Source organism: Alexandromys fortis, unplaced genomic scaffold (genome assembly GCF_014885135.2).
Source record: "Alexandromys fortis isolate MF-2015 unplaced genomic scaffold, M_Fortis_MF-2015_v1.1 scaffold_2_1_26212458, whole genome shotgun sequence".
Lineage (NCBI taxonomy): Eukaryota > Metazoa > Chordata > Mammalia > Rodentia > Cricetidae > Alexandromys > Alexandromys fortis.
In genome coordinates, this window is record NW_026067930.1 from 2,204,720 (window position 1) to 2,265,667 (window position 60,948).

Below are 60,948 nucleotides of genomic sequence, written 5' to 3' on the forward strand. Positions count from 1 at the left end.
AGGATAGCATGTCAGAAACTGAGCGTAATGAGAGGTTGGGTGCGCGCAAGAAAAAACCAGTCCCAATCAAGGAAAATAGCCGCCCCCCCTCAAGTCTAAGGACAAGGGGTGTCTACATGAATAAGAAGAACGGGGGTACTAGTACTAGTCTGTATCCTCTACAGGAACTTGAAGCTTTAAGCGTTGATAGTTCTATAAACTCTGAAAGTTCAGAGGATGAAGGTCTAGACCTAGAAGAAGAAGCTGACCTGAAGGAGGAGGCGGCTAGATATGAGGAGGAGAGGTATCATCCTGATGATTACCCACCGAATCACAGAGAGCTAAAAAAACGGTAGTCCTATGTGGCTCCTCCACCGGTGGTCCCTTCGGCGCCCTCTCCTTATGAGATGCGCCCGAAGGCTTTCTCCTTCCTCCCGGAGAGGGTAAAAAGGAAACTATGCCTCGCCTATCCTGTCTTTGAAGGAGCTGAGGGAGGACTGATGCATGCACCTGTAGAGTACAGCCAAATAAAAGAACTGGCAGAATGAGTTCGTAAATATGGGGTAACAGCCAATTTTACTTTGGCCCAGTTGGACAGGCTGGCTATGACTGCCATGACCCCAGCTGACTGGCAGACGGTTACGAAAGCATCGCTTGTCAGCATGGGCCAATATTTGGAATGGAAAGCCCTTTGGCATGAGGCAGCTCAGGAACAAGCTAGGGCTAACGCCATGGCTTTGACCCCAGAACAACAACAGTGGACGTTCGATCTCTTAACTGGCCACTCATCAAACAGACTATCATTGGGGTGCTTATCGACAAATTGCCAACACGGCCATAAGGGCATGGAAAGCATTATCTAGAAAAGGAGAAGTGAACAATCAGCTCACTAAGATTATACAAGGGACCCAGGAACCTTTTTCAGACTTTGTAGCACGAATGACTGAGGCGGCTGGTCGCATCTTTGGCAACCCTGAAACGGCTGCAACGCTTATTAAGCAGCTTATCTTTGAACAGGCCACCCAGGAATGTTGCGCGGCTATAGCCCCTAGAAAGAACAAAGGATTACAAGATTGGCTTAGAGTTTGTAGAGAACTGGGAGGACCCCTCACGAATGCAGGATTGGCCGCTGCTATTTTGCAGTCTCAGAAACGCCCTCTTAGAGGACCTGACAAAAGAGTCTGCTTTAAATGTGGAAAGCCGGGGCACCTAAAAAAGGATTGCAAGTCATCAGAAAGGGAGAGGGCTCCCCCTACCCTTTGCTCTCATTGTGGCAAAGGCTACCACAAGGCTGAGCTATGTCGCTCGGTGAGGGATATAAAGGGCAGAATCCTCCCTCCACTAGAGGCATCTGACAATGAGAATTAAAAAATCAGGACAGTGGGACCCCGGTCCCAGGGCCCACAAAAATATGGGAACAGGTTTATCAAGGCAACCGATGAGGTCTCTCCAGGGACGGAGCAAGAATGGACTTGCACGCCTCCTCCGACTTCATACTCGGATGGGTGTGCAGCTCGTCCCTGTTTGAGTGCCTGCTCCTTTACCTCAAGGAAGTGTGGGCCTTCTCCTGGGATGAGGGTTGCTCACCTTACAGGGACTTATTGTCCACCCTGGTATTATTGATGACCAACATACTTCTGAATTTCAAACATTGTGCTCCAGTCCCAATGGGGTCTTCTCTATTAGCGAGGGAGACAGAATAGCTCAGCTACTGCTCCTTCCGGGCGAGGCCCATCAAAAATCAGGAGATAGACAGATGGGATCCTCAGGCCAGGATTCGGCTTATTTGGTCGTTAGTCTTCAAGACCGGCCAAAATTGTCCCTTTGGGTAAATGGCAAGTACTTTGAAGGGATTCTGGACACTGGAGCAGACAAGAGCATAATTTCCTCCCACTGGTGGCCAAAATCTTGGCCGATCACTGAGGCATCACATTCACTGCAAGGTTTAGGATATAATGCTCACCCAACCATTAGCTCCTTGGTCCTTATCTGGAGAACCGTGGAGGGACAACAAGGATGGTTTACCCCGTATGTGCTCCCCCTGCCTTTTAACCTATGGGGAAGGGACGTTATGCAAGACATGGGATTAACATTATCTAATAAATATTCACCCCAAGCTACTGATATGATGAGAAAGATGGGGTACGAAGCAGGAAAAGGGCTGGTCACCTAGGACAAGGACGGATAGAGCCGGTAGCGCCCAACCCCAACCAAGGAAGACAGGGCCTGGGTTTTTCCTAGGCACCACTGGGGCAGCACGACCTATACCATGGAAAACAGAGACTCCGGTGTGGGTTCCCCAGTGGCCACTGACCTCTGAAAAATTGGAAGCTGTGACCAAGCTTATTGCAGAACAATTAGCTTTGGGACACATAGAGCCATCTTCTTCCCCCTGGAATACTCCTATTTTTTTCATTAAAAAGAAGTCAGAAAAATGGCGTTTGCTACATGATTTAAGAGCTATCAATGAGCAAATGCATCCCCTCGGGGCAGTACAGCGGGGGCTCCCCGTATTCTCAGCCCTACCCAAGAATTGGAGCCTAATAATAATAGATATTAAAGATTGTTTCTTTTCTATTCCATTGTACCCTGCTGATAGACCTCGCTTTGTATTTACTGTCCCTTCAGTTAATCACATGGAACCTGATAAGCGATTTCAATGGAAAGTTTTGCCCCAGGATATGACCAACAGTCCTACTATGTGCCAATTGTATGTACAAGAGGCTCTTAGACCACTACTTGCTTGTGGTCCATTATATGGATGATGTGCTTACGTGTCACGAGGATTTAAAGGTCCTTGAAAAGGCCTATCCATTGCTACTTAAAAACTTACAGCTTTGGGGCCTCCAGATAGCTGCTGAAAAGGTTCAAATTGCGGATACTGGCCAGTTTTTAGGCTCCATTATTCTTCCAGATATGATTCTTCCACAAAAATTAAAAATTTATAAAGATGATTTGCGAACATTAAATGATTTTCAAAAGTTATTGGGAGATATTAATTGGCTGTGAGCATTTTTAAAGATTTCCTCTGCTGATTTTTTTTATGAGAAATCAGGTCTAATGTAGGTGGAGGCCACGAGTTAGTTCCTGGCCACTTAGCCCCAAAATAACCACACAGAAACTATATTAATGAAATCACTGGTTGGCCCATTAGCTCTACCTTCTTCTTTTTATTGAGAAAAGGGAAAAAAAGTTTCTGCCTCCTCCCAGCCTCCCATTTCCCTCCCCCTCCTCCCACCCTTCTCCCCTTTCCCCCACTCCTCTCCCCATCCTCCCACTCCTCTCCCCCTCCCTCTCCAATCCAAAGAGCAGTCAGGGTTCCCTGCCCCGTGGAAAGTCCAAGGTCCTCCCTAAAACCCGTTTGATATCTTGGAGGGGAATGCTCATATCACTTCCCCTTGGGCTTTGACATCGGCAACAGAAGCAGCCTTATTGTTAGTGGAAAAATCCATTGAGGAGGCACAATTGTGCCGCATTGATGTAACCCAGCCATTTTCTCTTTGTGTGTTTAAAACAAGAAAGTTGCCTACTGCTGTGTTATGGCAAAATGGACCGTTACTGTGGATCCATCCACATGCTTCTCCTCAAAAAATTATTGACTGGTATCCAGCCGCTATAGCTCAGATTGCCCTTAAAGGCCTAAAAACATCTGTTAGTCATTTTGGAAAACATCCAGCGGTCATGATAGTCCCCTATACTTCCCTTCAGATACAAACCTTGGCCGCCACCTCTGATGATTGGGCCATTCTGGACACTACCTTTTCGGGGAAAATCGATAATCATTATCCCAAACACCCATTGCTATAGTTTGCTGCATGTCGTACCATTGTGTTTCCACAGGTAATATCTTCCATCCCTCTAAAAGATGGAGTGGTGGTATACACAGACGGCTCCAAGAACGGTATGGGAGCCTATGTAGTAGATTCTAAGGTGTTTTCAAAAAACTTCCCTGCCACCTCACCACAGGTAATGGAATGCATGGTGGTGCTGGAGGTTCTTCAAAAATTTCATTGCCCCCTCAATATTGTTTCCCATTCTGCCTATGTGGTCAATGCTGTAAAATTACTTGAGACTGCTGGTATTATAAGATCTACCAGCACAATGGCATCTTTATTCCACAAATTACAGGAATGTTTGCTAAATAGAAGAGCTCCATTATTTATTACACATATTAGAGCACATTCAGGGCTCCCGGGTCCTATGAGTTTGGGTAATGATTTGGCTGATCGCGCTACACGACTAGCTGCCTGCGGCAGCCCTCGCCTCCCCATTACAAGCTGCAAAATCCTTTCATGATAACTTTCATGTTACAGCTGAAACCCTGCGTAAGTGCTTTTCTCTCACTAGAAAGGAGGCTCGTGACATTGTGACCCAGTTTCACAATTGCTGCCAGTTTCTCCCTGTCAGGCATACTGGGGTAAACCCCAGAGGAATTTTGCCTTTACAGATATGGCAAATGGATGTTACTCGTATCACTGCTTTTGGGAAACTTCAATATGTGCATGTGTCCATCAACACATGCTCTGGCATTCTTCATGCCACGCCTCTCACAGGAGAAAAGGCTTCTCATGTCATTCAACATTGCCTTGAGGCATGGAGTGCTTGGGGAAAGCCAACATTCTTAAAAACTGATAATGGGCCTGCCTATACCTCTCAGAAGTTTAAGCAGTTTTGTTTGCAAATGCAAGTTACGCACATTACAGGCCTGCCCCATAACCATCAGGGACAGGACATTGTGGAGCGAGCACATCGTACACTCAAGGCTATTTACTTAAACAAAAAGGGGGAATAATGAAGGAGTTGCCCCTGACGCCAAGACTGGCCATCGCCATGGCCTTGTTTACCATAAATTTTTTGAATCTGGATGATAATGGTCAAAATGAGGCAACACGACACTGTTCGGATCCGCAGCGGCCTAAGGATTTAGTAAAATGGAAGGATGTGTTGACTAATGAATGGAAAGGCCTGGATCCTATTCTAATAAGATCCAGGGGAGCTGTCTGTATTTTTCCATAGAATGAAGAAAATCCTTTCTGGGTCCCTGAACGGCTCACCAGAACAATCTTGGAACGGAAGGACGGTGGGGATCACTCTCATGTGATGAAGAGCGGGTTGATCCTCGTGGTGCTACCATGAGGACCCCGGCCGTGCAGGGGGAGCCACGTTGGGGAATCATGTCGACCTTTCCGTTGCTGATGCCAGTGATATATAATGCACAGGTTTTTCCCCGATTCTTTGCCACTAATAAAGAGCTAGGACTTGCCTTTTTACCCAAAGATGAACAGATCGAAAAACTTCAAGAAAATAGGACCCTTTCTCTTAAGGGAAGCCTGTGCTTCCTGGTTATGGATAATAGTAGTGCTGGTGAACCCTGTATTGCCATAGGCAATTTGTCTTCAGCATGGTTGAGGCAGGCGACATGGGGACCTAACGCCAATATTGTGGCTAATGCCACCGTCAATTACGGTTGGTGACCACAATTCTCAACAGTGAATAGTTCTTTTACTCCGCCACGGCAACCAAAATTGGCCCCTTTTTGCACTGGTAGACAGTTTGAAGAGATGGCATTGCCTTGGAACGGATGTCAATCCAGGCAGGCCTATTTTCTTTCTCCCCAAGGATTGGCATGGGAACCAATTTTACATCATTGGACCCCATGCGAGCTGATACTAACCCTTTGTGGAGTTAATGGGAGCTGTACATATCTTACACCCATGGCCATGCTAAACGGAGGCAGAAGCGAACAGGGACAATTAGAATTTGATTGGAAGGGATCCCTAGGCAGTCAGCTTCAATCAGGCAAGAGCTCAGGCTCATTTCACTGGACAGCCTCCGGAGTTAAATATAAATCTTATAGACATATAGATTATGAAGCAACTCCGGTTTATGTTTGGCCCCCTTTTATGTGGATTGTGAGCAACAATAGTGCCATTGGCAATGAGTTATATTGTGGATCCGGTGGATGTTATTACACCGTATGTTGGGATGCTCAAGAATTCCCCCTTGCGGTGGTAACTCGAATGCCACGTTTTGTACCTGTTCCGGTGGAGGCACCCAACAACATGACATTGTTTCAAGAAAAAAGGGATTTTGAAATTTCAGCAATTATTGTTGGCATTGTTGCTGCCACGGCAGTCGCTGCATCTGTCACTGCCTCCGCTCTCGCCCTGTCCAATTCCGTGCAAACCACGCAGGCCATTAATGGTCTGTCAGCTTCGGTTTCTATGGCCTTAAGCAAGCTTCCGCAAATACTCAAGTACAAGGGGGACTTATGTTGGTCAATCAGCGTATTGACCTTGTGCAAGAACAGCTGGATATATTATGGCAAATGGCACAATTAGGTTGCGAACAAAAGCTTCCTGGCCTGTGCGTTACCTCTATTCAATATGAAAATTTTACAAAAGCAGCTAATCTGTCGAAAAGCCTTTCGCAATTTATTTTACAGAATTGGACCTTTGAGTTTGAGCAGACGCTTCGCGAATTGAGAGCCGCCATTGTCCAGATCAATTCTACCCGCCTTGACCTGTCCTTCACGGAGGGGCTGTCTTCATGGATTTCTCCAGCTGTTTCATATTTTAAGGAATGGGTGGGGGTGAGATTGTTTGGTGCAGTCATTTGCTGTAGAATAGTGTTTCTTCTCTGGCTGGTCTGTAAGCTCAGAACCCAAAACAAAAGAGACAAGGTGATGATTGCACAGGCTTTGGTCGCCCTAGAACAAGGGGCTTCCACTGATATCTGGCTATCTATGCTCAAGCAATAGGCTGCCGACTGAACAGCCCTTGCACACCCGGAACTTAGGTTCATTGCACAGGGTAGGGTGTTCAGTCTGGCCTCCCAAGAGGGGTGTTGAGCTAAGAGCATCACACAGAGAGTTGCTCTCTCTGAGAGGCAAGTTGTTCTGCATAAGGGTTGTCTGCCTCATTTTCCCTTTCCCAGAAAAAATGGCAGAGGGCAGGTCAAAAGCATCCTGGGTTCAATGAATCTAGGGATAGATTTCGTACACGTCTCACATATTTTTACATTGGGAAGTACAACCACTGTCTCTACCCTCATAGCCTGGGAAAGCCTGATTGCTTTTAAATGAAAAGGGGGAGATGTGGGGGGCCGCTCCCACATACTCCATTACAAGATGGTGCTGACATCCGGCAGCATCACCCCGTAATCAAGCCAGTGCGTATGTGCATGGTAAAATTCCATCCCTTGCTCTCTGCCTCTCCCATGGCATCATATGGGCCGACAAGCTGCAGCCAGTCGGGGTGTGACACATCCGAGGCGGGGACTGTTAACCTATATAAGGGTTGGGTTTTTGTTCCTTGGGGTCTCCGCCTTGTAAACTTATGCTCTCCCTCTCAAGACACATTAAAGCTTTTCTGCAGAAGGATCCTGATTGTGCTGCGTCGTTCTTGCTGGCGAGACGGTAGTGTGGGACAGGAGAAAGCATTAACTGAATTTTAGAGAGAGTCCCTTTGTAAATCAATGACTTTTTTCATGCTTTTTTATTGTGCATATTCAATAAAAACAACCAATACAAACACACACACACACACACACACATACACACACAAGACAAGCCCCTACCAACCCCTCCTTTCACTGAGGCAAGCAGATCTCCAGCCTCCTCTCCAACCTGCTTTCTCTCTTTCTATCCCTCTTCTGAAGAAGTAGCTTCTCTCTCTCTCTCTCTCTCTCTCTCTCTCTCTCTCTCTCTCTCTCTCTCTCTCTCTCCCCCCCTCCCTCTTTTCTCTCTCTGCCTTTCTCTCTTCTCCCCCCATCCCCCTTCTCCCAATTTAATTGTTTAATTATTAAAGGACTTTTCATAACAGAGAGACAGGTTGGCTCCTAGCAGCAGCACCCTATTTTCTCCAAAGAAGACAGAAGACAGATGGGTACAGAACAACGTCCATCTGCAATTCGCTTCAAGTGAAAGCGCTAATGGGCAAAATTGCCTTTCCGCTAAACTGAATATCTCCAGACAGTGGACAGAATCACTGGAATTGACAGCCTAGCTGCTCAGGTCAAGGCAGGCTTGTCCTCCTACAGATTTTCTAAGACACAGGATCTTTTGGAGTCTGGCAAGCCCTGCTTTTAACAACAAAAGGCAAATCTGACCCCCAACGACCATAGAGGACCCTGAGGAGAGGCTCTAGGTAGACAACCGAGTAAGTTTCTTGTAATTTTTTTTTTAAATCAATGACTCCTCAAGTAAAATTTTATCCTTCTCAAAGATCTCTGATGTAGGTAGTTTGACAACTGAGAAGTTCTGTCAATTTAAAAGGACAACATCTTTATAAACAACTTTCAGTATGACTTCTAATATGTTCTAAATAAAAGATATTTTAAAATATACAAATGCAAATTACTAAAATGTGTACCTGTAAGTTACAAAGGTGTGAGGACAAATATAAGTTATCAAATTTATCTCTCATGCTGCCTTGCATAGTCTTACAAATACTTTTCATTGTGCAAAAACATCTGTCACAGTCATTCTGACATAAATATGCTGCTGTTTAAACTTATGTTTTGTGAGTTTCAGGAAGCCGAAATGAAGGGTCCACCTTTCGTGGGCCAGATACACCGCTCTCAATTCACTGGTCCTGAATTTTTTTTTTTCTTCTTAGACTTAACTCTGTCCTCTGCTCTGCCAATACCTTGCCAGGTCCAAAAGACACCAGACATTTCCATACCACAAACCCTGGACAGGAATAAAGTGACCAGCTACCTCAAGATGTGATCAGCACCCAGCTTTCTCAGCACCCCCCCCCCAAGATGAGGCCCACAAATAAACTTGAAACTGTCTTGATAGTCCACCGTCCCAATTCCCTCAACCTGCTAGGCCTATCTTCCCACCTTTTTATTATAAGAAAAAGAACTGTTATAATCTGCTGGCCTGGTCTGTCACCTGGGTACCCTGTCCCTTTAAGAGATAACAAATGATACATTGCCAAACCCCATATCCCAGGCATCTCGGAGCCCCACAGGACAGAGACTGCTCTGGAAAGGACATGCCAAAACCCTATAGTAGCACAAGGCCAGAACCTTTTAATTCTCTGCTCTCTTTTGGTACTTGCCTGGAAAGTCACATGAGCAAGACAAACAGCTTGGTAGCCTCTTGGTGCAGCAGTATCTTATACCTTCCTCTCTGAGGGACAAAAGTAGCCACTATTCCAGAGCAGCTTCCCAGTTTCCAGGCCAGGGAGGTACACACTCAGGTGCTCTCAGTAGGGGAGAGGGCCCTGGCTGCTATCCCTCAGCCTAGCTCTCATCCAACAGGCCTTAGGGAGGCATTGGGGGAGAACTTTCCAGGAAGTAGATCCCAGATCCACAGGGCTCTCTCTGTACATGGGATCCTAAGTCAAGGATCCCTGGAGGGGGAAGGGGAAACAAGATCTCACTCTTGTCCCCCTACCTAGTCAGACTGACCCACTCTCCAAGACTTCTGCTTTGCATTTTTGGACATAATCTGTCACAGCTCCCAACACTCCGGCCACCCAGGATATCCTGTGGCTTCTGCAGCTGTGAGGAGGACTGGATTTCCATCTGGGAACCAGAGACAGCAGATAAACGTGCTGGTCAAAGCGGAGAAGCCCCTCTGACCTGGGAAGGGGAAGCATCTAGCCCAGCCCCATTGGCTCTCATTACTACTCCACGGCCTCAGACCCTCAGACCGACATTCCTGCCTTCCTAGAGTCTTTCGAATCACCCAGGCCAGAATCATTCATCTCTGGCCTCACTGGCTGATGAGATAATTGAAGAAAAAAGGTTTCAAAATTAGAATTGATTCATTCAAGATCCCGTGAATGTGATCAGGGCTTTTATTTCATTCATGAATGAATGAGGGGGCCAATGGGATGAAACTGCTTCTCAATGTTGTAGATCCCCACCCCCCGGAAAGAACTCTCTTTGCTAGAGATACCCCTCCCCCATGTCTAGAGGATGACACCAACTTTGTATTCTTCTCCAGAAGCAGGATATGATACCGCACTCCCTTTGCGAAGTGGGTTTTACCTAACACTCCAATCAGAGACAGCATGAAAGACAAGGCCCCCCTGGGAAGGGATTTGACGACCCATGTTCAGGGTCTGCTGGACAGCTGCAGTGACAAGAGGCTGGTTGGCTTGATGCAGGGCTCAGCGGCACACAGAATGAAACAGAAAACACAGAAATTCAAGCCCAGTTCTGCCCGCATAGCCAAGGACACCTGCTGAGTGAAGGCCGCCCCGGGACTCCATTGAAGCCAGACTGTGTGCCCTGGAGGAGGGCAAGGGTTAGACAGCCCATTCATGAGGGCCTCTGAATGGCCAGAGGTGTTGAAGCTGTAGGGTTTACTCTTTGCTGTTGCTCTCTTCTCTGAGCAGCCCCACCCTCTACGGCGAAGCCTGAATAACACTGGCCATCTCGGCCTCCTCTGCATACTCAGGTCCCTTCTTCCCCGAGACTCATGAGGCTGCCAGGGCCTACCCCAGTTCCTCTCAGGGAATGTCTGAGGAAGCCTTCCTTCTCCACCTGTCTGCCCCCAGCTAAATACACTGCAGTTGAAGCGTTCGTCCGAGGGATGTCTATCAGCTGGTGTGTCCTTGGCTCCAATGAGCCCTGTGCCTCTTCTGCCTGAGCCCTGTGCCTCTTCTGCCCACTCACTCATTCAGCATAGAGCAGCAGGCCAGAGAAGTTAGACAGGATCATTTTAACTCAGGGGTCTAAGACTTCTTGAGTCACCGGCTGATGCCAGACAAGAGCCTGCAGTTCCTGAGCGGAAAAAGCAGAGGTCTCGTTTCCTGTGCTTCTGCAAGAGATGTCAGGGAAAGGGAGCCAGATCATCTGCCTTTCGCTCGTTCTTTGGTTCTGGAAACCTTGCCTTGACCAGGCTTCGCAGGAACTTTCTGTACACATTATTCCTTCAACAGACACAAGCTGAGGGCCTGTGGGGCCCAGAGCTTACCTCTTCTGCTGCGGTCAGTTAGGAAGACTGAATCTGTGTAGGCAGAGAGGGTCTCTGAGATCTGAGAGGGGAAAACTTGAGGATACAGCAGTAACCGACAATGAGCAGGACACATTTCTCACTCCATTCTTCCTAGCGTCCAACTTGACCTTTGGAGGATGACGGGCTAATGTGAGGCCATATTTCTGGGGATGAGTGGGGTCTTGGCACCTCAGGACTCCTCCCCAGCTTCTCTTCTTGGAATATGGGAAAGCATCCTCTGCTGAAAGAGGTCTTAAGAGGCTAGGCTACCTCCTCGGCCCATCTAGCTGCAGCCCACTGAGCACCACCGTGTGTGACACGGCCTTTATCTTAACCAACTCTCTGCTCCTTGAGGCTTACAGTAGAAAAAGGCTTGTGTTTTGCTTACCCTGTTGTCTACTGTACTTTTCCAACCCAGTGTCCAGCCTGCCATATGTCAGATGGACAGAAGGCAGAAGTGAGGGGTAGAACCTTCTACAGAGTGGCCTTAACCACCCCCCAACACTCCTGGTTCTTCCTTAGACACAGATGCTGCACTCCCAGGCCTCTGGCCCATTCTCTATGCCACTTCTATTTCCCCCATTCCCTGAGGGATGTGCCTACCACCCTCACAGCTCTTCCCACCCAGTTGTAATCCAACCCTCATGATGCAATGTCTCCCAACAGCACAGCGCCTACAGCGCACCATTGTGGGGACCGGCTCTGTCCAAGCCTGGTAAGTACCCAATCAGCCTTCATCACAGCCTCATGCAGTAGGCACTGCAAAGGCAAAGTAGCTTAGGGATTTTTCCAGGGCTAACCCTCAAATCCCAGGACCTGGTGATCTCTCCCAGATGCTGTTCACTTTCTGGAGTAACAACTAGATGCCGATGACCACACACGCTACTGGACCACCTAGGTATCTCCCAGGCCACTAACCCTCCAGACTCTCTTGGGCTCATAATCATCTCATTCTAAAAGACACCCACCATCTCCATAACAGATCCAGCCAAATTAGGGTAGGAAGAAGGAGGTAGGGCCTGGTCCATAAAGGCTCCCTTTCCCAGAAGAGCTTTGACAATGTCAAACAGAGTGCACACCACACCCTCACAACTCTCTACTAGAAAAACACCTTAAGGTTTCAGGCCTGTCAGAGAAGCTGCTTCTAAAGGTGTCCCTTCCCTTTCATTCACTGGCCACTGATGCAGTTTCCTGAGGGTTCTCAGAATTGCTGGAGGATCTGCCAATGGGTACAAAAGGGAAAAGAGGACCTGCAGGTTCGGTAACAAGACCACAAAGCAATAGTGGAGGTGTGGGGCTTCCACAGGAGCACAGAGCAGGCATCTGCCTCTGGCCTGGCTCTATGGGAGTAGGAGAGAGGATTGCTGGGGGTGTGAAGGCTGCGTTGTGTCCCAGAGAGTCTAATCAGGGTCCTTCTTAATTCTCACCTCACCCTCAGACCACCCCGAGGACTCCCAATCCTAGGGTTCCTTCATGAACTCCAGTTCCCATCTGGGACTCAGATTCAAAGATGAAGAACACTCTCTTGGGACAACTGAGGTGGCTATTAAGGAAATGTTTCTGCTATAGCCCGGAGATGGAAGGAAAGCCCTGACAAGTCAGACTGTCTTCCTGTGCCTGGGTCACCTGGCACCTATCCTGGGCTGCTTGACATTGACCAATCCCTGCTGAGTGACAGCTCAGTTGGGTAGAGGGAAGTAGGGTGGCCACTTCTTTTGCCTCCTCCTATATGGGCCTTTCCTCTTGAAAGGGCCCAGAGTTGTCAGCTGCCTCCCCTTCACATCCTTCAAAAATCCGATAAGACACCATGCACTTTAAAATGGCTTTGCAATGGGTACCCAGCCCACTTCCTCCTTCTGCTATGTTGGCCAGGCTGGCCACCACGAGGACAAACCTCCACCCAGTATCCTCAGCCTCCAGCTGGCCAAATCCTCCTTGCTGTGGGTCTCTGTGATCGCTTTCTGCTGCTATGAGGCCCTTTCCCTCCCAACCACCCAGCTCATGTCTCTGTGTGTTTCAAGCCTCAGCTGGCATCCCCATTCCTCGGTGAGGCCTGCACCCATTCTCCAAGCAGAGATGTTCCTTCCTCTGCTCACTCGCCCTCCTGCGTGACTATGCTGTCAAAGTCTGCCTTTCCTACTGGCTTCTAGGCTTTGCCTCCTCTCTTTCCCACGTGACAGGACAGGATATCCTGGGTGCTCTTTGCAGACTAACGAAAGAAGCTGTAGAGGTGGCCTGCTAGATAGCCATGGCCACCATGGACTGGAAGCCAAGAAGAGCCCCACAATCCTGCATCTTTCTCTGCAAATATGGGAGCCACCTGCCAACACTGGCCAACACTGCCCTGTCCTGTATGCTGGTGCCCCACTTCCTTCCTCCCCCACATCTATAGATAATGGAGACAAATGCAAGTCAACAAAACATAGTACAATCTAAAGCCCCTGGTAAGGCAAGCCCCGCCCTGGGGTTCTGTGCCCTTAAAGGAAGAAAGCAATCTCAAGTGTCCCACAGTTTATAGATCCAGGCCTTCTTTGGAACAAGGTTTCTTTCTTCAGGTCCCCGCTAGGGTGAGGGTGACCCCGTGTGGTTTGGATGTGAAGTGTCCCCAATTAGCTGAAGTGTTGAAGTCTTTGTGCCCAGCTGGTGGATCCAGTCATTGAGAGGTGAATGGACTCTGGTCTCATCAGCGGATTAATCCATTGCTGGAGCCATAATTTGGTGACATTTAGGAGGTGGGGTCTTGCTCAAAGTCATTCATTAAGAGAATATTACTGAAGGACATTGTCTGTTGTTCTGCATCCTGGTCCTTAGGGAGTAAGTGGTTTACCCTGCCCCATAGCTAAGCAATGGATTCAGTCATCCATGAGATAAAATAATTGAAACTACAAGCCCAAATAATCTTTCCTCCCTTGTCTGGCCAAGTACTTGTCGCAGTGACCAAACACCTACCACACTGCACCAGTGCCCTTCTAATAGATTCTTCAAACTCCACCCAAAGGGGTGACAAAGGGAAATGGCAGCCAGCACGAGACCTTCTGAGAACCCCCACCCTGGCCTCTTAGCAGAGGGGCAGTCTGTGAAAGCATGGTGCAGACCATGTCCTCTTTAGTGTGAAATCCAGGGGGCTCATTCTTCTAACACATTGTTTTTTTGAGCTGTCAGCAGTGATGGTCCATGAGCCACCCTAAGGCACACACTCCGGCCACCCAAGGGCCAACCTCAGTCTAACAGTGAAACTTCCAGCCACGGAGGGGCTGGTCCTCACTTCCAGAACACAAGTACAGAGGATCAGATGGCTAGGTGGCGCCCGTGATGGACCATCCCATCCCTTGGAGGTGCTGGCTCTTCTCCCTTCCCCTCTGCAGCTCACCCTGATTTCAGAGTCGAGTTTAGAGTTCTCCTTTTCTGTCAACAATCTTTGCATGACATCTGCTCTCACTGTTCTGTTCTTACTCCCCATCAAGAAACAGTGAGTCCCTATTACAAAGCAATGGTGGCCCAGATGGGACCTTCTGTCTGAGCTCATAGGCCCTTCCCTGTCTGGGAGCTGTGGTCAGAGAAGGACAGAGACCAGACTGAGCTTTGCTCGGGGATTCCCCATGAGGCAAGAAGTGGTACCAGGTCCTTGAAAAGAGTTTGGGTATAGATTCTATTTGTCGCATGGAGTCTGCTGCTTTTAGGACACAGTGTGGGGAGTTACAGGACTCTGCTGCAGAAGCTGGGCAATATTTTCTGGTTTGGCCAAATGAAAATGGCTGGAACCTGGCCAGCAGCTGTACCTGTGTCTAGGCGCTGGTCTGGTTCAAACTATCTGTTAGGAGCACCCGATTGGAGGCAGCCTGTCTCTGTTACCGGGAACTCTTCTCCCAGCTCACAAACCTGCTTCCTTTTCCCGTATGGCCTATATGAGCATCTGATTGGTCAGATTCAAAGCTAATCTTTTACTTCCGTTTTGAAAGAGGAAAAAAGAAAAAGACATGTTCTAGGAACGAGAAGTCACAGTGTTGGGGCCTAGTGGTTAAAACAAAAAAGAGGGTCCCTTGGTTTTGTCCCCATGGCAATTTCTCCTGCACAACCTTGGGGCATATACACAGGGTATGGTGAAATCCACTCCCCAACCCCTGGCCAAAGGTCTAACTAGGAAGTTTAGCTCAGCTGGCTCTGTTGGTTCCCGGCCTCTGAAGAACAAACAGATGTGTTCCTATTTCCATAGTGGTCTGTGGACTTAGGGTTTGGTAGTGGATGCTTTAACAGCCTCAATAATTTTCTGTGCAGAACCATAGCTGTCCCAGGTTGCCAGCGCATTCCATCAGAGGTTAGAACAGCAACAGGCTGACATGGGCCCCAGTTTGAGAAGGCACAAAAAGAAAAGGCTAAGGCAGGAGGGGCTAATGGGGAATCCTTCCTAACAAACACACGCAGCATGTAGCTATTTCTGGTTGCTCAAAAAATTAAAATAAAAAAAAATGAATGTCCAGGGGCCCTGACCTCAAACAGAGCCTCCACAGGCCTGAGTCTAGGTGAGTCTCCATGTTCTTAGGGGACCCTTAAAACAGTATGAGGGACCCCCTGTGGTAGACAAATAAAGGTTTAAATTCAAAGGAATCTGTGGCCTGTGGGTGTGTGGGAAGAATCCATCCAGATCCCAAAGCCACATGGCTGCCCAATACTACCATGGTTCTAATCAATGTTAAGTCTTCAAAAGCAGAACAAGGAAGGTGGCTGAACTAGTAGTGGGGCTTGGCGAGACCTTGGTCCTGACAGGAGCCTGTCTAAACACAGCCACTACTCAAAAGGTAGCAGCTGCTGTCACTGTCTCCAAGATAAAATGAGATTCTGTTTCAAACTCGTCCCCAAATCCTGGGTCCTCTCCAGCCGAAGTCAGGGTCTCTGGCTTGCCCCACTGTCTTTGGCAGAGTACCGGAGAGTGGTGTGCCAGAAAATACAACGTTTTTGTGCTGGCATGTCAGGTCGAATCCCGACTTGAACCATCAAAATGCTATAGGAGGCCACTTGGATTGATGATTTAGAAGACTCCAGTCTCTCACACAGGTTTGGAACAGTTAAAAAAAAATCTCCCCCAAATTCTACCAGGGCTACAGTGGCCATCACAACACTTCTGCTAGAGATGTTGTGTTCTTGACAGACTAACGCCTTTTGTAGTGGTAGATGAGAACCCATAAAGTCCCAAACCATCATTTCTCAGGGTACAGACAGACAGACAGACAGACAGACAGACAGACATGTCTGCTAAGGATCCAAACTCATCTCAAGCTAACTGCTTAACATGTTTAATAGTGACCCTTGGGCAATTCCCTTATTTCACAGGAAGTGGGCTCAGAAGCAGGTCTTCATCCCAAAGGAATGTTCCTCAGGAATGAGAGGCCAAAATGTCCCAGGGAGGGGGCAGTAAGCAGTGCGGTGACAACTTCAAGAGATTTTTCTGAAGAGGAAGGAGGCCTCTTAAGAGGGCCTAGGCAGACACAGCAGCTGCCCTGGGGTTTCTCATTTGGGAATTTTCTGGGGACGTGAGATTGACCCCAAGCCCTAGACCTCAGTTCTTCTCCTAGGTCTTCTCAAATATTTTTGTCTGGACAATATTTGAATGTCCCTCTGCCATTCATGGTGGTAGCTTTTCTTGGCAGCCCCCCCTCCCCGGGTGCCAGCCTGACCCACCTTAGCTGAGCAGGGCCCGGCTTTTGTCCTTCCAGGAGTAGCTTGGCATCAGGGATACACACCCTTCCTGCCCACAAAGCTTTTACCTGTTGGCCTTTCTCTGCCTTCAACTCACACTGTTCATCAGCGTTCCCTCAACAGGCCCTGGCTTCCAGAACCTCACTCAGGGACTCAGTATCCCTCATTGAGGAAAAGAAACTAAAAATGAGCAATAGAACCCATCTTGTCACTGATGAGTTACCACACCTGTTTAAACAAGGCTTTAGGGTCTGAGCCCTGTACTGAAGTCAGCTGAATTCCTGAGGTCCAAGGAGGGCAGGGTAAGGGACTCATGGGGCTGCTTTTCTCTTGCTAACCTTTCTAGCATCAGCCTGCACAGCTGTTGCCTTGTCTGTTACCCTTGGTTGGGGGTTACTGGTGATTTTTCAGAGTCATAGGAGACAGTTGATTTAGCCACACCCCCTCCAACTGTCGTTCTGAGGGGCATTGCAAATCTAAGAGCAAAATAGTCCAAATGCCCTGGGGATAGGCTAGGTGAGTCCGCAGAACTGACTATGTCCTGAGGTCATCTGGACAACGCTCATTCTCTGACCATCAGGTCATCAGTCAGACTTGGAGCTTAGTGGGGGCTTCCCAGGCTAGAAGCCAAAATGCCCGGCTCTAGGGAGGATGCCAAGCAGTTGGCCTGGCCTGTTCAGACCGTGAATCAGACTCTGTACATGGTGTTCAAGCCTCCTGGAACTGTCAGATGGGCTCCTTAGAGCCTTGGTGGGACTCTTCCCAGCAGCCCTTCTCGCTTTTCACATGATGCAGAGCCTGACTTCCATGGCTTGAGTAATGACTGACTGACTCCTCTGTAGGTGGCTCCAGGCCCAGTGCTTCTCAACTGCCCTCAGTGTCGGTTAGGATGGAATCCTCAGGGGTGAGGATCCCTCCTGACCTCCAGGCAGTGGCTGTTGGGAAATTGCCACTCAAGCCCCCCTCCCCACCCCATCCCAGGGCTTCTGGTTGGATTTCTCAGAGCACAATCCCTACTGAGGCTTGGGGGACAGTAATCCAAGGACAGGTCTGCCTTTGGGGAGGCGATTTCCCCCTTAATTAAGCCCCATGGTTGACCCAACTGGGGCCTAGTCTAGTTTTGTCATCTCAGTACCTTTGAAGTCTGTCCCCTGTCCACGAGGACCAAATCCCACAATGTCCCTTGGGACTTCCTTTGGAAGTTTCAATCGGCAGTGGTAGAGGGGCCTCTTGGGTGCAGATTCCCACGTCCTGAACTATGAGGAAGACCCCCTCCCTCTTCATCCCTGCTCCCCCCGCTGTTAGCAAGTTCTGCACACCTTCCCTACTTGACATTTTCCTGCTGTCTCTCCCTAGCCCATGGTCCTGCCTGGTGACATCAGGGAATCTCAACAAGCTTCTCCTCAGGCATGGGGAGGGGGCAGCATGCCTGGTGGCAGCTGGTCACTGTCCTCTGTAAAGCTCCCTCCCTTCAGGAAGCTGTTGGGAGTCCCAGACAGTTCCTCTACCCTTGGCTAAGCTTGGCCTCGTTTCACTCTTCCTTGAACCTTGGCACAGGCAGAGCCAAAAAGTCTTCAACCAGTTTACCCCTGGCTAGCTGCAAGCATGTCCATGATCATACAGTGTCCCTTCTTCTCCTCAGGCTGCCGAAGGCCACCAAGCTCAGGACTTCCAGGAGTTGGCAGAGCCCTGGGCCAGTTCCCGCCTCACAGTTTCCCTCCCCAAAGCCAGAGGTATGATTTTACAGCCTGTCTTCTGCTTGCCTTTCAAAACAAACAAACAAACAAAAACCAATCAAAAGAAAAAAAGACACTCATAGCTTTTTGTATTTTAAGTAGCGTTTTGGTTGTCATTTTGCTTTGTTAAACTGATAACAGTAAAGCATCCTCCTTTGCACCCCACCACCCCCTCCCAGAAATTTTAAAAGAGGATCCAGAAAAGAAAGTCTAGAATCACAATGTCTGGGAAAAATGGATCTTAAATTAGAATTCTGGGACTTTGTCCCTGAGCCAGACCATATCCAAGTGGTCAGTCAGCATTAAGATCAGGCTTCCAGAACTGCCCGCTGGGCATCTCCTTTTGACCCCCGTGGCTATTTAAGCCTTGGGGAAAGTCCTTAAATAGTGAATTTTTGTATATCTCTAATCTTACCCCATGGATTAAATTCCTGAAAGTGGGGTTCGGGGACAAGCAAGCCATGCCCCTGGATAAGGGAATCTTTGACAGCAAATGACCCATACAGGTGCAGGTGACCAGCAGAGTTCTCAGGAGCTCTTGGTGTTGGCTGACCTCTGTGTACGCATGGGTAACGGGCCTTTTTCATGTGCTTCTTTGATTAGCCTGGAGGCCATCTCTTGAGCTGCCTTACAACACGAGGAAGAAGCGTTCTTCATCTACAGAAGTCAGTGTTCACTGATGCAGCCTCAGTGTGCACAGGCTGACCGCTGACCTCCTAGTGACCCCAGAAGCTCACCGTCAATAGGAGTCCAGCAACACCAACCAGGGGATAAGGATACAGCTGGAGAGCTCAGGTCTCAGGGAGAGACCACAGCAGAGGGATGGACAGGTGACTCAATGAAGGAATGAGGGACGAAAAGGCAGTGGAGACCGGTCCAGGTAATATGACAGTTTACACAGAGCTGGTGATGGGTCCCTTGTGCCTCCCTTCAAAGAACCGAAGAGGACTGTGGCTTCATGGAGACAGGGCTGTGGCTGACCACAAGAGGCTTGGCAGGGAACTGTAGCTGAGAGAACCAGGCTTCTGGAGCTGGGCAGGCACTTCGGGGCAATTGTGGGATCGAGAGAATGAGGGGGATGAGGACAGTGGAAAAGCTGATATCCAGGTTCCTTGGGTAGTCAGGCTGGGTGCAAGCTGGCTGGATTAGCTCCAAGAGGAAGGACAGTTTGCATGGGAGAGGCCAGCAAGCAAGGGATAGGAGGGGAAGAGTGGGTGGGACAGACAATGATATCGCCTCTATTCTTGGCAAGACCCCTTTGGACTCAGTGACCCTCTCATCTTGAGTCTTCCTCTTCTTTTCTTGTCTGGTCCTCCATGCAACCTTCCAGACTCTGTTTCCCCTTCACTTCTACCCTAGGATTGGGGATAGTCACTTGAGAATGACTTTGGTGGCTTCCATGAAAAGATCGTAAGGGGGCCAATTTGCAAAGGAGAGGTTCGGCTTTTCTAGAGTCCTTTTGAGGTTTGTGAAAGCCTCATTCGAGCTTGGTGAGCAGGGCTACTAAGAGTGAAAAGTGGTGGGCAGAGTTCGGGATGCGACAGCCTGAAGGAAGCAAGACCTCCAGGCAGTAGCATGGCCACTGTGGCTTGGAAACTCAGAACCTTTAGCTGGGGCTGGAAATAGCAAAAAGCAGATGGGAGGGGCCCTAGCCAGGGTCGTGGTAGGGTCGGGCACTAGGTGACCAGATAGGACCTTGAGAACCCAGGTGGGCAATAGGCTTCTCAAAATGGACCACTGTTAAGGCCACCCACACTGCCTAGGCTTGACTCAGCCCATGGCACTGGGCAGGACAGGGCACAACAATGGCAAATATGCCCCACCCAGTAGAGGTGCTCCCCTCGACTAGGAGGCGGACCCCTCATGCTCTCCCCACTCACAGTCTTGCATGCTCAGCCATTCACTCAATCTCTTACTCCTCATTTGCTCTCTCTCTCTCTCTCTCTCTCTCTCTCTCTCTCTCTCCCTCTCTCTCTCTCTGTCTCTCTCTCTCTGTCTCTCTCTCTGTCTCTCTGTCTCTCTCTCTCTCTCTCTCTGTCACTGATAGTCACTCATTGCTTATCCCATAGTATCCATTCTTCCCTGTTACAGTGGGCACCCTCACTGCCAGGTTGTTGAGCGTAGGTCTGAAGGCAAACAGAGCTTTCTTTTCAGGAAAGGCAGGTGCTCAGAGGTCCCCAGTGCCATAGAGTTAGTGGGAGAGGCCACGTGAAGACTTAGGACAGAGATATAAAGAAACTTCAGGCAGGCCTGAGCCAGCAGGGCTTACAAAGGGTTGCAGCTAGGTGGGTAGGGCTGATCAGAGCACCCAGAACAAGGAGCCTTGGTGTAGGAGGAAACAGGCTGTGTATTAATTGCATGGCAAATACTGACAGAAGCAAAGAAGAAAAGTTAATTTTGATTCACATCTTTGGGGTCTCAGTCTACCATGGAGAGGAAGGCATGGCAGAAAGGAACAGCTCAGGTCGTGGCAGGCCAGGACACCGCAGAATGCTGGCACTCCATTCCACTCACGGTCTCCTTTCCTCCTCTTGTTCCACCTGGGGCTCCAGCCTATGCAATGGTGCCATCCAACATCTGGGCGAGGTCTTCTCTCCAGTGATCCCTTCCGAAAGCAACCTCACAGATTTACCCAGAGGTGTGATTGGCTAATCTCCTAGGTTCTTCTAAATCCATTTAAGCTGACAATGAAGGTAGTGTAGGCAGCCTGAGGTGAAAGTTTTCTATTAGAGTTGCAAGACAGGGGAAAGTGATGGAGAGTGGACCTCGGGACACTTGTGAGGATCCCACACCTGGCAGGGTAAGAGATGAAATAATTGGGAAACTGTCACTAAGGAGTCTGGTGTATTCCCCAACTTGGCAAGACTGAGCAGATGGGAAATTTGCTCAGGGATCTTAGGAGATATCCCGAGTATGGGTGAACCTGTAGCCAACACCCAAGATCAGGTGCTCTGAACTGTGGGCCTCCAGGTGGCCTTGGTGATACATAGGATCCCCAGATTCCTGCACCATTTTAATATGTTCAAGGAGAACCTCTGAAACCTATGTGTGGGTAGCATGGCTCATCCATGGACAAGGGGCTGAAACCAAGTTCAGAAGATGCCAGAAGAAAGGATTTTCAGGGTGAAGGTGGCAGGGTAGCTTTGGAGTCACCACCACACCCCATGTTAAGTAGCTGTCTTAGTCACTGTTCTATTGGTGTGAAGAGATACCACGACCAAGGCAATTCTTATACAAGAAAGCATTTGACTGGGAACGAGCTTATAGTTTCATATCATCGTGGCAAGAAGCATGGTGGACGAGCATGTTGCCACCAGGCAGGTTAACTCTGGAGCAGAAACTAAGAGCTTCATCCTGATCTGTAGACAGAAAGAGAGGGAGGCACTGGACCTGGTGTGAACTTTGGAAAACTTAAAGCCCACTGCCTGCGTTACACTTCCTCCAACAAGGCCACACCTCCTAATCCTTTTCAAACAGTGTCCCTCCCTGATGACAAAGCACTCAAATATATGAACCTGTGGGGAACATTTTTATTCAAACTGCCACCACAGCTGAGCAAGAAAGACTGGGCCAAGGCCCTTTGGATGTCACACTGCCCACAGGACCAACTGTGGTGTCTCTGGAGTGAAAGGGGAGGGGATGAGAAGGCTTGGGGTGGTTGAGAGACCCTGTGGCCATGCTCTGTCACCAGGTAGGTAAAAAACATCTATATTCTGTCTTTGCCAGGTGCTGTCCTCCAAAGAACCTCTGGCTATGGTTGGTGATGACTCCTCTCAGTCCCCACAGAGATCCACCCCCTCAGCCTACAGAAGGCCCAACCGCTCATTGCCCAAGCAGGAGCAAGAGCGGGAGCTTAGTGAGTGGGTGCACAGCAAGTGGGGTTTACAGAATGGACACACTGCTGAGAGCCTCCAAGAGCCCTTGGGATGATTGGGGGACTGAGACAAGGTGCTCACATCTATACAGTGTATGGGTTGGGGTTCACTCAGACTCTGACTTCCTAGAGTAGGGCACTGAGCTGACAGGACCTTGGACAGAGCCTACTTAGCCCTATATCACCCCCCCCCAGGAAGGACAGCAGGAATTTAACCACTATTCCTATATTCAAGAAGTCAGGTGGGGCAGACTATGTACCATTGCCACCCAGCTGAGCAGGGACTTCACAGCTTCTCGTGTGTCATCCTTGGTGCTCTGAGGACATGAGGGGTAGCCTGGATCATCCAAAGACTGCTAAGAAACGTCTGGGCTTACTCGGGGTCAGTGCCTGGCAGGTAGATAGCTTTTACTGCATGACCAAATGTGTGCAAACATGAACGATGGCTTTCAGAGGGTTGTGCAGTGTCTTGGTTACCAGCTCAGGATTGGTGAGTGATGCCCTCAGACACCAACAGCAGGCTCCTTTCCGTGGGAACTGTTCTGGACCAAGGCCAAAGCTCATGTGAGAACCTTGTACACCACTCCTGGTACCATATCCTATAAGGCATGGTTTGCAAAGGTTGAGTGACAAGAACCCTGTGAAGCAGCCCATGTGTGAGACTCAGTTGGACTTTATCTGGTTTTGCAGCCATTTAGAACTTTGTCTGTATAGCATGGTTGTAAAAACATTAGACAATGTAGAAATTACATACAATCATCATAAAACCTCTGGGGTTTCCCTGATGGCGAGGAAGGGACTCTCTATACGTGTGTATGCTAGTTTCTTATGGCAATGACAGAATACCTGGTATAAGCTGAGAAGGAAAGATGCTTTGGGGCTGTCTGAGAGTATCTGGTGCATAGTGGGCTGCTTTTCTGTGGCCTAACAGCATGGGGAAAGGGCCAGATAGGCAGAGCTTCTCACCAGATGGTGTGAGTCAGAGGCAGGGAAACAGGAAGGGACAAAGAAGACCCCCTCCAGGGGCTTTCCAGTGACATGCGTGCTCTATATTGGCCTCAAATCCCAATAACATTTTTAACTTATGACCCCATCAATGGTAGATGAAGCCAGTGAGTGGGTCAGAGCTCTCATGACTTTGCCATCTCGGTGGACCAAGACTTCAGCCCATGAGCCTTTTGGGGGGAGGGGGAACACAGAGAAACCCTAACCATGTGGCTCTAGACAGGCCTTCCTATTTGCTCTTAGTTTTTCAGAGAAGACTCACGCCCCAGCCACATGTCTGTAGGATGCGCTGTCTTCCTTCACATATTCTTGTCTCTGTCTCACGAGAAGACAGCAAAGTCCAGTCCCTGGGAACGCCTTTCCTCTCCACTGATAGTGAGTGTGGCTCCTTTGGATGTGTTTTTGGCAGTGGGAGCCCTGACTGGCTGGCCAGGAAGAAGCTTCCTAGGGTCCACATGGCTCCTGCCACAGATTCAGCCATCTCCTTTCCAGCTCTTCTCAGTGTGGTGGACGGCCAGGCCCCAGGAAGTCTGTGCCTGCTCGCCGTGGAAGTGTCTGCTCTGTGGAGTTCTGCTTAGGCTTGTAGATGACAAACTCCTTAGTGGCGTATGGGTGCTTACCTCCAGCCTTGTGGTTTAAATAAGAGGAATACCAGCTGTTGTGATACTGGGACTAGGCAAGAGCCGTGTCAATATATTGCTTCAAATGATTAGCAGTTGTGATCATAGTCCTGACCCCAGTATGGTCTCTGTTCCCTAGTCAACTGGCTGAACACTGATTCTGCTCTGAGCTGGCCACCAAGCCTCCTTGATGTGTCTGTGTTGGTAGAGGTCACACTGCCTCCACAGCAGTCCTTCCAGTGTGCCAAGCAGGAACCTGGCAGGGCAGGTGCTGGGTGGGCCTGGGTTTTCTACCATAGTCCCTCTCCACACCCAGCTCAGGAACTTTATTGGGCCTTAGGTGTTGGGAGACTGGTGGATGGGGCTGGTACTGACCCCCTGCTTCTGGGATCTCCACAGATTATTTGGATTTGGGGATCTTGGGAGAGTACTCGAATTTCCATCCATCCTGGGAGAATGTGGCAGTCAGTAAGATCAAGAACATGATGGTCACAGAGCAGGGCCTGGCACTGGACACCATCTGCCATTTCCTAGAGGAGCACAGCCAGGTAGGATCAGAGAGACTGATGCTTCCCACTGAGCGGGAGATTCACGGGGCCTGGGAGGAAGTGAAGGCACCATCCAGGATCGTTCCCCAGCCAACACATTGAACTCATCAACCACCTTAGGACTCCCACGGTCTTGGCCATCCCTGAAGCTCCTAACACTCTATAGGAAGGTGCTGGAGGATTTCAGAGAGTCAGAGTGGATGTTTTAGTTCCCACACACTGGTGGGAAGGCAGGGTCCACCCAGGGTCTCCTCCTACCAGGGATGGCCGTTGTTTACAGAGGGAGGCAACCTAAGCACTCACAGCTGGTCATGACTGGGAACCTAAACATGGAGAGGGAAAAGCATTTGGTCAGAACAGGATGGGCAAAGGCCCAGGGGTCAACATTGAGGCATAGTCAGCAAGGAGCATGCCCAGATACCCATGGGACTCTCTGTGTCTGCTAGAAACGTCAGCCTCTGTCCTAAGGGTCTCAGGGAACTACTGCAGAGGTGGTCATGGGCAGATTTACTCAGGATTAAAACTCTCATACTTGGAGGGATTTCCCGTTTCCTTTTCTCTCACCCATCTGAAAGCAAGCTGCCCTCCCCCCACTCAGGGTCCTGGGAGGGCTACAACTGTCCTGTGGGCTCTAGAATCTGTCTTGCCCTGGTGGTTGGGAAGGGTCTGCGTGGCAGTCTGCCCACAGCTCTGGGAAAAGCAGAAGACGCCACCCAGGGATTCCCCTGTGCAGAAGCTCCTAGAATTTCTCAGCCTGGACCCCAAGCAAACTGCTGATAAGGTCAGTGCCCCATGAGAAGCCCTAGGCTCTTTTAGCCCCCTGGAAATGCTTCAGGAAGGTGTTCCTCCCCTGCTTTGTCCCACACAGCGGGAGGAGAAAGGGCTCCCTCTTGGGGAAGGAGTAGGTCTGACCACACAGCCCTGCCATGCTCAAATGGGTGGATTTCTTAGCAGCATTAGCAGACAGCATTAGCAGACTCTCCACCCTGTCCTACTCCAGGCCTTGCTCTTCCATCTCTATGGGCTGATCCTGCGTGAGTGCCCCAGCACGGAGCAGGTTCAGTGCCACCTAGCCAACCTCCTGGAGCTGTCCCACCAGCACTCCAGCTACCGAGAGGTGGGTCAGTGTCCTCGGGTTATTGCCTGTGCCTCCCTCGTGCCCCATTCACCATCACTAGGGTCTTGCATGGCTCTCACTGCATGGCACACTTTGCCAGCTTGCCACCAGTCCAGCCCCCCGGGAGGCAGCCTTGATAGAAGGACAGGCCCCAGAGAGCTGGACAAGGACCTGCCCTGTCACCTGTGAGCTCCCTCACAGGGTCCTCTGGTACACAGGGAATTGCGCTGGCTGTGGGCCTGGCCTCCACCGAACACTTGCAGGAGGTATGGGCCCTGCTGAAGCACCTGGGACGCAACAAGATCCTGCGTTCAGCCGAAGTGTCCCCAGACAGCCAGGTAGGGAGGCCCTGAGGCCCTGAGTGCTACAGCATGTTGAATACGGCAGTGGTGGACAGAGAGGGTGCCAGCCTCCATGTGCCCATTGATGACACTACACCAGGGTTCCTGCCTGACCCCTTAGGAGCTGGTGTCGGGGACACAGGATAGTTGAAGTACCTGCTCTGTGTCCATGCATGCTTCATAGGAGACCCTTCCTCAGGGCCTCAGCATGGAGATAATTGAACTAAGGATTTTGGGCCAGGGAACCTCCAGTACTTTGAGAGCTATGCCAGGCCTGGGCCTCAAGTTCTCGCTTGCCTTGGGCCCAGTAGATACACTGAGCAGCTCTACAATCCCAACTCCAGTAGCTCAAAGGAGAAAGCTTGCCTGGGGAACCAGCTAGTGGGGCTTCCTAGACAGGAGGGCTAGTGGCAACTCTAGGCCCAGTCCTTTGGAGGAGGCACACTCCTGGCCTCTACTTGAAGTCAGTATAGAGGCTACAGCTTTCTCATTGGCAAGAGGGAGGTGGGGGTTGGGAGAGCTGAGAGCCTGGATCCCCTCAGCCTAGCTCTCACTCGCCCACAGCCCTCAGACAACAACCTTCGATGGAAATGGGTCAGCAGCACCTCCCTGCTGTGTTATGGGCAGATAGCCAAACATATCAAGGAGCAGATCCTGCCCTGGGTGGACAACATCGCCTCGAGGATGGTGTACTACTTCTCCTGTGGTCCTTGCGTGAGGCCCTCCCCACCCCTCCATTGAAGGGCAGGCTGGACAGAGCCACCTGGGTTAACTTGTCAGTCACTGAGGCAGTACTCGCAGGACAGCCCTAGAGTCTTGGGAACAGAGCCCACTCAGGGTCTGCTCTCTGCACTCCTGGGTCCAGGGCTCTGGTACAGGTGGCTGGGATAAGGCTGTGTCTGTCCAGGGTAATGAGGCTGGCCTAGAGAGAAGGAAGCCCTGTACTTAGCTTCCTTGACTGGCAGAGGGGTTGTTTTTGTGAGTAAGGTTGCTATGTCCTGTGTGCATGAAGTGTGCTTTGTGTGTTGTGTGTGTGACGCACACACTGCTGGTACCCTGGTCAAGGTGGCTGCTTAGGTTATGTGACAGGATTTTAGGGAATTGTCCCCTGACCTGACCTTTGGCCCATCTATGGGAGACAGGATGAGATTCTGAAGTCAAGCTTCCTGTCTGCGGCCATCCTGCTCACTAGATCGCTTCGGGAAGAGTATGGCTCCCAGAGGTACAAGTTCACGCAGATTCCAGAGCTCATCCAGTGCCTCCTGGTAAGCGACCCTGGGGTCACCGTGGGTCCTCCTAAGGACCAGGGTGGCCAGCTAGAGGCTGCTGCCACACTTGCCCCTTCTCTGCCCTCCAGGACATCCTCAAGGATGAGCCCAACTTCCTGACCACCTTCTTCAGGCAGAAGATCATCCTGGTTGTCATGGGTCTAAGGTAGCTCTCCTAGGGCACTGGAAGACAGGCAAGGTCCTGAGTCTGTGGTGGCATCAGAGCGTGTGGGGCTGGGGCCCAAGGCACCACCAGAATATTGGCTGTGCTGAGGCTCTTCCTGTTCTGCCTAAAAGACTGCCTGTTCTAAGTTTGCGTTCTTTCATGACCAGGATAGATTGCTAATACTGGCAAAAACTAAACCCTGCCCACAGCCACACACTAAACCACAGTCCTGAGCACAGACTGGGCCCTAGCCCAGGTTATACATGAAGCCTAGCTTTTCACCCTTGGACCCGGATCTTACTCTATGCTCTGACCTGATCTATCCATAGCTTTGACTCTGACCCTGAAAATGTCTAGATTTCCCCCAAGCAAATGCCAGTGAGTTAGAACAGCTCACCATAGCCCCTATTGTGTTGACCTTTCTTATTCCACTGAGCCAAGACATTGTCTACTTTCGTATTCTAGTTGTGCTGGTGTGCCCCTGCTGGGAGTCCCTTAGGCCAGTCTCTGGTATACCCCTGCTGGGAGTCCCTTGGGCCAGTCTCACACCCCAACCTAACACTTTGTTTTCTTGCAGTAACCTGCGACCCGGACTCAAACCCCTGCTCAAGTCCCAGGTCCTGCAGACTTGCCTGCACAGTGTGTACAGGCTTCCCGCTACTGAGCACCTACAGAGTGATTCGCCTTCATCGAAACAAGCTCCAGATGTCATGGTGATGCTCTAGGATTGGCGTGTCTCTCTCCCAGGGGTGTGGGTTTCTGGTGTTAGGCCAGGGGTTAGCTTTGTCTGGTAATTGGCAGAAAGAAGAGCTCTGTCTGGGCTTAGAACCATCTTGCCTGGAGCACAGGCTCACTTCAACCTTAGAATGGCAGGGACCTTGAAGGTTTTTTGCGCAAACGAGACCCTGGTCTCAGTGCTGCTCTGGTGGCATTCTCTGAAGCGAGCCTTCCTGTACCTTGTACTCATTGACTTCAAGGAAGCTGACAAATGCCTCAAAGCGCTGGACACATCCTGGCCCTTGGCTGTGCAGCTACCCAGCTATCTCAGGCTATCTTGCCCCAGACCCAGGCTCCAGGGGAGTTGAGGCGGGGACAAGGCTGGCTGTCACTCACATGCCTCTGATCACTCAGCACACAACTAGGTCCTGCTCCATTCCAGGACCTAAGTGAGTACCAAGGCCATATCCAAAGCAGGAGAGGCCAGTTCCATCCACCAGAAGTGAAGGGAGGATACAGTGTTGCTGGGGTTGCTTGCTCTGGGAAGAGGTCATCTGGCTGGCATGGCTCTGAGGGTAGCTACGTTCTGTTCAGCAGAAAGAGCAAGGCAAGAAACAAAGCCTTCCACGCTTTGTTTCCCGGCCCTGGATCCAGGTTAGGCAGCGAGGCCAGGCAGGCACAGGGAGCTGACCTGTGGTCTGCGCTAGGCTCCCAGGGCACACATGAGGCACTGCCTTGTGGATGGTCAGAACCATGCCAGGAGAGCCCAGGGAGCAGGGGAAGACAGATGAGTCCCAAGGGAAACTGACCTCCATGTGGTCACAAAGGAGGCAGCAGCCATTCCTGTGTGGGGTTCAACTGGGACCATCTGCCACTGCACCAACTGACTTTCTGCAGTTGGCCATAGTTTTGATCCATTGTTACCTTCATGAGGTCACTGGGATGAGGACTTTGGTATGTGCTTAACTTTGGTGAAACATCTCTTCAGCTCTCACAGCTACCTTTGAAATGGGCCACTATGTAGGTTTTTAAAACTACTTTTTATTTGTGTATGTGTCTGTCTATGTCTGTGTTTCAGTGTGTGTCTCTCTATGTGTGTGTGCCTATGTGAGCCTATATGTATCTGTGTGTGTGTTTCTGTCTATATGTCTGTCTGTGTCTCTGTGTATGTTTCAGTGTGTGTGTCTGTGTGAGCCTGTGTGTGTATGTGTGTCTATGTGAGTACATGTATGTATATGTCTATGTGTGTGTATGTGAACCTGTGTGTGTATATGTGAGTACGTGTATATATGTGTCTATGTGTGTGTGTGTATGTGAGCCTGTGTGTGTGTGTGTGTCTGTGTGTCTGTGTGCTGTGGTGCACATGTGGAGATCAGAGGGGAACTTGTGGAAATTGTTTCTCTCCTTCCACCACGTGGGTCCTAGGAATCTAACTCAAATGCCCAGGTTTGATAGCAAGGGCCTCTATGCCCCTGAGCCATCTTGCCAGCCTTACTAGGCAGTTTTATAGCTCCTCTTATACTTTGGATGTGAGTTTACAGTCTGCATTTGAAAATCTGTTCTCTCAGTTGGGACTTTCTCAAAATCTCTGTTGTTGACTTCTGAAGACAGTTGTTACTGCTTAGAAAATTCCTACTGTTTTTTTTAATTTATTTTATTTTTTGTTTTTTTGAAACAGGGCTTCTTTGTAGCTTTGGAGTATGTCTTGGAACTAGCTCTTGTAGTCCAGGGTGACCTCGAACTCACAGAGATCCGCCTGCCTCTGTCTTCAGAGTGCTGGGATTAAAGGCATGCGCCACCACCGCCCAGCTGGGGTTTTTTTTTGTTTTGTTTTGTTTTGTTTTTGGCCTGTGCTATGGGTAGGATGTCTAGGGAGTTTGCTTGACCAGGGGCCACAAAGATTGCTTAAGTTTTCTGCTGGAAGTTTTTGCATTTTGAGGGTTCAGCTTTGTATTTTGTGGGGGCAGTTGAAAAGAAGTACCATAGCTGTAAAGAACAGTATGCTGCTACCCACAGCTCTGGAGGCTGCAAGAACAAGGTTTGAATGTCAGACGTCCCCCACAAACCCATGTGTCTGAATACTTATTCTCCAGTTGGTGATATTGGAGTCTGGGGCCTAGATGGAGAAAGTGGGTCACTGTGGTGAGCCTGGCCCTGCTTCTAGCCTGAGTGTTCTCTTTGCTCTGAGTCATACGAGAAGTGTGCAGCAAGCTCCTGCCACCATAGCCCAAGCAGGCATGGTCACCATGCTTTCCCAAGATGCCTTACCACTGTGATGCACTGTATGGGCTGAGCTGTGAGTCAAAACAAACCTTGAAGTTGCTCCTGTTGAGTGTTTGGGTACCACAACACAGTAAGTGATGCTGGGGCTCATCAGTGGAAGTGGGGCCTGGGAGAGACCCAGCTCTATGCTGCTGCCCTCAGAGACCTGAAGAATTCCTTGCAGGGACACGTACTCAGGGAAAGCCAAGATTCAAGGCTTTGTGCAGAAAAGAATTTTAGGATGGTCCAGTTTGGAGCAGAGTTGGATTTTATTGGGAAGGCAGTGTAACATAGACTCAGCAAGGGGTTGATAGAAGTAGAGGCAACCAAAGAAAGGATAAGAAACACCCACGTGTGAAGAAGTCAGGCTTAAATATCTTAGCCCTGGACACACAAGCTCCACCCACAGGGTTGCTAAGAGCCCTTCCTCCATGCCCTCCTTTTAGTAAATGAGATTCTAAGGTGCTTCCTGAAGTGGTTAGGACAGCAGCCTGTTAGGGTGAGATCATAGGTTGCTAGGGTCACACAAGATGACCAAACTGTATCCTTCACTGGAAATGGAGTCTCCTTTCTTGCTTCTGAGATTCCTAGATAAGTGTAAGTTTGTATTTGGGAAAAGAGGAAGGCCATCCTCAGGTCAGCCTTAAGTGTTCATTGCCATTTTAGCAGTCTTATTTGAAATATCTCCACATAAGAGTATTGCCTCCGCGTCAGAAGCTCTCTCAGTGGATGGTGTGAGCTGGGAGGAATTCTTGACTCCTTGCAGTGATATGCTTGGGCCTTCTGGTGTGTTTGCATTTCTGGTCTTATTTCCATTTGAAACCATCCTTCACTTGGAGACAAGATTATCATCTCAAGATTCTTTTCATCTAGAACCATTTCCTCTCTCTTTTAGTCTTTATAAATATGTGAGAAAAAAAAAGTCAGGTAGCGATGTCTCACTTCCTTAATCCCAGCACTCAGGAGGCAGAGGCAGGCAGATCTCTGAGTTTGAGGCCAGCCTGGTCTATAAATCAAGTTCCAGGGCTACACAGAAAAACCCCATTTTGAAAACCAACCAACCAACCAACAAACAAGTGTTTAATTTGTAACTGCTAAGTTGTCAGTGGCTGAGACATTAACCAAAAGTCCTTCTTTGGGGAAACAGCAGGTCAGCAGGAAAGATGTCAGAGCGGCAGACTACCTCAGTGGCCTCAGGAGAGAGGTGGGCAGAGCTGGAGGAGACATACTTGAGCAGCTAGAGGAACCTGTTTGCTCACACCACAGCTCCTCTGGGGAAAGTCTGGAGGCAGAATGCACTATCCCAGCTGCTGCCAATGGCGTGATCAGCCTCACCTGCCAGAGTTGGGCCCAAGGAAGCAGATACCTTGCAGGGGAGACGATGAGGTGACCTGGCTATGTGATGCCAGCTGTCCCTGTCCCTTGCCCTTGCCAGGTGCTGTACAAGAAGACAATGCATGCCCTGGACCTGCTCCTTCAGAACTTCATCTCTGAGAACCCGAGCATGGATGAGGTCTGCTTCCTCCTGCAGGTGAGGCCTGTAAACCAGCAAAGTAGGGATTCCAGCCCCAGCCCTAGCTCCAGCCTGAGCTGCTAGAGAGAGTGTGGAGGTGGATGTGGGTGTGTGCACGTTCATGCCCACACATGTAATACTAGGTAAAGATTGAACCCAGGCCTTATTTATACACAGACATTCAACATTCTAGATACGTGTTCTACACTGAGCCGTACCCCCAACCCTGTGACAGGCTTTATGAGAAGTGGAGGGGAATTGGAAGAAACGTGCATATATGTGTTTCCTGTCTCTACAATGTGGTGCCCCTCATCACCCTAGGACTGTCACCAAGAAGGCCATCAGCATTCTAGACCTCCAGAGTCATGCACCACTGTAGCCCTCTTTGTAAAGTAGTCTGCTTTGGGTGCTTTTTATAGAATGAAAGGTGGGTGAACATAATCTACAGTGGGCTGGACTGAAACATGAGCCACAGTTGGGGCTCCAGAGAGGACAGAGCCCTTAACCTTGACAGCATTGGAGTTGAGCTGAGTTGAAGGATGCCCTGCTGGTGTCTACCATCGGATTGTTGGGCTGGTCTTAGAACAAGTGTCCTGGCTGTGTAAGAATAAGACTGTCGCTGGTGCCTTATAGGTTTGGACCAGGAATGAAGAACTAGATTGATGGACAGGCAATGAGGCTAATGGCCTGGCTGGGTGGCTGTCGCCCTTCTCAGCGGCCCTACTCTGGGCTGATGTTGAGCTGGATGTCATGGGCTCTGTGGCGCAGGTTCTCACGTGCTCCCCTATTCTTCCCAGCACACAGAGTACTGGTTGATATCTGACAAGAGCCATGAGCGCAGCCGGGCTGTCCAGTCCATCTTCCTGCTTCTGCAGTATGTGGTAGACTCTTTGAAGCTTGCTGTGAGTTCCCTGCACTCCAAAGTCTTGGGGAGCTCCTGATGGTGGGAATGGAGATTAGCATCCAGGTGGAGTCTTGCCATAGGCACTCTCTGAGCCCTCAGGCTGGGCGATGTGGTACCGTTTAGCAGGTTGGCCCGAGGAAATCCCCAAGCCAAGACTACAACCAAGAGAGGGCAGAGACTGAAGGAGTAGGGAGGGGGAGGGGAATAGCCTGGATCTAGACAGAGAAGCTGCAGTGTGGAGGACCCATGACTCAGACAAGCCTAGAATCAGCTGATCTGAGGGCTGGGAATGGAGCAGCTGAGAGAAAGAGAGTCACCCCATTTCTGTGTTCTCGAGCTCCCGCTACTTCACATGGAGGCATCAGGCTTGGATGGGAAGGACTGAGAGAAACCAAATTCCTTAGGTAGTGAGCCTGAGCCACCACCCCACAGCTCAGGAACAATGTAAGCAGGCTTCCCACAGGCCAGGTGTGATCACCCTAACTCTCAGAAAAGAAGTAGGAGGATTGTCTGAGGTCAGCATGAGCTACATTGTGAGACCCTGGCAGGAAGGAGAGGGGAGAGGAAGAGGAAGGGAGGGGGAAATACAAGCTGAGAACTTCCTGGTCTCTAGAAGAAGACAGACCCTCTTCCTAAAGGAAGGGCAGGCAGATGGCCTGGACAGCATTCAGAAGGCAGTAGCTACAAATACAACATGGATACCACGGGCTAGGGCTGTATGTAGAGCACTTGCCTAGCGTGCACCAAGTCCTAGGTTGGATCCCCAGCACTACATCAAACAGGTGTGACGGTGCATGCTGTAATCCCAGAATTCGGGAGGTGGAGGCAGGAAGATCAGAGCTTCAAGGTCATCCTTGGCCACATATTCTGACTCTACTGAGCTTGAGGCCAGCCTGGGCCATAGGAGACCCCACCTGAAAAACAAAAATTGACAAATGGACCTCATCAAAATGAGGAACTTTTGTGCACCCTGACACAGGACACAGATGGACAAGAAATGGGTCCGGAAAATGTGATAGCTGTAACTCAGTGAAAAGGCAACCGACCCTTAAAATGGGCAACAGGAAAGACATTGCAGAAGCCATGAGAACAAGTGTGTCCCCACATAACTGGTCATAGAGGACATGCAAATAAGCCACTAGGAGGTGCCACCACCCACCACTGGAAGCGCAAAATTAAAGTCTGGGAACAGCAAGTATTGGCCAAGGTGTGGAGCCCCGGAAATGTCTCATAGAGCCTGTGGGAGCGTAGGATGTTAAAACTGCCTGGCAGAACTTCCGGCAATTTCTTTGAAAGTTAAACACATACTTATCCCCTAAGCACACAGGTCTGATCCTAGGAATTTACCCAAGAGGAGTGAACATTTATATATAAAAAGATTTATGCAAGAATACTTATATGCTTTTGTTCATACTGGAGCCAAGCTGGAAGTCCTGCAGATGCCCAGCAATAAGAACAGGCAAGCAATGTGTGGCGATATCGACCACAGGGGTGGGCCACCAGGATTCAGCAGAGAAGAGGACCCATGAGAAGAGTGAGGATTGGCAGGCAGGACCAGCTGTGAGGCTTCTCCAGGAAACATGATGAGAAGTTTCTCACAGATGCACAGGGACAAGGGAGGGTGCTGGGTGGTGTGTTGGAATGTGGAAATCAACAGAGATGTTGGCATGTGAGGCCTGCCGGAGGGAATTATGTTTTTATCTTGATACTGGATTCTCTCCGGAATCAGTCAGCGCTTGAGAAACTGGATGTCTCCTTTGTCATTCATGCACACCTGCTGTGTGTCATTCACACAGCCAAGCAGTGAGAGGCCCTGGCCAGAAGCCACTGCCTGATGCTGGACTTCCTGGCATCCAAAACTGCAAGCTAAATAAACTTCTTTCTCAGTCATCCAGCCTCAGGCACAGCAGCCGAAAGAGGATGCAGATACAACAATCTATTGAAATTTCCGAAGCTATTGCATTTTGTACTTAATGTTTGTGACCTCTCTGTAACTGTAATTGTAAATAAAAATGACCATAAAACTGGTAAGAATTCTGTAGTTTGGTTTTTGCAGTAATATTGGTTTGAAATTTTATTCTGTGCAGTATTCGAAGTATCCTGAAATTTTTTCAGAAATTTATAAATGCCAGAAGGTATGGAGGTCCTGGAAGCTGGGGGTCTCCCGCGAAGGGACGAGGACCTCCATTGGAGAGTAACAGCAGGTGGCCCTGTTCTAGAGCTGGAGTGCTGGACACTTGATTCTCTGAATCCGCATGGATTTAGATATGTATCTATTTCAGCATTCTTCGAGCTCTGTGTGGTGTGCATGTAAGGTATGTGTCTTGGGGTGTATGCATGAGAGGTGTGCACATATTAGTGTGATGTATGTTAGATGTGTGAGTGGTGTGTGTGTGTGTGAGTAGGGTTATGTATGCAAAAAATGTGTGTGTGAAGAATGTTGAATGTGAGGAGTGTTGGATGTATGAGGAGAGCTGTGTGTGTGTGTGTGTGTGTGTGTGTGTGTGTGAGGAGAGCTCTGTGTGTGTGTGTATCTGTGTGTGTGAGGAGAGCTGTGTGTGTGTGTGTGAGGAGAGCTGTGTGTGTGTGTGTGTGAGGAGAGCTCTGTGTGTGTGTGTGTCTGTGTGTGTGTGGAGAGCGCTCTCTCTCTTTCTCTGTGTGTGAGTGAGGAGTGCTCTATGTATGTTATAGATATGGGAGGAGTGCTCTGTGTGGAGAGTGTCGTGTGGATGAGGAGTGTCATGTGTTAAGTATGACTGTACTGGGACAACTGGTGAAGTCTGGATATGGAGGAGACAATGACACTGACGTTGGATAGGATTTTTGTGGCTGTGGCTGTCACACTGTGCATTTGTCACCTTTGTCCTCCTTATGAAACACACAATGGAGTGTTTGAGGTCAAATGCCAGTGTTTCCTGTCAGAAGAAGGGAGGAGACCGGAAGGGACTGAGCAGAACAGTGTAGCTAAGGGGAGGCAGTGGCTAGAGGACTCAGGACTTCTGAGCTGTTCTTCCCTATGTTTGAAGTAGAATCAATGCTAATGCTACAATGCTGAAAATGAAAGGGCCGTGAAGGTCCTCACAGAGCAGTTAGATGCAACCAAGATTTAACATGGGCAAGGGCTTCACCGGAAACTGTGTGAGTTGGGCCTTGCAAAGCTGGCTTTGGGAATCCAGGCTGGGGCTGGAGGGGCAGTGAGGTGACACCTGTCACCAACTGAAGTGGCTGCTGAGTCTGCAATGGGATATGTCCTTCCAGGTAGGGTGGGCTGGCCAGGTGTGTGATGGCCACCACACACTCGGGCCACCATGCTGGTCTGGGTGTTAGGATCTGGCAGAGAGCTAAGAGGCTCAGCCTGAAGACTTCAGAAACAGCATCCGTCATGGACTTCACAGAGCGATGGATTCATGAATGATGCAAAATGTCCTAAGCCGACAGAGAGTGAGCAGGATGCTCCCGGCTGCTGCACTCTGAGAGGGCAGCAGTGTGGCCCACACAGGAAGAAAGAGCCTCTGCAGATCAGGGCTGTTCCCACCCCAAGCCCCTGTCCCCATCCTTCATTCCTCATCAGGTCACTTTCCAACCCCACAGTCCTACTGGAGAATGGCTCAGCTTGGGGTGGCTTTTGTTCAGGTCCAACCTACTTGAGCACAGGAGACTCACTAAAGTCAAGCTCCAACCATGTGACCCTCCAGATCTCAGAGGCCAGAAATTCAGAGGAGACTGCGAACACCCTCCCTGTCATCTCCGTGAGGATTTCAGGAGGCGTCTGCCATTCCTCTCTGTACTGCTTTGCATCTGGTAAAAGGAACTGAGGAAATGAGACACAGTGTGCGCCTGTGTTCAGGACTTTAGAGGAATGACCGTTAAAGGGGAAAATAAAATGCTAAGAGATACGTGGTAACCACAAGAAAGAGTTGGAAGAACATTTAGAACTGCAAGCAAAACAGATCTGAAATGAAAAGGCACTGGGTCCATTAACCAGCAGCTCAGCCACCACAGAAGAAATAAGAATCGGAACCAGGACAAAGAACCTGCCGAGACCAAAGGGAAAAGAGGGAAGCCCGGTGGGTGTAGAACAATGCGGAGTGGAAGTAGAATCCCAGGAGAAGTGAGATGATCAGGGCAGAGTGGGTGGTACCATCACCCTGGAAACTGCTCAAATTGGCTGAAAAAAATATGTACCTTCAGATAAGAATACTAAGGAATCCCAAGCAGGACAGGCACAAAGGAAAACACATGGGAACACACCACGGTCCAAATTATTGAAGACCAGGGAAAGACAGGAAACTCCTAAAACATCCAAGAGAGACAAATGATGCACACATACCAGCCTATGTGGGTATACATGGACACACACATGCACACATATACACACAAGCATGTGTGCACACACAGGCATACACACATTTAAAGAGTTATGCGTGCATGTACACACAGGCACACATACATGACCATACCATCATGCAGGTACATATGAACACCCACTGGCATGCCTACACACATATGTACACACTAGCACACACGCATGCATACAAGCATGCAGTCACATATTCCTATCAACAGGCACACCTGTACAAACATGCTTGAAGGAAGTGATAGGCATGCCCAGCTTCTTGTTATTAAAAAACAGAAATTCTGCTTTCCAGTGAGCAGACAGGTCAGAGAGGTTCTCATGGGTGGGACAGGAGTCTCTCTCAAAGCCCAGCCAGTGCATCTCCCACAGATGCTGAGAGCAGAAAAGGAAGGACAAAGTGACATAAGGAAGCTAGGCCTGGCTTTGCTCACTGCCTCACTCTCCCCAGAAAGAGGCCGTGCCGTCCACGCTGGGCCACCAGCTAGGCCTCCTGACTCTGCTGTGGCGGGATAAAGACGAGATCACACAACAGCATTCCTACTGCTGTGTCTTCCTCCTCATGCAGCTCGTGTTCCAGCAGAAAGGTGAGCTGAGCAGGGTTGGGGAAGGGGAGGCTCTGAGTGGCTCTGGGTAGGCTTTCCTTCGGCCTCATTGTGAGCTGGGAAAGGGGGGGAGGAGAAAAGAGGCTGCCTCCAGGCCCAGCAGCCCTCCGGAACCCAACCATACACAGGGAAGTTGGTGGAGTTCGCACAGTGGAGCAAGATGAAGCAATTTGAAACCAGCGAGCCTAGAGAGTGGGAGGTGAAGCTCTACCACATGGTGAAGGTGAGGTTGTCAGACTGGGCCTGGGCCTCTCCATTCTGGTCCTGAACAGATGGGGCCAAAGGGTCCCAGGGACCTGAGCAGCCAAGCATGCAGGTTGGGCAGAACCAGAATGGGATGGACTTCTGCTCTTTCTAGGAAAACTGTCTGTCTTTGTACCTCACCTTCCAGCCTCAGCTCGGATAGGGCCTTTGAACCCACGGGCCAGAGGTTCTCACTTGTGTACCTCCCTCTGGGGTCAAGGGCAGCCAGCAATCTTGCTCTTCTGGGGACACTCTGTTGTTAGCACTACTCCTTCATCCTAGGTAAGCTTGGGGGACACCCCTCCCTCTGACCCTTGCTGTGTTCTTCTCAAGCTTGGCCTGCCTGTTACATCAGATGGGGAAGAGGAGGCAGGGTTTGTTTTCAAGCTCCAGGACTTGTTAGGAGGCCCTGGGTAGGTCATCCCATCTTCCCGAGCCTCTGTTTTCTTACCTTCCAAGTGAGGGTCCAGCTTCTGAGGCAGACTGGGTCAGAAGCATCTCATGTCTCCTGGGGCATGGATTAGGCCAAGTCTATTGTCCTCGTGGCCCCTCCTAAAAGACAGTGGATGGAAATTCAGGTCCCACCATTCAGGGGAAGTAGGAGAAGAAAATAAGGTAGGGATTAGAGGGGCTGGAGAGATGGCTCAGTGGTTAAGGACACTGGCTCTTCTTCCAAAGGTCCTGAATTTGATTTCCAGCAGCCACGTGGTGACTCACACCATCTGTCATGAGATCTGGCCCCCTCCTCTGGCCTGCAGGCAGACATACAAGCAGAACATTACATATGTGATAAATAAATCTTTTTAAAAAAGATTTTAAAAAAAAAAAGACTGGGGCTAGAGTTGGGCAGGAGTTAGTGTCGTTCTGACCCAGCAGGACCTTGGTGGAGTGACTCTTTGCAAGACTGTTTCCTACTTTAGGGAAAGTCTTCAGAGAAGAGGCAGCTGGGTACTTATGGCTGCAACATTTGCAGTCACCCAGCCTTGGCCCCAATTTGGGAGAACTACAGGTCATAGCAGCCTGGGGCAGGGGCTGAATGGACACTTTGGGACCCTGCAAGCCTGTGTTCATGGCACTTACATGACTGGGCACACAGCCTTCATTCCCTCTCTCATAAGAGCCTAGCTCGCTGCCTGACCTGAGCCAGTGCTGGCCAGAGATTCCATGCACCCCCTCTCCTGACCTTGGCTCTACACAGACCTTCAAGAACCTGACAGTGGCGCAGCACACACAGCTGATCCTTACCCTGGTGCACAGTCTGGACAGCTGGAACTACCTCCGCTGCGACCTTGCTGCCCAGCTCCTACTGATGATCTGTGAGGAACCCAGTTTACAGAAGGAACAGGTGAGGCAGGGTGGACGTGGCTCCTTTCAGACTATGTGTACCTGCCCATGTGAGCATGTGCCATATACATTCATCCACATGTAGTCACGGAGACAACGCGCAATCAGCCTAGCAGCCTATGAGTGGGATCCCAATGTACTCCTGGCAGTTACCTTTGTCCAGAAGATTCCTGGCCCACCTTCTGCTGCCTCATAGGTAGCCTGTGGGAGAGGGCACATTTAACTCTCCTCCAGTTCGGCTTGGCCAACTAAACTGAAGATTCACCCTTGGGGACTGCCAGGCCCCCTCCACTTGGGTGCTCTCACATGTCAACAGCAGCACTCCTCTTGGCTTGTTCACCCTACCTCCCTTAAGAAAGAGATGCAGCCTGGGAGATGAGCCATAAGGCCAAGTCCTCTCAGAAACTCAGAGGGCCTTGCCTTGTCTGAAGCTGCGTTCTGCCCTGCAGGTGGCTGAGATCTTAGATGCAGCCTGGGAGATGAGCCATAAGGCCAAGTCCTCTCAGAAACTCAGAGGGCCTTGCCTTGTCTGAAGCTGCGTTCTGCCCTGCAGGTGGCTGAGATCTTAGATGCAGCCTGGGAGATGAGCCATAAGGCCAAGTCCTCTCAGAAACTCAGAGGGCCTTGCCTTGTCTGAAGCTGCGTTCTGCCCTGCAGGTAGCTGAGATCTTGCAAAGCCTGTTCCAGGAACTGCCAAACATCCGCTCTCAGAGTATTCAGCAGACCATAAGTAAGGTCACCATGACTCTGGGGACCCAGCATATTCAGGAGGTGGTGGAGGTGGTCTTGTCCCTATGTCACCCCTCAGATAGGTAGGTCTTCCCTTGGCCCAGGGTACTACAGTGTAGGCATCACCCAGGCCTGTGGTGACCCTCCTGCCCAGTTCACAGTTGTTTACTGAACACACTAGGCAGGGAAAGGCTCTCAACAGTTTTGTCTTCTTCCTGACTCCGGACTGTGGCCAGAGGGGCTCTGAAAGTGTCTGGGTATTAAACAGGGCTCCAGCAGTCCCAGGAGGGCCATCGGCATAGACACCATTTCAGATTCACAGTCACCAGAGGTCAGTCTATAAGCAAAGCCACAGACCAGTCAGAGGCTGTGAAAATACAGTTACACTGCTCCATGCATCCACGGGTGCCCTGTGACCACAGAGCCCCAGTGAGTCCTGATTCCAGCTGCCACACTAGATACCAGTGGCAGTCTCTTGATAACAAAGCTTTACTAATTTGACACCTGGCTGTGGGCTGACGGCAGCAGCGTAGCCATAGCCAGTCAGTCTTTAGGTGGCCGGCCATGTACTAAGCACCTCATGAATACATGTATATAGTTGGCAATGTGGGAGGTGGCAGGGACAGTGGCCCATCCATCTCAGAGCACACAGCCCTTGACAGAGGCAAGTGCCACTGAGGACTCATGAGCTTTGCCTGAAGTGGTTTCTGGCTCTGCTGCTCCCCTCTTCTCTTCAAACCATCTGAGGGGCTTGCCCCTACTTCCCAAGAGAAAAGACAGACTGGAGAGCAGCCATTTGCTTTGGGGTCCTGGAGAGAGGGGCTGCAAGGCTGGGGCTCATGCAGATGTCTAACGAAGCATCACAGATCACGGATCTTGGGCCCCCTCACCTGCTGCTCCTAAGGGGCTCGCTTTTTCACATCCTGTGAATGGTCAGCACTTGTGGGAGGCCTCTCTGCGCTGCTGTTCCCAGTGGTGACCTAGACCCTGTCTCAAGCAGGTGGATCCTACTGCTGTGGAAGGCTCTGGCTACCAACTACCACTTAGCTCGTGATGTTATAACCCTGCTCTATGTAAAGTTGAAACTGCGGCCACCCAGGAGGCTCCTCCACTCCTCATATCAGGCCCGTCTGGTCTCCCTGATGGTGAGCAGAACCCTTTGCTTTGCCACCAGCATGGTCCCCTCAGGGTCAGTAGTGGTATCCAGGGCCTCAGAGAGATCCCTCTAGGACACTGGACTTCCTCCAAGAGCCCCACCCTCGAGCCTTTACCATGGTTTGTGGTCATTTGTGACAATGCATTGCACCTGCTCATGAACCTCCCACCCTGCATGCATGGCCCTGCTAAGTGTCTGGGGTACCCACTGATGGACCAGCCGCCTGGCTGCAGACACCTGCTACTATCAGCACTTGTTTCTCCATGGGGATGCCCCATCATAGACCATAACAGAACTAAAAATCCCATGAGCTCTCAGCAAGTGGTTCCTAGACACATTGGAAAATAGGAGAGAAAGTCTTGGTTATCCTGGCAAGACCCAGAGATACAGTGACCATGCACTGGGCCATGGTTGGCTGCGAGAGCAAGAATAGTGAAGGAAGATGGAAGAAGAGGATCCAGGGAAGGCAGAGGGATCCCTGAGCAGACAGCACAGCCAGGGTGGGAGGTGAAGATTGCCGGCTCTGATTGGGAGCCGAGGCTAGCACCTGAACTCCCCCCCCCAGGCTTTGTGAGGGCATGACTTAGCAGTGACCCACTTCATCTCTGGCCCCTGAAAAGAGACCTTTCAGTTCAAGGGAAGACCAAGTGGGGTAGTGGACATGCTACCATAGGACTGACTAGAAGAAGAGCCAGGGGACTCTATGGTCAACCTGAAAGCCCCTCCCCTCCACAAACACCATAGCCCAACCCCAAAGAAATGGGGTTGGAAGGAGCCAGCCACCAGAAACTCAGGGTTAGGAACAAAAAGACAACGGGATAGGAGAGTCTGAGAGTCAAGGAGGGTCTGAGAAGGATCTCCCAGCAGGGTGGGCACTTGGAGAGATCTGGCTCACCAGAAGGTGGAGCCAAGCCAAGAACAGCATGATCAGCAGTGTGGAAGTCAGACATTCTTGGGGTCTCAGCATAGCCAGGAGGTCAGGGCCCAGCCACAGAGACTGAAATGGGGCCTGGCTCAGTCTCAGGATTACCACAAGGACCTTCGGGGCTTTATCCAAAGGAGCTTCATGATGAGCCCAAGGGGGCCAGATGAAGGCAGTGAGGCCTGGACTAGAGTGACTTTGTAGCTGCTGTCCCCACTCTTCCACTCAGGGGTCCCCCTCCGGGCTTTGCTGTCATCCACTGCAGGCACTGGACACCATTTATGAGCTTCTCTACACCCCGGAGTACAGGGACACGGTCCGCTGGGCTTTCGCAGGGATCCTTCTGGGCCTCCTCACAGAACTCTACTACCTGCTGGAGGTGGGCCTGGTGGAGGGTATCTTTGACTACCAGGAAGACAATCTAGCCTCTAAGCCCCTGGGGCCCTGCAGGTGAGCCAAGATGGCTACTGTCCCCTCCTTGAACCCACTGAGCTATGCTGATTCTGGGGCACCCAAGCAGGAAAGGATTTTGGGTGGAGGTAGGGTAGGGGTGGGTCAGAGGACCCAACCTGGCCAGGGGGGAAGACTCCTGAGCAAAGGGAGCCAGGTAGATGCAGCTGACAGGGTTCAGGCACTGTCTTGTTCCTCCCTGCCCAGGACCTGCCTGGAAGCCCTCAAGGGCCTCTTTTGGACCAACGAGTACTGGGAAGTGTTTGCTGATGTCAAGCTGATCCAGGGCTGGGAGCTTTTTGCGCATTTGGAAACCTTCCCAAAGGGAGTGACCCTTTTGGCCAGGTGAGCCCCTCAGCTTGGGCACCCTTTGCCTTGGAGGGGCAGAGTGGTCACCAGCGCAGCCCATGCTCCCTGCTCTGGACCCTGCACTCCAGACTCAGCAGTCTGGCCGCCAGCTCTGAGGTCTGACTGGAGAATGGAGCCCTCTGGGACTGTGTGTGTTCCTCTTGCGTGTGACAGGACCATGGCTCACTATAACTGCGAGGTCAAGGCTGTCTTGGGGCAGGCTCTCATCTCCCTGAAGAGCACTGAGGAGCGCGACAACATCGTGGCCATCTGCATCATCACCGAGGTGAGCCTTTCCCCAGCCACCCCAGTGAACGTCCCTTCCAGGTCTCTGATAGAAATGTGTACATCTGTCTCATGTTTCAGGTGTGCTTGCTGTTGGGGGTCTAACTCTTTATCATGGTGTGGGGTCGACTGATTCCTTGGCAGTTATGGTTAACAAGTGGACTGATGGTGCCGACCCCTGCCCAGTTTCTCAACAGCCCAGATATCTGCCAGAACTTGTCTCAGAAGGCCATGGACCACTCCCTGAACCTGGGCCTTTCCAGCCGCAACCACATAGTGCGAGTTCTGAGCTTGAAGGGGCTAGGCAGCACCCTGATGCATCCTTACAAGGTGAGGGGCAGGAGTTTGAGAGAGGTGCCCTCTGCCATTTCAGAAGGTTATAGGGAAGACTGGGCACAGAGGAAGTGTGTTGATAGTGCAAGGGGTGGTAGAGAGAGCCGATCAAGCCCAGTTGGCCCTGCTAAATTGCCTCATATGGGGCTCCTAACTGGCCCTTTATCTCTTCCTAGCTAAGAGTCCCTAATATGATAACCTCCTGTCAGGTACCCAACACATTACCTTTGTCAGACTCCCAGAGCAGGGCTGTTCTGACATGTCTCTCATAACAGGGCTAGGATGCGGCTGCAGAGCTGGCCTATGCCAAAAAAATGGTGCGGTTTTGTCTGTTTTTCTGTCCAATATGAGGGGAAATAGGAAGTGGACCTGGGAACAGCCAGCTTCAGCACTCAGACCTCCTCCACATCTGTACTGACCCAGAGATGGGCAGATACCTAACCTTGTAAGAAGGCCAGGAGCCCCAGTATCTTCCCAGAGCTATGATTGGCTGCCTCAATGGGACATCTGGCAGAAACTGGTCAAAGGTCCCACTGGAGGGTGGTGGTCTCCCTGCAGGTAACTCTGCTAAGAAGTAAGTTGACGGAGCTTTTGGACAACTTCCTGCAGCCTGAGTTCGAGGATCTTTTGGGCCTGATGGAGATCATGGGCCACCTCCTACACCGTCTGGGTGTCCATGGCATTGGAATTGCCAGCTTCAAGATTGCTCAGCGCCTTCTCAGTCTGTTCACAGATGTGAGCTGGGAAGTGGGTGGAGTGGGGAGGCAGAACAGGGCAGGGCTGGGCTGTAGACAGCAATCAGAAACCAGTACCACTCAGCATCCTGTTTCTGCACCATCCCCAGAGCCCATCTAAGAATTCAGATTCTGTAGACTGGGGCTGGTTGAAGTTTGTGTCAGTGCTGAGTCTTGTTCTCAGGCCATCAGAACCAGTGATTCCATTTGAAAACAGCATGAGTCAAGTGACTTCAGGGGGTTGAGATTAGGAATGAGGAAGGCTTGCTCTTGGCATGGACAGTCCCAGGAAAACCACCACGATGTGTCCCTGTGATAGATTAGAACCAGGAAGATTAGAGCTAGGATAAGCCCCAGTTGAGGTAGGTAGGCAGTCAGTGGCTACTGTACATCTGAAATCAAGGAGGTAGCAGTGGAGGCAGTTTGGGGCAGAAGATGTCTCTGCCTTTCATGGACAAGAGGCTGAGTCATGACAGGGTTTGTAGAAGGAGCAATGCTGGCATTGGCAGGCACTCCCTTAGGTATTGGGTTCTGCATCCACCTCAATTCAAGGACAAAGGCACGGTTGCCAGCTACTGTTTACCAAAGGTGAATCGGTGCAGGGAAGGAACCTCGCCCAGGGTCACGGAGCTAAAATGTCACAGATTCCATAGTCAGGTCTGCCTAGGAGTGGAGGTATGATTGTTGTCACCCCAGGGACATGCAGAGAAACCCAGAGGTGAGAAATCAGGAAGAAGGAGTAAGTCAGAGAAGGCTGGGAGGGGATCGTGAGTGGAGCTGAGGAAATGGGGGACATGAGAAGGTCATATGTCTTAGTTAGGGTTTTTATTACTGTGAAGAGACACCATGACCACAGAAACTCTTACAAAGAAAACATTTTAATTGAGGGGCCTCAGTTTCAAAGGTTCAGTCCATTGTCATCATGGCAGGGAACATGGTGGCATGCGGGCAGATGTGGTGCTGGAGGAGTAGCTGAAAGTTCTGCATCTTGTGGGCAGCAGGAAGTTGACTGACTGTCACACTGAGAGAACCTTGAGACCCCAAAGCCCACCTCCACAGTGACACACTTCCTCCAACAAGGCATTCCACCTAATAGTGCACTCCCCTTTGGGAGCCATTTTCTTTCAAACCACCACAGCATGGGAGAGAAGTTGACAGGAGTCAGGGACTAAGGGGACACTGGTCTGTGGGATTAGGGACAATGTAGGTTGTCCCTGAGCTAACCAGGGCCAAAGTGAGGCAACTAGAAGTCATGGGATAAGGCTGATTTGTCACTTGCCTGAGAATTCTATGTCCCCCAGGAAAGAGCAAAGGTACGAGAACATGCCATCTTCCTGTTTGGAGATGTCATCCACTATGGTGGCAAGAAGTTTCGACAGAGCCTCAAGATCCTGGCTTTCCGAGCTATAGTGCCCCTGCTCTTCCACATGGCTGACCCCTGCCCAGAAGTGGCCGTGGTGAGTGTGTTCTAGCTCAGCTGGGGCAGTCAGGAGAGCAAGGCCAAAGGAGGTCCAGGTGGTGGACTCAGCTCTCTGAGTGGAGACCAGAGTGAGGCTAGTGTTTTGGAGAGTCCACCTGGGGAACAGAGGGGGCTGGGTTTGTAGGGCAACCCAGCAGTCAGAGAAAAGGAGTGGGCTCTATCCTGGTGGTATTTCCTCAGCCACCTGCTTCAGATTCCTCACTCCATCCATCCATTCATCCATCATCCATCCATCCATCCATCCATCCATCCATCATTCATCTATCCATCCATCCATCCATCCATCCATCCATCCATCCATCCCTCCAGGCCCTTGTGCAGCCTCTTTTGGCTGCAGACCTCCACTCTTCCATCTAAAATCAGCTGCAAGAATCTGGCATTCAGGATCTTCCAACTTCTACCTTCTCCTCTCCAGCCCTGCTGTGCCCATGTTTGCACTGGAGCACCTACTTGTACCCTGCCTGCCTAATGCCATGACCCCCCCCCCTCCAGAGGAACCTTGTGTTTCAGGGACACCCCACCTCCCTGGAGTGGCCCTGAAACACTTAGCCATGCTGTGAGGGCCTTGGGTGTTGTAGGCCTCTAGCTTTTCTTCTCTAAGGAGCTAGCCTAGTTTTGTATCTACACTCACAGATCAAGCTTGGCCTCGGCTGGCCCCTGCTGGCCCTGGGAACAAGCTGTCCCATGCTTCTGAGAGTAAGGCCTCATGTTTAACAAACCTAGCCCAGGCCAGTATTCATTGTGGGAAGTCAGGTCCCTTCCTAAGCTTAGAATAAGCCCCCACCCCTCTGAGACTCGTACACCAAGCTGGTTCTTCAGAAGGAGGCCTGGGAAGCCTTTCTGGGAGGCTCTGTGAGAGTCAGAGCAGGGCACGCTGGGCTTGGGGAGTGGGTCATCCCATCCTGTGGTGATGCACGCCCTTCTAGTGCCCCCACCAACTGTGCCAGGACCAACTAGTTCCCAGGACCCTAGGAGTCCAGAGATGGTGCTGCTACAGAAACCTCTTCTCAGGGTCTGTCTGGGATAAAGGGGGTGATGACGGGTGGAAGCAGAGGCAGTCTGTTTTCCACTTACAGAAGGCCAAGTACACCTTCCTGCGCTGCGCCATCTTCTTAAAGTGGGAGTTCCAGAAGGAGCTGTTTGGCAAGCTGGCATGGGGCCAAGGGCCCGGCGCTGAGAATGAAATTTTTGTCTACATGGTAAGGTGTGGACCCCTTTCCAGGGGAGAGCTCGGAGTTGGAGAATGATGGCTCTTTAGTCACCCCAGACTGCTCTGAGGGTGGGGTATGGGGATGGGAGAGGCAGTCCTAACGGTGTTTAAGTACTGAGGTTCTGTGGGGGAGCATTTTCCCTTCATAATGGAGTTTGGGTTCTTTGAAGTGAGCTGTCCAGGAAGGTTGGCAGAGTCTCCATGATGTTTCTAGAGTGTGTCCAAGGCCTCCTTAGTGGAGCCTCTGAGGCCCCATGATGTTCCAGTGCAGTTTTAAGGCAGACGCAGCTGAGCCTCAGAGTCCAGACATTGCAGGGCCCACCTGTGAGAGACCAGTAGTAAATGCCACCTCCTGTCACCTAGCAACCACTTTAATCTCTGGCCCCAAGTTCTTCTGCCTTCCTGGGTCTGGGCTGTCAGGGTCACAATCCCAGCCTCTTGAACAGGACCGAAGTCACATGCTCAAGGCAGGACAGGCTTGTCTTCAGTCTACAGGCCTCACTGGATCTAGTTCGGCCACAAGGGAAAGGCCTAGAAGTGTGGCTGCAAAGATCTCAAGGTGGTCTTTGGACAGGGTGGGTCCACTGAGCTCCTGGCCTGCTTACCCATCCCACGCAGTGGCACCACATGCCCCTTGACAGCAGTGACAATAGGAGCATGGCCCTTGAGGGAGAGCCTGGGCTGCGGCCTCCAGCTCTTTCACCTTGGTCCAGGTGCCACCAGGACCCAAAGTTTAAAGAGTAAAAGCACAGCAGAGAGGACAGGGAACTGGGCACTTAGAAAAGGAGAGGCCTTTGAAGGACACAGAGCGGCAGAGCCTGTGTATGACGTGGGCACTTGTGTCATGTCTGCAAGGCGTGATGGCCACACTTCAAGGTAAGTGCCCAGAAGACACCCAGGAGAGCAGAGAAGTAGCAGGGATACTGAAGCTGCCAAGGATGAGCCTGCCTCCCCCTCTTCATGACATGGGCCTTGCAGGGGACCTTGGTGGCTTGGGGCTGTGGGACATATGCTGCTGGTCTGTGAGGAGACGACAACTAGTCAGGGATAGGCAGAGGTGTGCTGGGTGGTCTCCAGAGTGATGCTGGCAACGGTCACAAATACGGGTGCTTCCAGAACTCGGCATGGGCTCTCCTCATTGAACCAAATGAAGGAACTGGGCCAGCACTACCCACCACCCCTCCAGATCTCCCATGGGACTCTCTGGTGCCCACCCTCCTCTCTTCCAGGCCCTAAGCACTGGAAATGGAGTTCAGTGCTTGGGGGTACCTCAGGAAAGCCATGTCCCTGAAGTGAGATACCACACAGACCCTCAATATGGTCACAGGCCCTCTCTTCTCTCTTCAGATAGAAAGCAACTTCGGCAGCCACCAGCAGTTTCTCAGTCAGGCCTTGTTGTATCTGGACAGCCCCCACAAGAACCTGAAGCTGGCAGCCATGAGGTTCATCGGTACGTGTTGACTCAGCAGCTGCAAACCCTACCTCATGTCCCATGGCCTGCGTTACCACAGTTGGTGGTCAGGTTCACATGTCCCGGGTCAACCACAGGAGCAGTAGCTCTATGACAGTGAGAGGGTGGGGCGTCCCTGTTGGCCAGTGCTCTCAGTGGGCAAGGGTGGCCATTGCTAACCACCTCCTTGACTGTCCCAGGGGGATTGCTTCAGGACTACTTCAATGAACTCTGCTTCTACTTGACAAAGGACGATGTGATCATCCTGAAGAACTGTGAGTGAGTGGAGCCTGTGCACCCCTGGGTGGCTGAGGCTTGCCTTCCCAACACCCGAGGGAACTTTCTGGTGGGAGATGCCACTGGGGGGAGCTCACTTTCCCCATCCAGACTGTGGGTCCACTGGGCCACTCAGTTCCACAGCAAGCTCCTGATTGGACCTGCGGTCTCTCCTGCAGATTTGGAGGCCCTCAGCCATGACACAGACTCCAGAACCAGAAAGTTCTACCTGAACCATTGGGATGATGTCATAGAGCTGTCCCACTATGTGAGAAGCTGAGGCTGCTTTGTCCTTATTTTTGTCTTTGTTGAGTCCTATCTTTATTAAATGCCACAGAGTATCTCTGGCTTCCTCCCAGACATGTGTGCAACAGGTCAGACCAACTCTCCCTTTTAATCTCAACTCCATAGGCTGTGGGGGTGGGAAGGGTGCATGACTCAGAAGTCCAGAAGTTACCATAATGCTCCCCTAGGCAGCAAGAGCTGGAGTCTTCAGAATAGGTGTTGCCATATTCAAGCAAGACCCTGAGGCCCTAGGAGCCACCCTCAGCAGCCTCTTCTCCAGCCCTACTTTGTCCTCAGCCAGGCCCAGGCTGTCCCACATGCCCACTTGACCCCTTGCCTACCCAGTTCATCTGCCTGTCCGCAGGTAGGTCTTCCATGAACCTGCTTAATACCTGCCTCTCTCCTGTGGCCACAGAACCTCTCCTACTTGCTTGCCCACAACCTTTGCTTAGCTGACACCCAGGACTTGGTGGGACTTCCAGCTTTCTGGGGACACCATTCTCACAATCAGCTTGGCTGCTTCTCTGCTGTTGCATGGTTCTCCTGCGGATATCCATTCTCTCCAGCAAAGACACTTTCCCCAAGCCCATTCAGGCCCTTCAGTCATGCACAGTACCTTTGCCTACCACAGTGGCATTAGGATACCATGGAGGCTACCAGGGTAGACTCAGGGTGTGGAAAACAGATATAAATACAGCCAGTGCCTCGGGTGTGGCTGTATAGGAGGCACATAGACTCCTAAGAGATGCTCAGATGTACTGTGCCGTTTCAGGGTGGAGGTGCTGGGTCATATCAGATACCCAAAAATTACTAAACACCCCCACCTGCAAGCCACATCCCCAAAGGGGAGGCAGCAGGATTGAGGAGGAATCAGAAGCAGGAAGGAGCTGAAGAGGTTCCGGATGCCCTCTAGGAACAGAACTTCCAAGTCAGTCCATCCAGCCCCTAGCCCTTGTTAGCAGGTAAAGTCCAGGGTCACAGCTCTATCTACAACAGGGGACATCAAAATTACAGATCTCGGTGTGGCTGGAGCAGCATGGCCCCACAGACAACACTCAGAATAAGCAGCCAGAGCAAGAAAAATGAGCCAGAGGCTGGGTGGGTCATGAGAACTGAGAGCAGAGACAGCATGAGAAGAGCGGTCCACTGTCCGGGATGCCCATGAGAGGCTGGGCTGAGGAAGGGGAAGGGTATGTCTCTCCAGAGTACTAGGGGTGTGTGATGGGGGGTCCCCAGCTTTTATAGTGTGTGTGATAGACGCTCCCACTAAAACCAACATGCCTCCATCTTGGGCACATTAAAATAATTAGTTTTATGTGTCACCAGATATTTCTAAAGGCTTAAAAACAGTCAAGACCCCCAAACAGTGGGCTGACACAAGAGTGATGAGGGAAGGCCCTGAGGACTGATGAGGACATGGGGATGGGGTTAGAAGACAGGCCCTGGCTCCTACAGAGAAGGGAGTTGAACCCAGCCCACACTAGGTCAGGGCTCCAAAGGGTCCGCAGGACAATAGTGTCCACCCATGCCAAGAGCAGGATCAGAGCCTCACTCCTGTGAGTGCTCCCACCATAAGCCCTCTTCATTCAGGCGACTGCGTTAAACCACAAATGGACCCCTGTCGGATGCTTAGAGACAAGAGATCAGAAGCCTCACTATGGAAGATGAAAGAGGGGTTTCCACAGATTTTAGCACCAGGAACTTCAGATACCACACTGAACAGTACAGCAGACAAAATTCCCATGCACGGAACACTAGATTAGGACAAAAATTAGCACAGCAGGAAGGGCTAAAGAGAATGAGATGAAATTCTGAGAAATTCTCCAAAACAGGAGAAACACACAAATCCATAATCTTTTTAAATTATTGAATTATACATTTTCTCCATTCCTCTCCCTTTCTCCTCTCTCCCCTTCTACTCTCTCCTGTGATCCCCATGCTCCCAATTTACTCAGGAGATCTTGTTTTTTTTTTTTTTTCTATTTCCCATGTAGGTCCACATATGTCTCTCTTAGGGTCCTCATGATTCTCCAGTTTCTCTGGGGTTGAGGCCTGTAGGCTGGTTTTTCTTTGCTTTATGTCTAAAAGCCACTTTAATACATATTATATTTGTGTTTTGGGGTCTGGGTTACCTCAATATTTTTTTTCTAGATCCATCCATTTTCCTGCAAATTTCAAGATGTCATTAATTTTTTTTACCACTGTATAATATTCCATCATGTAAATGTACCACATTTTCTTTATCCATTCTTCAGTTGAGGAGTATCTAGGTTGTTTCCAGGTTCTGGCCTATTACGAATAATGCTGCTATGAACATATGAGCACATGTCCTCGTGGTATGGTTGTCTTCTGGATATATATTCAACAGACTTCATTGAAATTAAATTAAAATGAAAATCTATGGCAAAACAGACAAAGAAGGCAGCTCATGGGAAGCATCACCACAACTGGGCATGTGTCTACTGACATACATGGATGAAATGAGGAGACATTAGCAATAACTGTGAGGCTGCGATGGTTTTCTACAGCCCACTCGACTTGGAATCACTATGGAAACACACATCTGGGTGTGTCTATGAGGATGAATTCAGAAAAGTTCAATGGAGGAGGGAAGCCCCACCCTGAACAGTGGTGGCACCGTCGTGTGGCCTGGAGTTCCAGACCGAATAGAAAGGAGACCGCACACGGAGTACCAGGACTGCTTGCTGGCTGTGGCTACAATGTGACTGGCTAGCTGCATCGCACTCCTGCCACGGTGAACTGTGTCCCTTGGACTGTGAGACACACTAATCCCTTCCTTCCTCAAGCTGCTTCTGTCATGTTTCTGTCACGGCAAGGAGAGAAGTCACTGATGCAGGTGGGCTGCAGAACATACGGACACGCCAGGACAAGCAGCAGCTTTACAGACAAATGGGTGAAGAACACAGTGCGCAGCTCTCAGTCTGGGATGGAAGACTCGGGGCCTACGAATACAGGGAGAGAAGCAGAAGTTTGGGAAGAGCGAGGGAGATGTGCCTGGAGCAAGGTTCCAGATCCTTCCAGGCTTCTTTGGCAAGTCAGACAGTCAGCTGACGCCTGGTGTGGGCGAAGTGGTGGAACACCTCGGGGGACAGTTGGAGAACAGCTCTGTCTTCTGTGTGCTTCTGTCTGATGCTCCAGTCTTGGGAAATCTTAAGTGAGCACTGAAGACACAGACCTCAGAGGCAAGAGTGGGGACTGAGAGGGTAGGGGATGCTCTTGCTTTTCTGTTTTCTCCTTGTTCCCTTGGTGCCTGACCTTGGAGAGGGCCAGGCGCACAGATGCCTCATAGAGCCAAGAATCTAAAGCCCCCATTTGAAAAGCCAGTTTTGTGATCCAAAATTAAATGCTCTGTAAAGAATCTGAAAATCCTCAATGACTGCAGGGGAAAGAACACACAACAGACACAGGCTAGACGGGGTCCTGAGGGTGACTTTCCAAAGACTTTGAGCCACCGCTGTTGCCATGCTCTGAGAAGCAATGCGGTGAGCAGACAGTGGCGATGTCACAACAGAGCAGCAAAAGACGGGAGAATCGGGCACCAAGAGGGACAGAGGACAAGAATGAAGCAGGAAAACAAGACAGAAAACAAGAACCAAACAGAGAAACAAGACAGAAAAGGGGGAGGGAATCAGACAGGACAGAGAGAAAAGAATCAAATAGACAAGGCAGAGAGGAAACAGAAGAATCAAACAAAGAAACAGAACAGAAATAAGCAAAGCCGAAGGCAGCAGAGTTGATCAGAGACAAACTAATGGGCAGATCCGTCTGGAGCCCTGGAGGAGCCTTGTGCAGTCTCCTGAGCCTGGATGAAGCGGCAAAGGCAACACAGTGTGGCTAGGATGCTCTCATCTACTGTCTCACACGAAAATGAGCAAACACCCACACAGTGTCTCAGGATCATCTGCAACTTTAGTTCTAGGGGATCCAACACCCCCTTCTAAACTTTGCAGGCCCTGCACACGCTCAGTAATACACATACGTACAAAGGAAGCATCCACACCATAAACTAATAGTAAAGTTTCATTTTTTTTTAATTTAAAAATAAAGTTATCAGATTGACTGGGTAGGGGTTGTGGCTAACATCTGCAGTTCTAACAATAGGGCAACTGAGCTGGGAGGCGTGCCTTGAGCCTGAGGCCAGCGTGGGCTACATGCTGTGTTCCAGGCTAACCTAGATTAAATAATTAGATGCTGTTTCAAAACCAAAACCACCAGAATGAACATTAGAGTACAAAAAAACTGAAAACTCCTAGAAGACAGTAGGAAAAAAAACAAACAAACAGAATGACCTTGAATTTAGCAACGAGTCCTTAGGTCAACACAAAAAGTACATTCAGCACCCGATCCCCCCGCCCACATGTTCAAGCTCTTCACAGATGTTCTGCTCTACAAGAGACAGTTGCTTTTAGAATGAAGAGGTTGGCCCTGGGCTCATAAACAGTGGAGGAAACAGCAAGTCATGGCGGCAATGGGCACCACGTGTGTAGTAAGATGGCTGAAAACCACTAAAACACAAGACAGAGCATGACACCAGCCAGTGCCGATGAGGGCAGGCAGGTGAAATGGCCACAGAGGAAGACAAGATACAGTTTTGACCTTCTGGTCCAGACATTGCAGTCCAAGGTATTTACTGAAAAGAGCTGGAAACTGACAGCAACTTCACTCATAACTTCCTCAACCTAGAAGCCACCAAGATAGCTCTCAGTAGTAGAGTGGGTTAACTACAGCATGTTCAAACAATGGGCCATTAAAACGTGCAGCAAGCTAAGCCATGACAGGAGCTTTACATGCAGATTCCTAAGTGAAAAAACACCAGCCTAGAGTCGGGGAGATGGTGCAGTGGGTAAGAGCAAGGGGGAGTTGAGTTTAGATCCAGCATCCTAATGGCACCAACAAAATGATGATGATGATGATGATGATGATGATGATGATGATGATGATAACAGAGATACTCAGTGTTCTCCTCTGGCTTCTACACACACATACAGAGGTGCGTGTACCCACATGCACATGTGCACACACACCTGCCTGAAAAGAATGCCAACCGCACAAGTCCACAGACTAGAAGGCTGGGCATCTTTTGGAGACCCTGACTCAAGGCTTAAAGAGCAAGAGGGGTATGGCTCAGTGCTAGGGTGTTCACCTACAATGTGTGAGGCCTGGTTTCAACCACAGTGTTGAAGAATTAAGAAAAAACCCAGGCCTGGTTGTCAGGAGAGGGCTTGACAAGAAACAGGATTGGAGGTCTGGGATACTATTCTGCATCCTGTCCCTTGCTGCACTTCCGCAAGCCCAACTCACAGAGCGGTGGAGCTGATGTGTACACACTTGACAACACTCATTCACTTTTCTGTGCATATATAAACGGCGCCTTGCTAAACTTGAATGAAATGGTGAAATCCAAGAACTTAAGGCCACGTTGGTCTCCATGTGCCGAGAAAGCTGTTGAGTATAGTTTTGTGTAATTTGAGCTATATACTTGGCTATAGATCTATTTTTTTAATTAAAATAACCCATGTTGAGAAAGGAAAGAGGAAAAAGTAACAGATCGAATGCACACGTCACAACCAGATGGGTGGTTTTTAAAATGTGCTTAGTGGAAAAATTTAAGATATGGATTAATCTATAGAGCAGTATTGAAATGAGCTGTGCTTTGCTCACTGGGCCCTAGTTATGCAAGGTGCTAGTGGGAGGCGAAGCTGGGGGGAAGCTGGGGAACAGGCCACGAAGCTCCCCACACTCTCTTTGCACCTCTTTCTGTGCTGGGAATGGTCACAAAAATCTCAAAGAAGCCTTTAAACAGGAACCACACATCAACTAAATTAGAGCAGTTCCTTGCAGGCGTGGGTAGAGTTATGGGGACACAAAGCCTGGGGCTTCTCGATGACCGTGGCAGAAGATGCCATTGGGTAGATGTAGTTAGCTCAGTCAGCCTGGGACCTCAGCCAGTGCACCCAGGTGAAGCCCACACATAGGTAGCACCTTACACCATCTGCAAAAGCAGGGCAATAGCGCCCCACTTGCAGAATTCTCAAACACAGAACTGAAACAGCATTTAGAGCCCCTGCGTGAGGACAAGGACCAGAGCAAAGTTCTGAGATCCTTGTGCTATCGGATGTGGCGCCCCCTTGATACATCTTAGATCTTCTGGCCAATAGGGCACAGAAGATGACAAGAGGGAGCAGAAAGAGCCCGTGCGCTTCCCACACCAGTACAAGACGAGAGTGCATCTGAACTAACTGTGTACGAAATGCAATTATTGCAGAAAAGAAGAGGGACTTCTAAAAGCTACCACAAAAGGTGGAAAGACCTGGGGATCTGAGGTGGGGGAGACAACCAAAAGACGCCAGTAAGCACAGCAAATGTAGGGAAAGATTTCAGAGCTGTGCGAATGGATTCTAAGTGCAGTTATGTGCTGTCCTGAGGAATACCCTGAAGAAACAGCAAAGGACAGCGGGGCTTTAAGTTAGTCTCAGACAGGGTAGGCTCAAGGTCAAAAGTCCCAACCCTGTCCGAGGGATGACTGCTTCAGAATGACCCAGAACCTCTATGCTCCAGGAAGACCCAGCTGTTCTCACCCTGCGTCCTTCCAAACACACAAAGCAGCATTTGACAGGACTATGGGGAATTTTCCACTACGACAGTGGGAATTTTCCATGTCTTTTGCAGTTACTGAATGGCTGAGCAGATACAAAATACCGAAAGGTTATGAGAAAAACAGCAGGAAAGAGTCTCCTGGCTGACTAGTCACTTCCGCCACCAGAGGAGCAGAGGCTGTGTCCTCAATAGCTGGATGCCCTTCAAATTCAATTCCATCCCACACCTGGGCAAAGTGTCAACCCCCCCCCCCCCGCCAGGCTGTAGAAAGTCTTCTTGGACTTCTGAGTGCTCGGCTCCCATGCCCCATCTCAGGCTCTCAGGTCCTTAGGGGCATTTAGGGGGCTCTGTAATTGGCCATTGGGTAGCTTCCTTAACTCTGTCCTTTGGGGTTTTTGTGGAGGTGTCATTATGTAGGCATGGTTAATAGATCACCGACTGAGGCAGAGGGAAGATCACAAGGACACAGGAATAACACAGCCATCCATAAGCCGAGGAGAGAGGCCTCAGGAGAAACCAACCCGCCCACACCTTGGTCTTGAAGTGCAACCTCCAAAACTCTGAGGACACACCCATCCCAAATAATTGGTTGACCACTGGTGACCAGTTTAACCTTTGCCGTTAGTCCCTTTTCCTTTCCTGGATATTTCAGGAGACTGGCCATCTCCACCCACTAGTCCTGCCTTCAGCTTCCCTGTGACCAGCCCCTTTCTCAAGCTGTGGAGGGGCCCCAGCTAGCAGCCGTCTCTCTCTGTAGCTTCCCAAAGACACTTGTCATCTCCGAGAAAGTCCCAGGAGTCGAGTGTGTGTGTGTGTGTGTGTGTGTGCATGTGTGTGTGTGAAAAAACAGGAAGCAGATTTTATGAGAGCTCAGATTTGAGCCATACAACTGATCGTCTTGACATAATGAGCATGTGACTCTTCTCTAGGCTGAGAAAATGCGTATGGAATATTTATGAGGATGCTCACATCTTATGCAACCTAGCATTTGCTGTACAGGCTACAGTCTACCAGCATGGTAGTCAAACTATCACAAGCAGGGGTGTACGCCTCTGATCCTCGCACTTGTGAGGGGAGATGGGGTGATGGAGACTTCCAGACTAGCCTGGACTACCTAAGAAGAAAGACCCTGTCAGAAAAAAAAATCATAAATTGCTAGATTTTGTTTTTCAAAATCCTACAGCTTAAAGCCCTTAAAACATGTATAAACTAACTTGCCTAGCCAAGGAAGTATTCCTGATAAAATTAGAAAAATAATTACAACTGAACGACAAAAATAATGTCTATGGGAACCTGTAGGATGGAATGCGAGTGACATGTTGAGAAAAGCCGATGGCCTAAAAATGCTTACATCAGACACCAAGAAAGGCTAACAATTAACGTGGGAGGAATCCAACTTGAGCTGGTGGTTGCTTTTCACTGCTGCACTCAGACAAAGAAGGAAGTGACAGGCAGAAGCAGGAATTAGCAAAGGGGCCCTGCAGGGGCACACAGCGGCTTCCTAAGCAAGGTGACCCAGAGAAAACACAGTGCCCATATTGGGGATGGCAAGGGGGACCCGACATGCCAGCATTTCTGAGAGTAGCCAGATATTATGAGCACTGTGAAGCGATGTGTCTGAGGTAGATTCCCAAAGAAACCAAATGAACTAAAAGTGCCTTTTTAAAAAAGTCCCGAAGCCTGCGCAGAGCTATAATTAACCGCTGAGAAGAATTTAGTTGAGGGGAGCGCGGAGGAGTGTGGGGTGGGGACAGCCTTGGGCGAACAATCCAGAGGGGACTCTAGGATGGGTGGTGAGGAAGGGTCTGAACCCAGCGGAAGCAGGAAGCGTGGCAGCCCGAGTGCTGGGATGTGTGTGGCTCTAGAGGGAGACTAAGTTGTCCTACCTGACCCTGTGCCAAGCCCCCTTGGCGCAGACGCACTTCGCATTTGCCAGTCCATGAAAGGCCCAGACCAGCGCCCGTCAGCACTCCATCTTAGCGCTTGCTTTGGTGTCAATCTGGAAAGGGAACCAGTGAGCTTTCCCAGCTCCCTTGCATATGCACAGGAGACCCCCTGGGGGAGGGGGAAGGCATAGCAGCCCATTTCTATATAGTGGGACAATGGTAGTGGTTCTGCCCCTCCGGATGCTGGAAGCTGTTACAAATACCTGTCCTCACCATCCCTCCATTCGGTTCAGCACAAGCAGACAGACATTGGAAGACTCTCCCCTGGGAGCCACTACTAGGACTACCTGTGTGTCCTGTGCTCCAGGGTCCCTTTCAGCAGCTGGGCTGTCAAGAACCTCCCCTGAGCACATCTTCACGTGTGCCTGCTTCAAGGACCATGTCCTGACCAGAACCAGGCTGATATAAGGCAATGATGAGTTTAGAGAGACCAGGGGTGAACCAGGGGTGGGGCCAGGCCACGCCAGGCCACCCAGAGGGAGGTCTTAGGAAAGTCTAGGGCTGGGTGCTTGTTGCAGATTCAGGCAGATTGCGCAAAGCCTGGTATATAAAGGAAGGGTCATGTTTCTTTGGTTGAATCACTCACCGCTACTCACCTCAGCCCATGTCCATCCTCCCTCTCTCCCATTCTGGTCTTGGTTCATTAGGGGTTGAGTTTGTCCTATGGAGGGACTCGCAGAGGAGATTCTGAGAGAGTCCTTGAACTTCAGCAGGGCCTGGGGTGCTCTCACAGATATGGAGGACAGGTGGGGGTACATGCCGGTGCTGGCCGGTGAGGAGTGGTCCCAGCCCCATGTTTACTGTGAACTCAGTGAGGTTCAGCCAAGGAGGTCATTCAGAACCCAGAAGTCCTGGCTTGTAGCTCCACACTCCTGCCAGGAGCCCCGGGTAGAGAGGACAGGAAGAAGTTAATGGGGATGCTGCGTCTAGCCTCCCCCATTCTTGAGTGAGGTCCATATGGTGTTCCCAGGAAGCCATAAGGAACCCAGCAACACCTCCTCTGCGCGAGGACAGCTGTGTGTCACTGTCCCATCCCATGTTGGCCTCCTTATATCCATCTGGTCTCATTTCCCAGTGAGGCCAAAGGAGTGGGGAAGGGAAGCCCTTGGGCCCCCATGGTAACTTGAGTGAGGCCACACAATGACCACTGAGATTGGGAAGGCGTGACTGATTGTCCTAAGAGTCCATACCTCTAAGTTCACAACCCCAGCTAGCAGCTTCTAAGGTCCCCAAACTGACCAGAGAAGTTCCAGGACCCAAGAACAGACTACTGTAATGAATTGTCTAGTGAGCACTGGGCACCCCGAACATGTCAGACTCCAGGCCCCTGAGTCACACAGGCTCTGGGGGGAGACTCTGAGGTGCAGGGAGGGGAAGGTTCTGGAATCCACGTCAGTGGTGATGAGCTTGGAGGCTGGCTTCCTCTCTGCCTAGGCCTTATTTGGAGGTGCTTCCGCTGCGTGGGGTGCTGGCTGGCACATTTGCTTGCTGCTCAGAGTTCCTCCTGCCTGGTTATTTTTAGGGCCTGACAAAGGGGAGCCCGAAGCTTCTCGACTGCTCAGGAAGCTTTGGGTTAAAAATCTGAGGCCCTGAGGGTCCCTAGGAACTGATGGCCCCAGCAGGGAACCTTAGAGCAGGGTGGGCATATGCAACATGGGGAAGAGCAGACTTGACCCCTTTCCCTGATCAGCCCTGAGTAGCCAGTGAGGCAGCAGACGCCGCCGCCCTCAGCAGGGCTGCCCTCCACAGCCCCAGCTAGGACCCTTAATGGGCAGGTGCTCAAAGGCCAGGTCGTCTGAGATGTCTCCAGGGTCCTAGCATCATCCTCAGGGGGTTGATTCCTTAGGACCAAGGCACTAGCAAGGATCTGAGGGCAGAGCCAGTGAGGACCACAGGACTTTATATCTATCTAAGAGTACTGTCTGGCCATTTCTATCCATAAAGAAAGACAAGGGGTGGTTGAGCCTGGATGGGAGTGAAAGTTACTGGGCTCTTTGGTGACCCATCGGCTGCCTCGTCAGTCATGGGCATTCAGGAAGCAGTGAGGAGCTGGCGGCTCCTCAGTCCTCACCTCCTAGCACAGCCTTCCACTTCCTGGGGCTGTAACAGCGAGCTGAAGGAAGTAAGGGAGGGAGATTCTATGTAGTAGAAGATTCTGGAACAAGTCCTAGGATAGAGTAAAGGAGGGAGATTCTATGTAGTAGAAGATTCTGGAACAAGTCCTAGGGTAGAGTAAAGGAGGGAGATTCTATGTAGTAGAAGATTCTGGAACAAGTCCTAGACCAGTAGTATCACCTTGTACGTTTGTTCCCACCTGGGGCCAGACTGGGGAGGAGAGTGGGGAATGGGTGGGCACCAAAGGATAGAGTTATCCAGGGTAACAGGAACGCTTCAACAATGGAACACAAGGCAAGTAGGTTAGATGTGAAGTCTCTACCAAATTGGGCCCAGGAAGCGGAAGAGAGGTCATTGCAGAGGCAAAGCAAGAAGCACTGCTCAGGCCCCTTCCAGCAGGGCTCACTTCCGTCATAGGCAGGGATGAGCAAACTGAAGCAGGTAAGGAGGGGCATCCTCTGGATCGGAGGGGCGTGGGTGTTGATAGGAGCTCAGTACCTGCTGGCGGCTGCTCCTACTGGCTGCATACCCAGTTGACGCAGAGACTTGCTGTCCTCGTGTGTCCTCCCTTTCACACACCCCTCCTTCACATTCTCCAGTCCGTAGGAGCCAGGAACAATAAACTGTAAGATCCCAGGTCCTGATCTCATCAGCACAATTGTCCTCGGCAGAGATTACAGTAGCCGACTGTCTTCAGCACCACCAGGACGAATATCACAGCCACATCGTGACCATCACGTGGCCAGCATCACCGCTACCCCTATCTCACTGGCATCGTTGCTGTTACCATCACGACTATCAGTTGATCTCCCATGACCATTGTTATTAGTCTTATTGTTATCATCATCGTCATCACCACCATAATTCTGTCCCCACCATTTCCGTCACCACCAGCAGCAGCCTCACCATGATCACCAGCCTCACCATCATCATCTCTATCACTATCCTCATCAATATCATCACCATCCTCACCAGCATCATGGCCACTATCTTCGTGGCATCACCATTACCATTACTATTACTATTATTGTTAACCTTACTATCAGCATCATCAGCATCATCCTCATCTCCATCACCAGTAAAATCTCCAGTTCTATGTTTATAAATCAAACTTACACCACTATCTTTGCCCCCAAGGTGTTCCAGCCATCACAGTGACCACAATCACAAGTCCCACATATTCCCCTAAGGCCAGGTAGTACTAATGGTGACAGGGGCAGGGTGACAGAGCCAGCTCCTCGTGGCTTCCTGAATGTCCATGAGGGTATGAGGCAGCTGATGGGTCACCCAAAGAGCCCAGTCATTGTTACTCCCAGTGTCTCAGGTTCACTGTGACAGGTTGTTAAAATGGGTGCTGAGAGGCT

General features: G+C 50.5%; 1 protein-coding gene and 1 pseudogene across 1 annotated transcript; both read left to right on the plus strand.

The window, feature by feature from the left end:
* Positions 1-386: 386 nt before the first annotated feature.
* LOC126503480 (igE-binding protein-like) lies at positions 387-1,061 on the plus strand (annotated as a pseudogene).
* A 10,527-nt stretch (positions 1,062-11,588) lies between these two features.
* Positions 11,589-55,165, plus strand: LOC126503482 (maestro heat-like repeat family member 5). The gene is made up of 29 exons (XM_050145192.1): positions 11,589-11,651; positions 18,273-18,363; positions 18,873-18,935; positions 24,005-24,133; positions 24,265-24,413; positions 25,102-25,194; positions 25,414-25,530; positions 25,749-25,868; positions 27,014-27,136; positions 27,229-27,305; positions 27,883-28,018; positions 31,720-31,815; positions 32,595-32,699; positions 37,507-37,642; positions 37,789-37,883; positions 39,102-39,248; positions 39,905-40,059; positions 40,977-41,121; positions 42,320-42,504; positions 42,712-42,849; positions 43,027-43,138; positions 43,324-43,467; positions 44,029-44,205; positions 45,506-45,661; positions 46,761-46,883; positions 48,242-48,344; positions 48,545-48,619; positions 48,800-48,888; positions 55,085-55,165. The coding sequence occupies exons 1-29, from the start codon at positions 11,589-11,591 to the stop codon at positions 55,163-55,165; spliced, it is 3,423 nt and encodes a 1,140-aa protein (XP_050001149.1).
* Positions 55,166-60,948: the final 5,783 nt, after the last annotated feature.

What these genes read in the sequence shown, in the direction of transcription:
- LOC126503482 (XM_050145192.1), top strand. Translation starts at nt 11,589, where the DNA reads ATGTCTCCCAACAGCACAGCGCCTACAGCGCACCATTGTGGGGACCGG. An exon ending in ACCGGCTCTGTCCAAGCCTG is followed by an intron (nt 11,652 to 18,272) that starts GTAAGTACCCAA and finishes TCTTCTCCTCAG; the next exon opens with GCTGCCGAAGGCCACCAAGC. An exon ending in ATGAAATTTTTGTCTACATG is followed by an intron (nt 46,884 to 48,241) that starts GTAAGGTGTGGA and finishes TTCTCTCTTCAG; the next exon opens with ATAGAAAGCAACTTCGGCAG.